Raw genomic sequence first — 70,870 nt, 5'->3', positions numbered from 1 at the left:
GGTCATTTTGTGTCTCGCGTTTGTCATGTTTTATCTTGTTTTTGTCGTTTTGTGCTTTGTTTTTGTCATTTTCTGTCTCGTTTCTGTCTTTTTTGTCTCTTGTTGTTTTGTGTCTTGTTTTTCTTGTCATGCCTTGTTTTTGTTGTTTTGTCATTGTTTTTGTTTTGTTTTTGTCAATTTCTGTCTTATTTTTGTCGTTTTGTGTCTCAGTTTTATCTTATCGTTTCTTGTTTTTGTTGTTTTGTCTCATTTTTGTCGTATTGTCTTGTTTTGTCAGTATTTGTCTCATTTCTGTCATTTTGTCTTGTCGTTTTGTGTCTTGTTTTTTTGTTACCTTGTGTCTCATTTCTGTCGTTTTGTGTCATTTTGTTGTTGTTTTCTGCCCTGTTGTCGTTTTGTGCCTCGTTTTTCTCATTTTGTGTCTCATTTTTGTCGTATTGTCTTGTTTTTGTCATTTTGTGAATTGTTTTTGTCATTATTTGTCTCATTTCTGTCATTATGTCTCATTTCTGTTGTTTTGTGTCTAGTTTTTGTTAGTTTGTGTCTCGTTTCTGTCATTTTGTTTTTTGTTTTTGTTAGTTTGTGTCTCGTTTCTGTCGTTTTGTGTCTAGTTTTTGTTAGTTTGTGTCTCGTTTCTCTCTTTTTTGTCTCTTGTTTTTGTTGTTTTCTGCCTTGTTGTCGTTTTGTGTCTCATTTCCGTCTTTTTTGTGTGTAGTTGTTGTTATGGGGGGGACGGAGGACAAACCCGTCCTCCGTCTCTGGCTCCGTCTGCCGTCATTTATCTTCCAGCAGCCAGATGCCAGCAGTGATGTAGTTTTGCTTCGGAGCGCTTTTATGGATATGAAATACGGGAATCCGATTTTTATTTGATTAAATATACATTATATGGAGTGCACGCTGCTCAACAATGCTTTTATCTCGAAGCTGTAAAATTTATATGGTCTGGATTTGGTCCGCTGATGAATGTCTGAACTCCGGCGTTTGGGGGCGGTTTTCCACTGCAGGAACTAGCGGTGATGCTAACGTTTACAGGAACAAACCTCCAGTCCAGTATTATGTGGAGGAGGCTGTAGTTTCAGAGCTGAATTTCTAGCAGGGTCAGAGGTCTGCAGACTTGTTCCTGTAAACATTAGCATCACTGCTAGTTCCTGCAGTGGAAAACCACCTACAGATGCATGTTAAAAGAGCAGAAATGTTGATATTTAGCATGTTTTTTGTTACCATGTGTAACATTTACCGTCCCTTTTCCTGCCCTGTGCAAAAACACGAACATGCATGGTGGAATAACGGCGTCTAGTTTGATCTGGATTGGTTTTCTGCTCAAATATTTACAGGATATATTTACAGTATAGCATTTCTGTTTCCATTGTGATGCAGAAACCAGAAAGTGCAAACCAAAAAAAACAGTTCTGTTTTTATCCAGTAAGTATGTTGGAATTACGGCTGGGACTTTAACGTGTTCATTTTAATTAATTAGTTCCAGAAAAAGTAATGCATGAGGAAAAATAACACATTTAATCGCATCTTTCTCAGTTCCCTAATCTCTGCCACACTGGTAACACTGATGCACACTCCACCCCAGTAGGTGGCGCTAATGAACCTAAAGTCTGTTTTCCAGCCATGAAGAAGATTCACAGCAGCGACGTCAACCCACGAGAACGTTTGTTGAACAGTGAAGGAAAACGAGACTCACTGAGCTCGCTGGGAGGAAAGTTTTCTTTTAAAAACCTTCCTGATGGCAGCTTGGATAAAAGGTGGTTGTTTTCTGATCACCTCAATGTAAAACATGTTGCTGTTAGCACCAGAGCTAACGGCTAACGGTGTAGCCATCCCATAATAGACCGCTTTGGAAGACACTGAAAGTGTTTTAGTTGACAAAAAGTCGTAAAATGTTGACTCTAATCGCTATAATGTCGCTTTGAGTTCGCGGTAATCTGTGAATGTAGCAGGCAGATGAAAAATGCAGATAAATAGAAATGAAACGAACATTTTATAGTTTAAGTTTTAACTTAAACTATAAAAATGATTGTCTTTAAATAAGTTAATTCTAAACATTTATTTCATGAAAAAATATTTTAGTTTATAAATAAAAATTTAAATTCCTAAGAAAAGAACAATCAAAATGACACCATTAATGAGAACCAGTAGCTATGAAAACAGAATGGATCTGTGGATTTTTTCTGAAGGTCCTTGAACTACGTATGCTTTTGTTAATGAGCCATACAATGGAAAAAAAAAAACAAATTAAATCCAGGCTTTAAATGATCCAAATCACTTTTTTCCCCTATGTCCCATTTTAACATTCTATTAATTTTAATAATCATAATGTATAATTATGAACATGTGTATGTCTATTCATTGATTCAACTGTCAACCTGTAGCTGAATTGAAAAACTTTACTTATTGTGTCAAATATGTATTAACTACAACGCCTGTAAATAATTAGATTAATCTTTTTAATCGCGTCCCACCACTGGTTAGAATACACGTTGAATTCTTTGTTATTAAAGATGGGACGATTAATTGTGGACATGGACAGACAAATGACTCTTGTTGTCCTCTCTGGTTTGAACCAAACAGCTGCTCAGAGCTTTTCCTGCAGGCTGAGCATCCCAAAGGTGGCCTCTGCAGAGTAAGCCGGCCTCAGCTCTCCTCCACCTTCCAGCTGATGGAGGTTGTGTGTCCCTGCTGAGGGGCAGCAGATTGATCCTGATCTGCCACCGGCTTCCTCCGGGTTTCCAACGCTCGCCTGCTTCAGGGTTTGAATCTCGCTCTCTTCAGCTCCTCGTTCTGCTCCGTTTTGATTCTCTGTTTCCTCTGACTGCTTCTGTCATTTGGTTTAGATTCTGTCGCTGCTGATCTCTCCTCTACAATCGCTCCGTCCTCCCCGAGGATTTCTCCTTTCTGCTGCATTTCACTGATGGTTTCTGTGTTGACACAAAACAAGCACAAAAAGACGCAAAATGACCACAAAAAGACGCAAAACGACCACAAAAAGACGCAAAATGACCACAAAAAGACACAAAACAAGCACAAAAAGACACAAAATGACCACAAAAAGACGCAAAACGACCACAAAAAGATGCAGAACGACCACAAAAAGACGCAAAATGACCACAAAAAGACACAAAACAAGCACAAAAAGACACAAAATGACCACAAAAAGACGCAAAATGACCACAAAAAGACGCAAAACGACCACAAAAGACACAAAACAAACACAAAAAGACACAAAATGACCACAAAAGACACAAAGCGACCACATAAAGACACAAAATGATCACATAAAGACACAAAATGACCACAAAAGACGCAAAATGACCACATAAAGACACAAAATGATCACAAAAGACACAAAATGTCGTTTAGTGTCTTTTTGTGGTTGTTTGTGTCTTTTGTGTCTATTTGTGGTCATTTAGTGTCTTTTTGTGGTTGTTTTCTGTCTTTTTGTGGTAATTTTGTGTCTTTTTGTGGTTGTTTTTGCCTTTTTTGTGTCTTTTGTGGTTGTTTTGTTGTCGTTTTTTGTCTTTTTGTGGTAATTTTTTGTCTTTCTGTGGTCGTTTTATATATTTTTGTGGTTGTTTTGTGTCCATTTGTGGTAATTTGTGCCCTTTAGTGGTCATTTTGTGACTTTTTGTGGTCATTTAGTGTCTTTTTGTGATCATTTAGTGTCTTTTTGTGGTCGTTTTGTGTCTTTTTGTGGTCATTTTGTATATTTTTGTGGTTGTTTTGTGTCCATTTGTGGTCTTTTTGTGGTTGTTTTGTGTCTTTGTGGTCATTTTGTGTCTTTTTGTGGTCGTTTGTATATTTTTGTGGTTGTTTTGTGTCCATTTGTGGTAGTTTCGTGTCTTTTTGTGGTCGTTTTGTATATTTTTGTGGTTGTTTTGTGTCCTTTTGTGATAATTTCGTGTCTTTTTGTGGTTGTTTTGTGTCTTTGTGGTCATTTTGTGTCTTTTTGTGGTTGTTTTATATATTTTTGTTGTTGTTTTGTGTCCATTTGTGGTAATTTCGTGTCTTTTTGTGGTTGTTTTGTGTCTTTGCGGTCATTTTGTGTCCGTTTGTGGTAATTTCGTGTCTTTTTGTGGTTGTTTTGTGGATGTTTTGTGCTGGAGATCGGTTGCGTGGCTCTGGAGGAATGAGATGAAAGGCTGCTCGGATGTGTTTTCAACTCCAGAGATGAAGCTGATGAGTTGTAGAGGCCTGCGGCGCTGCACACACGATAAAAGAGGAACACAAGGCTGCTTCCACATGCAGCGAGGAAGGACATACCGCCATCCCATAATGCTCTGCAGACACCGATGCATCCCGAGCAGCAGCAGATAGCAGCGCAGCGGCAGAAACAACACAGAAACCATCAGTGAAATGCCACAAAAAAAACACAAACGGACAAAAATGAGACAAAAAACACAAGCGAGACAAAAAAGAAACAAAATGACAAAAACATGAGACAAAACGTTAGATTGTTCATTGTTATTTTTGTCGTTTTCTATTTCATTTTTGTAATACTTTGTCTTGTTTTTGTTGGTTTTTGTAGGAGTTTTGTCATTTGTCTCATGTTTTTGTCATTTTGTGTTTTGCTCGATTCGTTGTTTTGTGCATCGTTTTTATCTTGCTTGTGTCGTTTGTCCATTTTATTGTCATTTTGCTTCTCGCTTTGGTCATTTTTGCCTCGTTTTCGTCGTTTGTCTCATTTTGATCAGAAAGCATCATCTCGTATGCTTCAGTTCCCGATGATTAAACGCTGCGTTGGAAGTTGTAAATGATAAACTGAGGCGTGATTCCAGAGGAAGGCAGCTGGAACGGAGAGGATTTGTGTTTGTCAGGATAAAAGCGGCTGGTAGCGGTTTGATTCTGTGACCGGCGAGTCTGAAACAACATCGAGGACACAATAATTGTTCCCTCTCCATCCCCGTTGCCTGGTGCGTGTCTGTGTGCGAGGCCTACAGGGAATTCATCCTAGAAAACTGGGATGGAGATTAAGATCTGCTCAGACGTTCCCTCGGACCTGCTGCCCTCCAGCCTCCATCCTCCTCCTCCTCTTCCTCCTGCTGAAGGCTTCCAGGTCTTGCTGGTATTTTCTTCGTACGGTTTCATGTCAGCCAACGACCTTCAGCCTCCTGGACTCGTTTATACTCGAGGCCTCCAACTCGACCTTTAATAGCCGGTCTGACAGCAGAGATTTATTATTTATTAAACCACAGAGGAGGCGCAAAGTGAAAAAGTCAGCTGTTGTTTAGATAAATGGAAGATAAATCGTCAAATACACGTTTAGAGTGGATAAAAATCAGTGTTTTATTTTAACGGATCACAGGGGCGTCACTAGGTCTTAGGGACGGGGGGGCTTAGCCTCCAGGAGACGCACAGGATGTGAGTGAACGTTTAATTTCACAAACCTCCCCCAGAAAATTATGAAGATGATTGATCCTATTTCCTGAATTCTGGTGTAATTTAAGAACATTTTGCCCTTTTAAAATCTTATTATAGAGATAACATTAAGGGACAATAAAAAAACATTGAGCTTAAAAAAACAGAAAAAACAGAGCAAGGGCAGGCAGTATTGAAAATGGTTCTTCATGTAAAATATGGATGAAAGTTCTGTGGCTGGATGAGCTAAACACATTTCAGTATTTTCCATAAATATCTTTTGTGTCTTCTTGTGGTCATTTTGTGTCTTCTTGTGGTCATTTTGTGTCTTTTATGGTCATTTTGAGTCATTTTGTGTCTTCTTGTGGTCATTTTGTGTCTTTTTTGGTCATTTTGAGTCATGTTGTGTCTTCTTGTGGTCATTTTGTGGGGGTATTTTTGGTCATTTGGAGTCTCGTGTCTTCTTGTTGTCATTTTGTGTCTTTTTATGGTCATTTTGTGTCCTCTTGTGATCATTTTGTGACGTTTTATGGTCACTTTATGGCTGTTTCATGTCTTTTTGTTGTCATTAGCGACTGATTTCAGACCCAGGGCTTTACCTGGCAGATTTACTGTGGTGTGTTTGTAGCTGCAGATCAGCGGCAGAATAAATGTGCAGATTTTGTATGTTGACAGACCATAATAACCTGCCAAACATTTGTTTCCCTCCAGCATAAAGACTCAGTGGAGCGGTCTTCATTTAACAGGAGATGTGGTTCCTGATGAGCAGCAGGTTGGAGCTCGTTAGCAGATAATGGATGAAAAGCCGATCGTTCCCCCAAAAACGTCCTATGGAGGAGAATTCTCTGTTTCATGAAGCTGTGGGCAGAAATAATCTGAGAGAGGAGGTCAGTTCTCCTCTTCTGCTGCTGTCAGGCAGATTTCTTCTCAACATGTAGTCACTCAGAAGATCCCACAATGCACCAGGAGAAGCAGTGTATCATGGTGGATGGAAGAGACAGAACACTGAGGGTTGGTGGCATTTTTCCACATTTATGACAAATATTTGATAGAATACGTCTATTTATGTTTGTTGTGTGTCTCTTTATGGTCATTTTACATCTTTTTGTGGCCAGTTTGTGTTCCTTTGTCTTCCTTTTGCGTCTTCTTGTGGGAGTTTTGCGTCTGTCAGTGGTTGTTTTGCGTCTCCTTGTGTTATGTGTCTCTTTGTGGTTGTTTTGTGTCTCTTTGTGGTTGTTCTGTGTCTATTAGTGGTTGTTTTGTGTGTTTTCATGGTTGTTGTTTTTTGTCTTTCAGTGGTTCAGTCTATTAGTGTTTTTTGTGTCCATTAGTAGTTGTTTTGTGTCTTTTCGTGGTTGTTTTGTGTGTCTTTGTGGTGGTTTTGTGGTTGTTTGTGTTCATTAGTGGTTGTTTTGCGTCTATTAGTGTTTTTTTGCGTCTATTAGTGTTTTTTTGTGTCTGTTAGTAGTTGTTTTGTCTTCTCGTGGTTGTTTTGTGTCTTTTCGTGGTTGTTTTGTGTCTTTTCGTGGTTTTTTTGTCTATTAGTGGTTGTTTTGTGTCTTTTCGTGGTTTTTTTTGTCTATTAGTGGTTGTTTGTGTCTTTTCGTGTTTTTTTTTGTCTATTAGTGGTTGTTTTGTGTCTTTTCGTGGTTTTTTTTGTCTATTAGTGGTTGTTTTGTGTCTCCTTGTGTTATGTGTCTTTTTGTGGTTGTTTTGTGTCTATTAGTGTGTTTTGTGTCTTTTTCGTGGTTATTTTGAGTCTATTAGTGTTTTTTGTGTCTATTAATTGTTGTTTTGTGTCTATTAATGGTTGTTTTGTGTTCATTAGTGGTTGTTTTGCGTCTCCTTGTGTTATGTGTCTCTTTGTGGTTGTTTTGTGTCTCTTTGTGGTTGTTCTGTGTCTATTAGTGGTTGTTTTGTGTGTTTTCATGGTTGTTGTTTTTTGTCTTTCAGTGGTTCAGTCTATTAGTGTTTTTTGTGTCCATTAGTAGTTGTTTTGTGTCTTTTCGTGGTTGTTTTGTGTGTCTTTGTGGTGGTTTTGTGGTTGTTTTGTGTTCATTAGTGGTTGTTTTGTGTCTCCTTGTGTTATGTGTCTCTTTATGGTTGTTTTGTGTCTTTTCGTGGTTTCCTATTATTCAAATATAATTTTTAAAAAACTTTATTGTCCCATCGGAGCAATTTAGAATCACATGGTTCCCTCTGTAGTCGTCTCTAGATCAGGAGGAGGAAGTAAGTGGATGATCTGACTCGTTTCTTCTTGCTGCTCTTAATCATCTCGGCTGAATCTGTGTCTTTTTCTTGCCGCCATGCATCTTCTCGGTTCACTTAATGGATCAGCGGCTGGCTGAGCTCCAGCTTCACTTTTACGGCCGGATCAAACGCTGTAAAGCATGCTCGGATAGGCAGCTGAAACGCCGCGGTACTGATAGAGTGCTTACTCATCATGGGGCTCTGTGAGCGTTTATGTGTCCTGTTTGTCAATGGAGGGCCGACCTCGAGTCCGTCTTCAGGAAGTCGATGTGACAGCATGAATCTATTATTTATCAGGATTAAAGAGGTGCTGCAAAGTAAAAAATGAGCTGTTACATCAAATAAAAATATCATTAGATACTTGTTTAAAGTCCCTGAAATCAATGTTTTATATTAATAATGGATCACAAAACTGATTATGGGTGAACAAGGACCAAGGTCTGGGAGGTGTAGCTACAGAAAACAACATAAAGAGACACAAAACAACTGCAAAGAGACTCAAAGCAGCCACAAAGACACACAAAACAACATAAAGAGACACAAAACAAACACAAAGAGGCTCAAAACAAACACAATGAGACACAAAACAGCCACAAAGAGGCTCAAAACAACATAAATAGACTCAAAACAAACACAAAGAGGCTCAAAACAAACACAATGAGACACAAAACAACATAAAGAGACACAAAACAACTGCAAAGAGACTCAAAACAGTTACAAAGAGACATAAAACAAGCACAGAGACACAAAACAACCACAATGAGACACAAAACAACCACAAAGAGACTCAAAAAAGCCACACGGTTACACAAAACAACCACATATATACTCAAAACAAGAACAAAAGGGCACAAATGATCACAAATTGACACAAAACAACCACAAGTAGATGCAAGACATTCACAAACACACTACATGACCACAAATAGACACAAATTGCTACAAAAAGACATAAATCAACCACAAATACACTCAGAACTGCCACAAAATACACAAAAAAATGACAGACACAAACAGCTACAAAATGACAGCAAACATGCACAAAACAGACACATAAACTAGCCCCTAATAGACACTTAACAACCACAAAAAAGAACAAATGACTGCCTATAGACACAAAATAACCATAAATGACCACAAAACAATCACAAATAGACATAACACAACCACAAAATGATCACAAAGAATCACAAAAGTCCCAAAATGACAACAAATGGGCACAAAACGACCACACTGACACATAAATTAGCCACTAACAGGCACTAATCAACCACAAAAAGACCCAAAATGATCACAAACTTGCCCAAAACGACCACAAAGACACATAAACTAGCGACTAATAGACACTGAACAGCCACAAAGAGATGCAAAACGATCACAAATATGCACAAAACGACCACAAATAAACAGGAAAAGGCTTCAAACAGACCCAAACAATGCTCCACTGACTACTGCAGCTCTCCCCATTTATTTGTGCCAACAGAACCAGAACGTGACTCATGCAGACATGAAGAGAGTCCAGAAGCTGTGCAGAGAAACAGCTGAGCAGGAAAACCCTGGTATCGTTCCTATCAGCAGCTTCTCCTGCTGCATGACTAATGCTGAAGCGACATATATCACTGTCAGATCACTGCTTTTTTTACAACCATGACAGCGTCCGACACACACACACACACACACACACACACACACACACACACACACACACACCGCCAGCTCTGTGGCGCTTATCTCGCCGGCTGACACCATTTTGCTCTCTAACAATCTTGCTAATTATAATTGTTAATTAATTCTCTGCCAGTGTCCTCATCAGGAGACTAATAACCTACATTTCCATTAATTAGACCTTCAACCCTGCGCTGCCTCTCCAGTCTCCGTGTCCCACTGCGATCCAGCCTCCGTCCCGGATCATCTGCAGACCACGGCAGCACACACCGCCGGTGATTAATGGAACATGGATGTACAGTAACTCGCACTTCTGACGCTTTCAGGACAAACATTTGTTCACGCTGTCAATTCATCAGGAGCGATGAGCCGCAACGGTTCACCGTCTGAGGGCTAAAGAAAACTGTTCTCATTCTGGCAAGAGACAGAAAACCCCAGAGAGACACAAAACACACAAAGCAACCACTAACAGAAGCAAAACTACAACTAATAGAAGCAAAACTACAACTAATAGATGCAAAATAATCACCAATAGATGCAAAACAATCACTAATGGACACAAAACAACCACAAAACTACAACTAATAGATGCAAAATAATCACTAACAGATGCAAAATAATCATTAATGGACACAAAAAAAACACAAAAAGACACAAAGCAACTTCTAATACATGCAAAACAAGCACTAATAGATGCAAAATAATCACTAATATGTGCAAAACAACAACCAATAATGGAAGCAAACAACCAGAAAAAGGCACAAAACAACCGTTAATAGACACAAAATAGTCACTAATAGATGTGAAACAACCATTAATAGACACAAACAATCCACTAATAGATGCAAACAACCACAAAAAGACACAAAAGAACAACTAATAGATGCAAAATAATCACTAATAGACACAAATTGGCCACTAATAGACATAAACCAGGCAGAAACAGACGTGTAGAAACTCTCTGGCTGGACTCTAAAAGCGAAGCTGGTTATCTAACAGAGCATGAAGCTGGAATCAGGGGAAACGTTTAGCCTGCTCTCTATAAATACTTCCACCTACCAGCACCTCCAAAGCTCACTAATTAACAGTCGTCCAAGTCTCTGCTGGTTACCTGGCAACTTGACCCGACCAGAAATAGGTTAACCTCAGAAAAAAAGCCAGCAGATACTTTTATACGCTGGTAGCTGCATGCAAACAGCTGCAGAGCTGCAGAACGGTGGTTTGTTGGCACTGTTTTGATGCTATGCTAAGCTAACGGCTGCTTGTTCCATATTTACCATATAGAGGCTTACAGTGTTGATGCTAAGCTAAGCTAACAGCTGCTTGTTCCATATTTACCATATAGAGGCTTACAGTGTTGATGCTAAGCTAAGCTAATGACTGCTTGTTCCATATTTACCATACAGAGGTTTACAGTGTTGATGCTAAGCTAAGCTAACGGCTGCTTGTTCCATATTTACCATATGAAGATTTACAGTGTTAATGTTAAGCTAAGCTAACAGCTGCTTGTTCCATATTTACCATATAGAGGCTTACAGTGTTGATGCTAAGCTAAGCTAATGACTGCTTGTTCCATATTTACCATACAGAGGTTTACAGTGTTGATGCTAAGCTAATGGCTGCTTGTTCCATATTTACCATACAGAGGTTTACAGTGTTGATGCTAAGCTAAGCTAACAGCTCCTTGTTCCATATTTACCATACAGAGGTTTACAGTGTTGATGCTAAGCTAATGGCTGCTTATTCCATATTTACCATACAGAGGTTTACAGTGTTGATGTTAAGCTAAGCTAACGGCTGCTTGTTCCATATTTACCATACAGAGGTTTAGTGTTGATGCTAAGCTAAGCTAATGGCTGCTTGTTCCACATTTACCATACAGAGGTTTAGTGTTGATGCTAAGCTAACGGCTGCTTGTTCCACATTTACCATACAGAGGTTTAGTGTTGATGCTAAGCTAACTGCTGCTTGTTCCATATTTACCATACAGAGGTTTACAGTGTTGATGCTAAGCTAAGCTAACAGCTGCCTGTTAGATATTTTCCTGCAGATTGGTCTGGTTTAATTTTTAATTTATTTTTAAATATTTTTTTGGTTTTCCATGAATAATTTTTAGGGTCTTCACCTCAATATTTAAACTTTCTCTGTAAATTTGTCACGTTACTCCTTTTTTTCCTGGACTTTAGCTCAGCAGCTGTTGTATTAAATAATGATGACTTGGTTTCTAAAGTGTCACGCTGTTCCCTACAGGTTTGATTTGCAGAATAATGCTGATCAGATGCGTGCCTCGGCAGAAAAGAAAAGGTAGGAAACGGCTAATATTCCTACAGCCACAAATAAACACAAAACAACCACAAATATGCAACAAACAACCACAAATATACAACAAGCAACTACACAACAACAACAAAACAGCCACAAATACATAAAAACAATTGCAAATACACAAAACATAACCATAAAGAAACACAATTAGACACAAAACAACCACAAATATACAAAAAACAACCCCAAAAAGACACAAAACATCAATAAATATACAATAATAAGCAATAAACAATGACATAAATGACAATAATATGCTGATTGGAAACGGCAGAAGATACGTTTCCATTAAAATGTGACCGAAGATATCTAAAAAAAAACAACAAATATATAATTAATAAATAATAAATATTTTTTTAGCTGATTTAAATAGAGTAAAACAGTATTTTTATGGTGCACACTATTAAAAATACTAATATTTAAATAAAATATATTTTAAAATGTAGAAAAGAAAAATGTTGTGTTTGATGCTTCCGAGGTCTACTAAGGTGTCCTGCTGTGTGATCAACATTTCTGTGAGTCTTTCTCAGAACGTGGATGACCAGAGAACATCAGAACCTCCGTCCATCTGAACTCCTCTTCCCATCAGGTCCGGCTGGCCTGGTTTCATGAAGCAGCGCTGTGGTCGAACCCATCCTCCTGCAGCTTCAGTAGAGGAAGACTAGATGAAGGAGAAACACCGGGAATGGGTTTGAATCAACCTTTACTTTAGAACTAGAACACATCCTGGCTTTATTTATCTGCTACTGGCATTTTATAAAATATCACAATTATGTTTAAAACCTTTATTTTGTCAGTCCTGCTGCAGAGCTAGCATGAAGCTGTGTGATCAGCCCGGAAACAGAAACATAGCAGCTGATTTATTGACAGAATGATTATAAAATGCTGGTTAAACTCGTGGTCTGCGTGGTGCTTTGGTGGTTAGCACCATCACCTTACAGCTAGAAGATCCCCGGTTCGAGTCCCAGCCTTCCTGGGATCTTTCTGCATGAAGTCTCTGGGTTCTCCATGTTCTCCGGGTTCTTCCTGCCACAGTCCAACAACATGCTGAGGTTAATTAGTGATTATAAATGAGAGTGTGATTGTTTGTCTCTATGTGTAGACCTGAGATAGACTGCTACCTGTTCCTGTAGGTAGGAATGGATCCAACGTAAGACAAGATCCCCATGGATGGATGATGGGTGGACGGACGGATAGATGGACGTACCATGGATGGAAAGAAGGATGGATGGATGGGCGGATAGATGGATGGACGGACAGATGACTTCTAGTTGGCGGCATGGCTCAGTGGGTAGAGTGGCCGTCTTGCAACCGGAGGGTTTCCGGTCCGATCCTCGGCCCGTCGAGGTGTCCCTGAGCAAGACATCTAACCCCTAATTGCTCCTGGTGGGTCGTGGTTAGCGCCTTGCATGGCAGCTTCCGCCATCAGTGTGTGAATGTGTGTGTGAATGGGTGAATGTGATGTATCATGTAAAGCGCTTTGGGTACCTTGCAGGTATAGTAAAGCGCTATATAAAGACCATTTACCAACCATGCCAGCATTCAAATCCATGTAGAGTTGTGTTTTCAATAAGTGGTCTTATGATGACTTATTATTGTTTCTGGTTCCTTCAGATCTTCTGGATGTCCACCACTCAAACTCTGTGTTTTTTTTTAAAATTCACACATCTCAGGTTTTCACATAGAAGCTTCAACCGTCCGTCTTGGTCCAAACTCAACCTTGTGGCGTCGAATCGTCCGTCCTCCTTCCTGTGGCGTCCTCGCCCTCCTGAGAGAAGTAACCCAGATCTGAAAATGAATCGCCGCCTGTTCCCCTCAATCTCTCTCTCTCTCTCTCTCTCTCTCTCTCTCTCTCTCTCTCCACCTCCCTCCTCTCATTCTTTCCTCTCTCTCTCTTCCTGCCCTCCGTCTCCAGTCCTGGTTGAAAACAGAATCAATCTTGGAAAGAGGATCCCAGCAGCTCGTCTTCGTCCCGTCCTCCTCCGGATATAAACCGCTTCCTTCCATCTTTGCTTCCTAGAAAGCTTCCTGACACTTTTCTGGCACTTTTTTTATTTATATTTTTACTTTTTTTGTTTTTTTTTTCTCTGCCGGCTTCTTTCCTCTTTTGATTCCTTTTTTTGTTTTGGAGCCACAGGTGAGACAGGAAGAGGAAGGAATTCGTCTCCGGGTGTCCGAACATCTCCTCCAGCTTCAGGTACCGAGTCTTTAGACACTTATTTCCATTCTTTTTGCTATTTTCGGAGTTTTTTTCCAATCGATTCGTTCCGGCTGACACTCCATCATTTCATCACTTCTTTTTTTTCTTTTCCTGGCACTGGTGGTGTTTTTTTGTTTTTTTTGCTACGGGGTTATTTATTTATTCATTAAATCTCTGTTTCATTTATCATTTAGCAGCTCCATCTCTCTTGCCATTTTGCACTCTTTCTTTCTTTCTTTCTTTCTTTTCCGGCTCATCTCCCCGTGGTCGTTTCGTTCTGGTTCAAACTTTCTCCTCCAGAAGTGGGACTGGCTGCTAATAAGGGCAGCGGAGAGGCTCGGAGACGAGGAGGGATGCTAATATTGGAGCAGCTGGTGGGGGGTGTTGTTGACATGGCAACAGGAGGCAGGGTTGACATGGCGACCGGGGAGGAGAATGTGGGACACTCTCCGCTAAATCGCTCCTCCGGGTCTCCGAGGAGGTTTCTGGGTCTCTGGGTGTGAATTAACCTCTCTGTCTCCTCCTCTTCTTCTTCTCCTCCTCCTCCTCTGCTCCACCTCCTCCTCCACCACTTCCTGTCTTCTGGATGCTTCTCTCCACCACCTCCTTCACCTTGTCCTCCTCCTCGTCTTCTTCGTCCTCCTCATCTCCTTCACCTCTTCTTCTTCTCCTCCTCCTCCTCCTCCTCCTCCTCCTCCTCATCCTTCTCTTCTTCTTCCTCCTCTTCTTCTTTCTCTCTCCTCCTCTTCCTCCTCCTCATCCCCCTCTTCTTCTTCTTCCTCCTCGTCATCCCCCTCCTCTTTTTCTTCCTCCTCCTCTCTCCTCCTCTTCCTCCTCCTCCTCATCTTATTCCTCCTCCTTCTCCTCTTGTCCTCCTCTTACTCTCTCTCTCCTCCTCTTCTTCTTCTTCCTCCTCTTCCTCCTCTCCTCCTTCCTCTCTCTCTCCTCCTCTTCTTCTTCTTCCTCCTCTTCCTCCTCTCCTCCTTCCTCTCTCCTCCTCCTCATCTTCTTCCTATCCTCCTCTTCTATCTCCTCTTCCTCCTCCTCTATCTCCTCCTACTCCTCCTCTGCAGACATCATGTCCACCCCGGTGTCCCCTCCCCCGTCCCTCTCCCCCCTCACCCTGGCCTCCCCCACGTCGGCCTCCTCCCCCGGCGGCTCCTCCTCCTCCCCCCTGCCATCTCCCCTGTCTCCTCCTCCCAGGGTTCCGGTGTTCCAGAGGAAAGGAGCTCTGAAGCACAAACGTATCGTGGAGGTGAAGGACCACCAGTTCACGGCGAGGTTCTTCAAGCAGCCCACCTTCTGCAGCCACTGCACCGACTTCATCTGGTAACGTCTGCTCCTCCTCCTCCTCCTCCTCCTCGACCCCGTCCTCCACGTAGTCCTCCACCTCCACGCTGCCTCCCACACCATCCAGCTTTTACTGCTGAACTTCCTGCACACATCAGAACACAGCAGAGTGATCAAATCAATAAAAAATAAATAATAAAATAAATGTTCCAGAATTTCACCGGATATCAATCAGAAAATGTGTCAAATAATTTAGAAAAATATTTACTATTATATTTTTCAACTTTACTGTACATATTTCTTCTTTCAAATGAAGGCAAAAAATTCCCCCCCAAAAATTTAAAAAACTGTTTCAACTAAATAAATGAATAAATATTAAAAAACTCGTTTTCTACATGCAAAAATGTAAAAGTAATATTTTTGTTGATTTATATACAGTGAAAATAGTTTAATTTTATAGTTACTGTCAGATAATTTTAATAAATATTTACTATTTTATTTTTCAACTCTTATATGCATAATTTTTCTTTCAAACGATGGCAAATAAAAATATATTTTAAAAAACTGTTGACATTTTTACCAGACATAAATAATAAATCATAAATATTAAAATTATTTTTTTTATAATTTTACTAGATATGAAACAGGAAAATATGCCAAATAATTAAAAAAAATTTACTATTTTATTTTTCAACTTTTATATACATATTTATAAACAGTTTAGATAAATAAAACTGAATGAATAACCCATTTTCTATATACAGAAATGTTTTATCAAATAACTTAATATCTGTGCAAACAAGATTTTTTGCTGATTTATATGCAGTACAAACAGTTTAACTTTATAGTTTAAAAATCCTTCAGTCTTGAATAAATTCTACACTGAAGGATCAATATTTTTAAGTGTTATTTTTTTTAAATTAAACAAATAAACATTTAATCTGTAATTTCAGAATCTGCAAGACAATAAATTTAAAGCAAAACAATCCTTAAAATATTTCTTTTATTTTACTTTTTCATTTCAAATAACACTAAATATGTGTACAATAAGAATATTATTTCCAGTTAACGTGTAAGTTAATATTTTTCTGGGAATTTACTAAATATTATTTGGATTTTAACAAAACAGAGAAAATCTGTAGAAGAAGAAATATTTTCTCAGAAATAATTTAATTTAAAAATTTAAGAATAATAAATGATATTAATTATAAATAAATCAATAAAAATATAGAAATATCATTTTATGAGATATAATATAGTAAAAATAGTTTAATTTAATGGTCAACTACACACGTGGACAAAATTGTTGGTACCCCTCAGTTAAAGAAGGAAAAACCCACAATTCTCACTGAAATCACTTGAAACTCACAAAAGTAACAATAAATAAAAATTTATTGAAAATTAAATAATCAAAAACAGCCATTACTTTTGAATTGTTGATTAACATAATTATTTAAAAAAACAAACTAATGAAACAGGCCTGGACAAAATGATGGTACCTCTATAAAAGATTGAAAACTATTTGACCAGAGTGACATGATTAACTCAGGTGTGTCATTTAATTGACATCACAGGTGTTTCCAAACTCATAATCAGTCAGTCTGCCTATTTAAAGGGAGACAAGTCGTCACCCTGCTGTTTGGTGAAAAGGTGTGTACCACACTGAACATGGACAACAGAAAGCGAAGGAGAGAATTGTCCCAGGACATCCGAAAAAAAATTATAGACAAACATCTTAAAGGTAAAGGCTATAAGACCATCTCTAAACAGCTTGAAGTTCCTGTGACAACAGTGGCTCATATTATTCAGAAGTTCAAGACCCACGGGACAGTAGCCAACCTCCCTGGACGTGGCCGCAAGAGGAAAATTGATGACAAATTGAAGAGACGGATCGTTGGAATTGTATCCAAAGAGCCCAGAGCAACCTCCAAAGAAATTAAAGGTGAACTCCAAGGCCAAGGTACATCAGTGTCAGATCGCACCATTCGTCGTTGTTTGAGCCAAAGTGGACTTCATGGGAGACGACCAAGGAGGACACCACTGCTGAAAAAAACTCATAAAAAAGCCAGACTGGAATTTGCAAAAATGCATGTTGACAAGCCACAAAGCTTCTGGGAGAATGTCCTTTGGACAGATGAGACCAAACTGGAGCTTTTTGGTAAGGCACATCAACTCTATGTTCATAGACTCAAAAACCAAGCATACGAAGAAAAGAACACTGTCCCTACGGTGAAACATGGAGGAGGCTCAGTAATGTTTTGGGGCTGCTTTGCTGCATCTGGCACAGGGTGTCTTGAAAGTGTGCAAGGTACGATGAAATCTGAAGACTATCAAGGCATTCTGGAGAGAAATGTGCTGCCTAGTGTCAGAAAGCTTGGTCTCAGTCGCAGGTCATGGGTCTTCCAACAGGACAACGATCCAAAACACACAGCCAAAAACACCCAAGAATGGCTGAGAGAAAAGCGTTGGACTATTCTAAAGTGGCCTTCTATGAGCCCAGATCTGAATCCCATTGAACATATGTGGAAGGAGCTGAAACATGCCATTTGGAGAAGACACCCATCAAACCTGAGACAACTGGAGCTGTTTGCTCATGAGGAGTGGGCCAAAATACCTGTTGACAGCTGCAGAACGCTCATTGACAAATACAGAAATCGTTTAATTGCAGTGATTGCCTCAAAAGGTTGTGCAACAAAATATTAAGTTATGGGTACCATCATTTTTGTCCAGCCCTATTTCATTAGTTTGTTTTTTTAAATAATTATGTTAATCAACAATTCAAAAGTGATGGCTGATTTTGATTATTTAATTTTCAATAAATTTTATTTATTGTTACTTTTGTGAGTTTCAAGTGATTTCAGTGAGAATTGTGGGTTTTTCCTTCTTTAACTGAGTGGTACCAACAATTTTGTCCACGTGTGTATATATACTGTAATATATATATACTAATATATATACTATAAATACTTGTACTGTTTTTACTTATCAGCTTTGAAAAGTTTCTGATCTCAACAGTGAAGGATAAATATATTTTTTAAAAGTGTAGAAATATAAAGAAAATAATTTAAAAAAATTAAATTAATATTTTTGGCTTATTTTTCTGCACAAATCTATTAAATAATGGCTTAAAAGACCAAATTAACTACATTTGGACGTCAGCTTTAGCTTACACAGAGGAATTAGTCTCATCTTAAACTTCAGGTCCAGAAGTTTGTGCCGGACTCACAGGGGACGAATTCCAACAAAGAAACGCTGCAGAAAAGGTGGAGATGTCATCGAGTGTTTGTTCTGAAAAACCTCCGGAGACCTCCGAGGGTTGTTTCTGCAGACGTTTCTAATCTCCTCCAGAGCTGCACAAAGCATCCAGGAGCGTTTAGAAGAACGTTTTTAACGAGACGAACCAGCCAAGCAGCAAAACCAACCATCATCATTAACACCCTGCTCCCAGAAGAAGAATGCTTTTAGCGTTTTACTGCAGTTTCCTCACTGATATCTAGAGAGAATCCGGTTCTTCTCCATCAGATTAAAGCAGATTATGTTAAAAAAAATGCAGCGTCACGAAGCTAAAAGTGGATCTTAGTCATTCAGAGATGTGAGCTTTGGAGAGGAGGCAGCAGCAAACTCAGTCTAAACGTGGACGGTTTCCAGCAGCGATTTATAGATCTTCACTGTGCTGAAGTCGCTTTTTAAAGGCTGCAGTTGCTCCAAATATAACTTCTGCACTGAAAATGCCATTTTTCTGAAAAAATTTCAAGCAGATTAAGTGAAAAATGCAGCCTCATGAAGCTAATAGATGAGGTTGAGGTTTGTAGTTAAGGTAGCATCAAACTGTAAAAAACCTGCGATACCGCGAGCAGCGGAGCTTCTACAGCTGATCGCTGCTGCTTGGGACACACAGCTCAATTCTGATCACAGATGTATTAAAAATGACTCCCGAGACACACACATGTTTTGCACACACTGTTGCTCAGTGAAATCTGGCTGGTACAACCGTGTCCGACCAGTAGCGCGAATGCGGAAATGCCCGGCAGCAGCTGACCACGCGAGTTTCGTGGACGGACTGGCTTGGCTCCGTGCCAGTGGAAACGCAAACTGGTTTTTAGCTCCAAACAACTAAGCGCTGAACCAGCACTAGCTCCTGGAGCCAGCGGGTAGAAACACGATATATGGGTGCGATCGATTCTTCATTTTTAATAATCTCAAACATTGAAAAAATAAATCAAATTTTCAAAATCATCTGGCAGGCCAGATATTATTCCTGACAGGCCAGTTTTGGCCCGTGGGCCGCCAGTTGCCAACCACTGTTCTACTGCATGGGTTTCCTGTTTTCCTCTCCATCCTTGGCGGAGGTCTGCACTCTGAGTGCTTTTCTAGTTCTCATTTTGTGTCTAGTTTTTCTCGTTTGTCTCGTTTTGTCTCATTTTTCTCACTTTGTGTCTAGTTTTTCTCATTTTGTCTCGCTTTTCTCATTTTGTGTCTCGTTTTTCTCATTTTGTGTCTTGTTTTTCTCGTTTTGTCTTGTTTTTCTCATTTTGTGTCTAGTTTTTCTAATTTTTGTGTCTCGTTTTTCTCATTTTGTGTCTCGCTTTTCTCATTTTGTCTCGCTTTTCTCATTTTGTGTCTTGTTTTTCTCGTTTTGTCTCGTTTTGTCTCGTTTTTCTCATTTTGTGTCTCGCTTTTCTCATTTTGTCTCGCTTTTCTCATTTTGTGTCTCGCTTTTCTCATTTTGTGTCTCGCTTTTCTCATTTTGTCTCTCACTTTTCTTATTTTGTCTCTCGCTTTTCTCATTTTGTCTAGTTTTTCTCATTTTGTGTCTCGTTTTTCTCGTGTCTCGCTTTTCTCATTTTTCTCGTTTTTGTCTTTTCATGGTTCGTTTTTGTCGTCTCGTTTTTGTCATTTTCTGCTTTGTTTTTGTCATTCTGTGTACTGAAAATTAATTGAAAATGATTGAAAGTGTCATTTTTCTTGAAAAGTGCAGCATCATGAAGCTAATAGATGTGAGGTTTGCAGAGGAGGCAGCATGTCGTCTAAAACCTGCAGAAAGTAGAAACAGATCCATCTAAACATGAGGTTTTTTAGCCTCCAGTTGGTGTTTCTGTGTCTCCTGCTGCATGTGAGGTAAAACAGCAGCGTGATGAAGCTGAACGTCGACCGTAGAGCTCTGGTGGTTTAAAGGAGCTCCTGCAGCTCGTTTCTGGGCTGACTGGACCATATGGTGCTGGTGAAAGTCGGCCAGCAGCCTCTGGGCTTCTGTCAGGACGTTCCTCCAACTGGACGGAAACTCTTCCTCCACACAACATGTCAGAGGATTAATTAAGAGCAGCTCGTTAGCAAATGCCTGGTTTATTAGAAAGGGAATGAGAGTGAGAGATCTCTATTAGTGACATGAACCCTCTGAAGGCTCGCTTTTCTTCATTCTGGGTTTGTTTTTCTTCATTTTTGGTTCATTTTTCTTCATTCTTGGCTCATTTTTCTTCGTTTTTGGCTCATTTTTCTTCATTCTTGGCTCATTTTTCTTCATTTTCAGTTCATTTGTCTTCATTCTTGGCTCATTTGTCTTCATTCTTGGCTCATTTGTCTTCATTCTTGGCTCATTTTCTTCATTCTTGGTTCATTTTTCTTCATTTTTAGTTCGTTTTTCTTCATTCTTGGTTAATTTTTCTTCATTCTTGGCTCATTTTCTTCATTTTTGGTTCCTTTTTCTTCTTTCTTGGCTCATTTTTCTTCGCTGTTGTTCATTTTAATCTAAAGTCCTGCAGCTCTGTGGAACCAGAACAACATGAAGGAGAGAGAACTGAAAATCACTGATGGAAATCAGCAAAAAAAAAATACCCCAAAAACTAAGTTTGGGAGGATTTTTTGTTCAGAATGAGAGAAACTCACACAAAAATAATCGCTTTTTCAAATTGATTTTACAAAAATGCTTAAAAAAAACAAGATTTTTGTTGATTTGTGCTGAATAAAAGATTGAAAATTAGGTCTGAGTTATTAAAAATCAGGTGAGTTAGTTTCCAAATGACGCTTTTTTTAAAGCTCAGCCCCAATTTACTTGTTTAAGCGTGTGTTTTCATCAGGATTTATTTCAGTTTTCAAAGTTTCAAACTCCAATTAATGATGTAATTTTAGCTTCTCTTTTTTTAATCCGAGTGCTTTGTTTTTGACATGTTTAAATTTTAAACACAGTTGATTTTGATTAATAATCCTGATTTTGGTGAATTTTTATAAATGACTCATACATCACACATGAGATGTTCAAGGTCTGTTGGAAAGCTGAAATTTTTATATTTTTTTCTGTTTTTATAGTTTCTGACTCCAATAAAAGATATAATTTTAGCTATTTTTTGGAGACTGAAGCTGAAGCAGCTACATGGAATTTAGCCACAATTTATTTTGTGTTTTTATTAAAATAGTATTTTAAATGAGCAGCTCCAGGTTGAGTTCCTCAGAATTTAGATGTTTTTATTCTGATTCCTGATCGGTTTCTCTCTGGTCCATCTCTGGTGGTTTGATGCTCTCTGCTGGTCACAGAGCAGAATGACATCACTTCCTGTTTGATGCTCAGATCGTTCTCTGCAGCTCTGTCTTTAATTATGGACGAGAACTGACTCCAGATCAGTGACAGTGGCTGTTTTCCTCCTAATCAGAGTCAATTAATCGATTAAAGCTCTGAGGAAATGCAGATGTGGGGTCAGACTATAAAGAACAACCTCAGTTATAAAGAGTTACTGCAGCTTGTCTGGGATCAGCTTTAAAACAGACTCAGTCACAAGTTTCAGCTCATTTGGGACATTTTTGAGTCATTTTGCACAAAAATCATAGCGTTTAATCAGTTTTTAAGTAAATGAATACAGATTTAATGTCATTTTATGGGATTTGAGTCATTTTAGATAAAATTTCTGTTCATTTTAAACAGGTTTTTATCTCATTTTTGATGAGTTTTTTTGTCATTTTAGACATTTTTGAGTCATTTTACTCAAGAATCGAAACACTTTAAACTGTTTTTAAGTAAATTAATACCGATTTAATGTCAGTTCAGGTAATTTTGAGTCCTTTTGGATACTTTTTGATAATCATTTCAGACAACTAGACAGTCATTTGTGGACAGGTTTGAGGTTCATTTGGATGATTTTGGGTGCTTTTGAGTACTTTTAAGCAAGTTTCAAAACATTTTAGCTGATTTTGGGCTGGATTGGAGACATAATTGGTGATTTTAAATCATTTTTTGGCTCTCATCTGAAGTTTAATTGTCATTTCTTTTCTCTCTCAGGGGCATCGGCAAACAGGGATTCCAGTGTCAAGGTACGAATGAACTTATCGTCTGGTTTTTATCATTTAATCTTTTCTCTGGTTTTGATTCTGACGATGTTTTTTAAAAAATATTCCTCCAGTTTGCAGCTTCGTGGTTCATAAAAGATGCCACGAGTTCGTGACCTTCACGTGTCCCGGATCAGTGACGGAGCCGAGACCCGACGTAAGACTTTCCACCAACATCTGGAACCGTTTTAGAGTCATTTTGGGAAACTTTCAAAGCACTGTAAACTGCTTTTATCTCATTAGTGGCAGGGTTTAAGTTATGTTAGACAATTAGGAGTCAATTTGAAGCATTTATAATGTTTTTTATTTCATTTTACAGATATTTTCAGACAACTGGGACAAATTTTGAGTCCTTTGACACAATTTTTAAGTCATTTTGGGAAACTTTCAAAGCATTGTAAATGTTTAACTCAATTGTGGCAGATTTTAAGTAATGTTACACAATTATTAGTCATTTTGGGCAATTTTGAATCATTGAGTCGAGTTTTTAAACTGTTTCTAGTCATTTTGGGTTGAATTTTAAAGCATTTTTAACAGATTTTAGTCATTTTGGATGAGTTTTAAAGCATTTTAAACACATTTTAGTCATTTTGGATGATTTTAAAGCATTTTAAACAGTTTTTAGTCATTTTGATGAGTTTTAAAGCATTTATAACTGCTTTCGCCTCCTTTTAGGCGGGTTTTAGCTTATTTGGGGCAGTTTTCAGTTGTTGTTTTTTTTAGATATTTAATGACATTTTGGGGCATTTTAAAATAATTTTTTGGTACTTTTGTGTCCTGTTAGACAAGTTTGCTGAATTATAGGGTAGCATTTGTAATGGAATGGTGAACTAAGGGCTAGGCTATGGAAAAGGGTGGGCTCTGGGAGCTGTGTGAAAATGAATGAACACAAGACTCAGAAATTACAGATTACCGGTAATGTATTAAAAAATAATCAACAAAAAATACTTGAATACATCAAGCCAAAACAATGACATAATAGAACAAAACAATAACAGAAAATTAGAGTGAGAATAAATCAAACATTCATCTGTAATTCAGTAGCTTCACTTCTAACAAACAAAAGCAACAGTTTGACACTTCAATGACGATATATTCAGGTGAGCGTGGTTCCACTGTGGTGTTAATCAAAATAATTCATCCATAAGACAAGTCCATAAAGCAGACAAAACAAATCCAAACAGGGTGAATCAATCCATCTAAACAAGTAAGCAAGTCCTACCACACCAGTGGGGAAGGGATGAAGCTGTGAGGCTTGAGGCCTGCCAACAGTGGAGTGGTGAAGGGGTGAATCTAGCAACTGTTTCCAGCTCGTTCCAGTGTAGCTCGCCATCAAATCCTCCATAGAAGCTTAACCTGTTCAGCAGACAGGCTTCATCATCATCAATCATCATATTTTCCATGAGTTGTTGTTCACCAGCGTTCAGCACAGTTTGGGTTCAGGTGGGTGACCTGGTGGTTCCAGTGGTGAAGGCTTCCTCCTTAATGGTGTGATTTCACGGTGTCCAGGCTTGTGAATGGTTTCCAGAGATGAGTGGTGTGGGGTGATCCTGTTGTTCAAATTACTGCTGTGTGTAACTGATGTGCTTCAAACAAAGGAATGGGGCGGATTCCAGGTGAGAGACAGGCTGCTGGTGATTGGTTCAGGTGTTGTGACTGACAGTGAGGAGGTCCAGTAATAAGGAAGTGACTGACTGTGACTGGCAGGTGTCTGTTCATGTTGGATTGATGGCCAACAATGAACTATTACAGAGTGACTATTGCAGAGTGAGTGCTACAATCGCCATCAGTGACAATAATATGAGATCAGTGTGAGCGTTTTCTGGTTGTTTTTCAGACCTGAATGCGTCCACGGCGGCCTCAGATTCTCTTTTCTTTTCTTTCAGGACCTGAAGAGTCGACACACCTTTAAAGTCCACACGTATTCCAGTCCGACGTTCTGCGACCACTGCGGCTCGCTGCTGTACGGACTCATCCACCAGGGCATGAAGTGTGCCTGTAAGCTGCACCTTTTTGTTTCAATTTAAACTTCTGGAAGCCTCCTCATGTTTCAGTGTGCAGGCAGCAGCAGCAGACTGTTAAAGATCCTCATTAGTTTGTTTTTCTGCAGGTCAAACTCTCTGACGGAACTCATGAACAGAATAATAACCTGTAGCTGATTAAAAACCCGCAACAGCTGATGGAGTTTTTCTGTATTTAATTGTTGATGAAACTCAGGAGATAATTACAATTTAAATTCCATTAAGATAATTAAACTCTCTCTGGTTCTGTTCAGGACGTCCAGACTGTTGTTTCTCTCATTTAGCTGCAGCGTCTGGGACACAATGAGACACGAAATGGCAACAAAGAGACAGAAAACAACAAAAATGAAACACAACTATAAACTGAGACACAAAACGATAAAAACAAGACACAAAACGACAAAAGCAAGACGAAACTATAAAACGAGACACGAAACGACAAAAATGAGATACAAGATGACAAAAACGACACAAAATGATAAAATGAGATACAAAACGAGAAAAACTAGACACAAAACGACAAAAATGAGACACAAAATGACAAAAGCACGACACAAAACAACAAAAATTAGAAACAAAATGACAAAAACGAGACAGAAAACCACAAAGTGGGACACAAAACAACAAAACGCAGAAATAAAACAATAAAATGAGACACAAAATGACAAAAACGAGACAAAATGATAAAATGAGATACAAAATGAGAAAAAACTAGACACAAAATGACAAAAGTGAGACAGAATACTACAAAATGGGACATAAAATGACAAAACCAAGAAATAAAACGATAAAATGAGAGACAAAACCACAAAAACGAGACACAAAATGACTTCAGTGTAAAATGTTGTGTTTTTGTGAGGCTGCGACATGAACGTCCACCGGCGCTGTGAGACCAGTGTTCCCAGTCTGTGCGGTCAGGACCACACCGAGAAGAGAGGCCGGATCCACCTGACCATCCGGGGCGAGAAGGAGGACGTCTACGTCACGGGTAGAACCGCACTACCTCCACACAGGAAGTAGATCTGTCTCACACAGGAAGTAGTGCTGTCTCACACAGGAAGTAGTGCTACCTCACACAGGAAGTAGATCTGTCTCACACAGGAAGTAGTGCTACCTCGCACAGGAAGTAGGTTTACCTTGCACAGGAAGTAGGTTTACCTCACACAGGAAGTAGAGCTACCTTGCACAGGAAGTAGATCTGCCTCACACAGGAAGTAGATATTTCTTCTCTCCGTTCTGAGGGTCGTTCTGCTTCCTTTCAGTGCGGGAGGCTCGGAACTTGATGCCGATGGACCCCAACGGCCTCTCGGACCCCTACGTCAAACTGAAACTGATCCCAGACCCAAAGAGCCACAGCAAACAGAAGACCAAGACCATCCGCTCCACACTCAACCCTGTTTGGAACGAGAGCTTCACCTTGTGAGTCCTTCTGGCCTTCAGATCCAGATCTCAGCTAACCGGTTCTGTCCCCCTTTAGTTCTGTCCGCTGATCCGTTTGTCCCCCTTTGGTTCTATCATTGTACTGGTTCTGTCGTCCTTTAGTTCCGTCCGGGGCCACCAGTGGGACCGACGCCTGTCGGTGGAGGTCTGGGACTGGGATAGGACGTCCAGGAATGACTTCATGGGAGCTCTGTCCTTTGGAGTCAGCGAGATCTTCAGGCGTCCCATCAGTGGCTGGTTCAAGCTGCTGGCTCAGGACGAAGGAGAATATTACAACATCCCAGTACCAGACCCAGATCTACAGGTAGGCACCGGACCTGTAGGTAGGACATGTAGGTAGGACCAGGACCTGTAGGTAGGACCAGGACCTGTAGGTAGGAACCGGACCTGTAGGTAGGAACTAAACCTGTAGGTAGGAATCGGACCTGTAGGTAAACTCTAAACCTGTGGGTAGGAATTGGACCTGTAGGTAGGAACTAAAGTCCTACCACACCAGTGGTCAGTGGAATCGGACCTGTAGGTAGGAACTAAACCTGTAGGTAGGAATCGGACCTGTAGGTAGAAACTAAACCTGTAGGTGGGAACCAAATGTGTAGGCATGAAAACGACCTCAAAAATGAGTTTCTATTTAAAAATCAGGTCATATTTTCCATTTTCAGACGGAACAGTTTTTCATTCTAGTTATTTACTGAAGGAGACGTTTGAAGGTAAACGTCTTCTATAAATAAATAAACAGGAACTTTAACTTCCTGCTGTGACTTTGGTTCTTCAGGGGCAGATTTATTCCCAGGGGATCCAGACAGTTTATACGTTTAAAATAACTTCAGGTGAATCAGAAAGCAGATGTTCCTCAGACCAGCTGATCATAACCAGAAGAGGATGACTTTCTGTGATGTTTCTGAATAATTAGATGATAAAAACCCTCCAGCAGGGACCAGGATTGTTCTGCCTGACTGGGATTTACCTCCGGGGGCAGAAAGAAGCTCCATGTTCCTCCTAGTTTATATCATTTTTATGTCTTTTTGAAATATTAAACTCTGAGATTAAAATTTGAAGAAAAAAAATTACCCGTTGAGCCACTTTCAGGAGTTTTATTTTTAACAAAAATATTTCAGACAAAAACCTGAAATTTTACTGTGTAATTTAATCTCAACATTTTTAGAATAATTTCTGCTTGATGAGCTCCGAGTTGCCGTTTATAGCAAAAAAATGTTAATATTAATGAAGACATTTGTCTATTTTTAAAAATGTGAAATACTTTGAGGTAAAAAAAAAAAAGAAAAACGTGAAATTTGGAATCATTTCTGCTCGACCATCCCTGATTTGCTTGAAATTTTTTTTAGCATAAAATATAGACATTTATAAAGATATCTATAACATTTTAGAATAATACATGAAATGCTTCACAAGATATTTTTCTTTTTTTAGTTTAGTTTTAAAAAATATTATTTTTTATTTAGAGAAATATACATACATATGTGTGCATGCATATATATACACATGTATGTATGTTTGTGTGTACATACAGTATGTGTTTATGTATTTACACATACATATATCTTCAAAAATATTCTTTTGCAGCTAAACTAACAAAAGTGGGGAAAAAAAGAAAAATCATGAAATTTGATATAATATTCAATAATTTTAGAAATTCTAAATTTTATATTTAATTTTTAGCTTTAACTTCCTGAGATAAAAGTTTTTTTTTATTTTTTATAAATTAATCGTTGACACTGATGTCCTGATGTTCAGCAGGTTTTTACCATCAAATATTATTTTTTAAGATATATATGTAGTTGATTTTTAGCTTTATCTATCTACTACTCTTTGAGCAAATTCTTATTAGAAATCATAATGAAGCTTGAATCCTGTTTTGATTTCACATTGACCGACTTCCAGCAGGTTAATATAATATATATTAATAATAATAATATAGTCAAAACATTTAACCAAAACTTCTGTCCTGCTGCCTCCAGTTTGCCTGATTTTTATAGAATGAAATGTGAATATCTCTAAAAGTATCAGTCAAAGTTTAGATTCCTGTATCGGAATACTTCCTCTCCTCTTTTTCTCTCCTCCTCCATCCCATAATGATGCTCCAGGAGCCCCAGCCAGATGGCTCCGCCCCCTCCCTGCCTCAGGTCCTCCCCTCTCCGCTGTCCCCTCTCCCGGTGGCCCTGAGTCCGGTCCCAGTCCCATCCTGCCCCCCCATCCTGAGTCCCGGGAAGGTCAAAGTGGGACTCCACGACTTCAACTTCCTCATGGTTCTGGGAAAAGGAAGCTTCGGGAAGGTGAGAACGGCCCCGAGTCAGCTGATCGACGGCCCAGGGTCAGCTGATCGACGGCCCAGGGTCAGCTGATCGACGGCCCAGGGTCAGCTGATCGACGGCCCAGGGTCAGCTGATCGACGGCCCAGGGTCAGCTGATCGACGGCTCAGGGTCAGCTGATCGGCGGCCCAGAGTTAGTTCCGTCCGACGGCTGATCAGTAGCTGAACCAAACACCACAGAGAACAGCCGAGAGTCAAATGATCTTTCTGTCCAGTTTCTGGGCCTTGTTGAACAGTTTCTGAATCAGCAGTCATGAGCTTGGCTCCCTACGTGACATTTAGACAGTTGTTCACTCATTTTGATCAGTTTTTGGGTCATTTTGGGAAATTATGGGTCTTTCTGTACAGCTTTGGGTCTTTTGGGACAGTTTCTGAGTCAGCAGTTGTGAGCTTCTCTTCCAGTGTGCCAGTTGGACAGATTTTAACTCATTTTAGACTTTTTTTTTTACTTTTTCTGAACAAATTTTGGGTCATTTTGGGTAGTCATGGCTCTTTATGTAGAGTTTTGGGTCTATTGGGACAGTCTTTTGGGTCTTTCTGAGACTTTTCTGGGTCTTTTTATATCGTTTCTGGGTCTGTTTATACAGTTTCTGGGTCCTTGTGTACAGTTTCTTAGTCAGCAGTTCTGAGCTTATCTTCCTATGTACCAATTGAACAGTATTTTTAAAAACTCATTTAAGACTGTTTTAAACTTTAACAGTTTTGGGGTAATTTTGGGTGGCTATGGGTCTTTCTTTGCAGTTTTGGGTCTTTCTGAGACTTTCTGTACCATTTCTGGGTCTTTTTTTAATCATTTCTGGGTCTGTTTATACAGTTTCTGGGTCCTTTGGACAGTTTCTGAGTCAGCAATCTTCATTTTATCTTCTTCTGTACCATTTAGACAGTTTTTGGGTCATTTGAAGTAACTATGAGTCTTTTTGGAAGGTTTCTGAATCAGCAGTTATTAGCTTGGCTTTCTATGCGACATTTGCAGTTTATAAGTAATTTTAGACAGTTTTTAACTCAATGTAAACAGGCTTTGTGGTCATTAAGGGTAATTACGGGTCTATTTGTCCAGTTTCTGGGTCTTTTTGTCCAGTTTCTGAGACTTTTTGTCCAGTTTCTGAGACTTTTTGTCCAGTTTCTGGGTCTTTTTGTCCAGTTTCTGAGTCTTTTTGTCCAGTTTCTGAGACTTTTTGTCCAGTTTCTGGGTCTTTCCGTATACTTTCTGACTCAGCAGTCGTGATCTGGGCTTCCTGTCTTCCACACAGCCGTTCATCCTCCCATCATCGGTTTCCAGGGAGCCTCTGCTCTCCATTTTCTCTTTAATTCCCCAGTAGATGAGGCATAATGAAGCGAGCTCCGAGTCCTTCTTCCTCCTCTGAAATCCCCCCGCGATGTTTCATAACCATCAGGGAAGTCTTCAGAGGACGGGAGGAGAAATAGACTCGACTTACGTAAGACGACCGGAGAAGGAGAGACGAACCCCGGGGCTTCAGAGGAGGAATGAGGATGACTGATGGAAGAGTAGAAGAGATGTTTGAGCTGGAAACCACCAGGAAGACTTTATCACAGAAATCTACCAAAGTGTTCTTGGTCATGTTTTACCTCATTTTGGACAAGTTCTGGTCATTTTGTGCAATTATCCCGTTATTTTGGGGATAATTTAGTCCTTTTGGATAATATTTGAGTCATTCTGAACAATTCCTGTGTCATTCTTACAAATTACAAGTCATTTTGGGCAATTTTTGAGTGGCTTTGGACAAGTTACAAATAATTTTCAACAATTGTTCGCTAATTTTTGACCATTTGTAACTAATTTTATGCAGATTTAAGTAACTTTGGACAATTTTCAAGTCGGGAGAAAACGCTGACGACATTTAAACCCTCAACAGCCTGCAGCGCTGTGATGGTCACCGTTTTACTTTCAAATATGGTGAGAACAGAAAATGCAGACTCTAACTCGACCAAACTGACCAGAAAACTGTCGAAAATCACTCAAATATTATCAAAAATTACTTAAATTATCCCAACATGACTGAAAATGTCTCCAAAATGACACAAAAGTTGCACAAAAGGACTCAAACAAGGACAATTTTCAAGTAATATGAGACAGGAGTGGGTCATTTTGGAGACATTTTCACTCATTCTGTTAGTTAGAGTCTGTATTTTCTGTGCTCACCGTATTTAAAAGTAAAATGAGCTCTTTATCTCCACCGGTGACCATCACAGGCTGCTGAGGGTTTAAATGTCATCAGCGTTTCCTCCTCTCCGGGTCGTCTGGTTCTTATTGGAGAAAATGGCAGCATCATTAGAGCGAACTCTGGTCAGGAGCAGCTGATTTAACAGGAAATGTGTTTTTAATGTCCGATAAAAGGGCAGTGGAGCGGCTTTAGCTAAACATCGCGTCCAGGTATTGCTGCTCCTGTGCTTTTTATGAATTTTAAGGTCAGTTTGGTCGGGCTTTGAAGCATTTTGGACAATTTCTGAGTCAATTTGGGCAAATTTGGCTCAGTTAGGATGGTTTTTGAGCCATTTTAGAAAGGTTTCAATGCGTTTTAGATCGTTTTAAGGTCAGTTTGTTCGCGTTTGAAAGCATTTTGGACGATTTTTGTTTCAGGTCATTTTGAAAACGTTTCAGGCACTTTTGGGCCCTTTTTCAAAATTTTTAGCCATTTTGGACGGGTTTCAAAGTCTTTTAAACAGCTTCAAATTCATTTTAGACAAGCTTCAAAGCCTTTTATACAGTTTTGACTCATTTTGGACAACTTTCAGATCATTTTGAAAAAGTTTCGGGCACTTTTGGCTCCTTTTTTAAACATTTTTTCACTCCTTTTTTTTTACGAATTTCAGACTTTTAAACAGCTTTAAACTCATTTTAGGTAAGTTTGAAGTCGTTCTGAAAAGGTTTTAGGCACTTTTGGCTCGTTTTTTTACCCCACAATTTCTGAGTCGTTTTGGGGAAATGTGACTGTTCGGATGGTTTTTGAGCCGTTTTAGACATTTAAGGTCAGTTTGGTCGAGTTTCAAAGCATTTTAGACAATTTTTGGATCATTCTGGACATGCTTTCATGTATGTTTAAAAGTTCCACGTCATTTTGGGATATTTTGGCTTCTTTGGGACAATACTGAGTCATTTTGAACATGTTTCAACTCAACGGGCAATTTTGAGTCCGTGATGATGATTTGGAGTCATTCTGGACAAGTTTTAAAGTGTCTGACTGTTTTCAACTCATTTGGGCAATTTTAAGTCCATCAGGATCATTTTTCAGTCATTCCAGACAGATTGTAAAGCATTTTAGATATTTTTTTTAAGTCATTTTCAAGTTTTGGACAATTTTTGAATCATCCTGGACAAATCTTAAACTATTTAAAAACATTCTTTTGGGATATTTTTTGGCTTCTTGCGACCATTTTGAGTCATCTTGAACGTGTTTCAACTCAATTTGTCTAATTTTGAGTCCATGATGATGGTTTTGGAGTCATTCTGGACCAATTTTAGACAATTTTAAACTTATTTTTGGACCTAGTTTCCTTGTCACTCGTACCATAGCGACCTAAAAACAGCGCTAAAGAACATTCTGACTGAGAGATGTGTTCATGAGCTGCTGCTTTGATGCTTCTGCTGGAGATTTCTGCACAGAGAATGTAGAATTTGAATGTCTTCCTCTATAAATACCCTGGTTTTGTGTTTTCTGTTCAGGTGCTGCTGGCGGAGGAACGAGGCAGCGAGCGTCTGTTTGCCGTCAAAGTCCTGAAGAAAGACGTCCTCTTCCAGGACGAGGACACGGAGAGCGCTCTGGTGGAGAGGAGGGTTCTGGCTCTGGCCTCCCGTCCTCACTTCCTCACATCGCTGTACTGCGCCTTCCAGACCGAGGTCAGGGAGAAATAACCCTCATTCAAATCTGAACTAACCTGTCATTTTAGGTAATTATGAGTCGCTTAGGACGAGTTTCGAACCATTTAAAACCGCTTTAAAGTCATTCTAGGCAGGTTTTAAGTCATTTTGGGCAAAATTTAAGTGCATTAGGATGATGTTTGAGTCATTTGGACAACTTTGAAAAAGGTTTAAAAGCATTTTGGACAGTTTCCGCTCATTTTGGACTGATTTCAAAGCATTTTAAACTAATTTTAGGCAAGTTTCAGGTCATTTTATGCAAATTTAAGTTCGTCAGGATGATTTTTAAGTCATTTTGGACATGTTTTAGGTAAATTTTGGACAGGTTTTAGGTTAATTTTGGACAGTCTGCTGTTTCCAGACTGAACCCTGCAGGTCTGAGTGTGTAAAAAGTCCATGAGGTCCCACATGAAGCTAATAACTTTCATTAAATCGTCCATAAAGCTGCCTGACATTTTGGCTGCTCCGTCCTCCCAGGAGCTGTTTCCGTCCAGGTTGGGTGAATAAATGAAATAATTAGCTTTGCTTTCTCTAACGAGGTCCTCGGTCCTGACGGAGGTTGAGCAGATTGCTTTTTAATTTGGACGGGAGCTGATTGTTGGTGTGTTTCTGCAGGACCGGCTGTACTACGTGATGGAATACGTCAACGGAGGAGACCTGATGTTCCACATTCAGATCGTCGGGAAGTTCAAAGAGGCTCACGCAGCGTACGTCCTTCACTTTACCGCTTTTCCTCTCCATCGTGCAGATAAAATGTAAAGGACAAACGTATCCTCCCACTGATCTGATCCCTTATCGACATTTTTAAACCCTTTCTAGATTTTTTAGTGTTCAGGACAAGTTTCAAAGCATTTCAGGCAATTAGTTTTGCATAATTTTGGACACGTTTCAAGTCGTTTTGTGGTTATAAAGCCTTTTGAATGGTTTTTAATTCTTTTATAAGTTTGAAATCGATTTGAACTTTTTTTTTAGCGCATTTGAGCAGATTTTAACACGTTTTGGACACGCTTCAAGTCATTTAGACAAATTCTGAGTCCGTCTGGGCGGTTTTTCCATCACTTTGGACGAATCAAACATAAAATCTGTGGAAAATGACTTGAAGCCATTTAAAAGGCTTTGAAACTAATTGATGACTCAAAAATTGTCAGAAAGGATTTAAAATTGCACAGAATGACTTGAAATGCATCCAAAAAGAGGTAAAACCTGTCTAAAAACACACCAAACTGCCCAAATTGACGTGAAATGACTTCAAACTATCTGAAATTCTTTGAAACTTGTCTAATATGACTCAAATTTGTCCAAAATTACCTGAAACCTGTTAAAAATTAGTTGTGAACTGTCTAAAATGCTTTGAAGGACTCAGAATTACCACAAGACTACTTGAAATGTGTTCAAAATAATGCAAACATTTTTGAAAAAGAACTCAAAATTGATCAATCAAACCGTTTTCAACTCATTCTGGATCTCTTTTAAGTCATTTTGGACAGTTCGGTTTCTATTTTTAGACACATTTCAAGTCATTTTGGGTAATTAGAATCCTTTTGGACAGTTTATGTCTCATTTTAGGCAGTTTTTCATTCCTGATGGTTTGGTTTGACGTTCAGAGACTCTCCGTCCTTTAATCTCAGCCTTTCCTCTTTTGTTCATCATCACAGCGACTCATAAAAAGTCACATTTTCCTTTCAGAGACTTTCTCCTCCCACTAATCTCATCTTTCATCTCCGTTTTCCCTCCATCCCCCCGGCTGTTCGTCTAATCAATAATCTTTGATCAATCATCTGAAACTGATTCTTGCCCTGCTGCTCATTTCCATCTTCATCTTCCTGCCTTTCATCAGCCTCAATTCTCCAAAAACCTCCCTTCTTTCTTCTTCATCTTCTTCGTCTTCTTCTTTGTCTTTGTCTTCTTCATCTTTTTGTTCTTCGTCTTCTTCTTCTTCTTCTTCTGCAGGTTTTATGCAGCAGAGATCGCAGTCGGTCTCTTCTTCCTCCACAGTAAAGGCATCATCTACAGGTAGGTTTATCTTCTGTTCTGAAGATGTTGATCTGTGGAGGTGATTCGTCTCCGTGTGATCCATCTCCTCCTCCTCCTCCTTCTCTCAGGGACCTGAAGCTGGATAACGTTCTGCTCGACAGCGAGGGCCACATAAAGATCGCTGACTTTGGGATGTGCAGGGAGGGAATGTTTGAGGGCGACACCACCCGGACCTTCTGCGGTACGCCCGACTACATCGCCCCGGAGGTACGAGGAGCTCCAGACAGCCCTCATTTACACCGTTTTACCACACATTTTGGACAGGTTTTGAGTGATTTCAGACAGGTTTCAAAGCATTTTAGACAGTTTTAAACACATTTTGGACATGTTTCAAATGGTTTTTGGGCAGTTTTGAGTCCTTCTGGACAATTTATAACTCATTTTTGACAGTTTTAAACTAATTTTGGACAACTTTGGGCAATTTTCAAACCATTTTAGATCATATTTTTTAACTTATTTTGGGCAAATTTCAAGTTGATTCTGACAGGTTTGAGTCCTTTTGGACAAGTTTCAAACAATTTCTGACTAATTTTGGACATTTTTCAAGACATTTTGGACAGTTGTTAACACATTTTGGACAGATTCCCAGTCATTTTGCACAAATTTGTACAATGCTAGGAGCTCCAGGCCTCCACACCGCTCCTCAGACTGCTCTCATTTCCACCATTTTCCAGCGTTTTCCACCATTTTCCAGCATTTTCCACCGTTTTCCACCAAGTCCACTGTTTTCCACTATGTCCACTGTTTTCCACTATGTCCAGCGTTTTCCAACATTTTCCACTGTTTTCCAACATTTTCCAGTGTTTTCCACCAAGTCCACTGTTTTCCACTATGTCCACTGTTTTCCACTATGTCCAGCGTTTTCCAACATTTTCCACTGTTTTCCAACATTTTCCAGTGTTTTCCACTATGTCCAGCGTTTTCCAGCGTTTTCCAACATTTTCCAGCGTTTTCCAACATTTTCCAGCGTTTTCCAACATTTTCCACCGTTTTCCACCATGTCCACTGTTTTCCACCATTTTCCAGCGTTTTCCAACATTTTCCACTGTTTTCCACCATGTCCACTGTTTCCCACCATTTTCCAGCGTTTTCCACCATTTTCCACTGTTTTCCACTATGTCCAGCGTTTTCCAACATTTTCCACCGTTTTCCACCATGTCCACTGTTTTCCACCATTTTCCAGCGTTTTCCAACATTTTCCACTGTTTTCCACCATGTCCACTGTTTCCCACCATTTTCCAGCGTTTTCCACCATTTTCCACTGTTTTCCACTATGTCCAGCGTTTTCCAACATTTTCCACCGTTTTCCACCATGTCCACTGTTTCCCACCATTTTCCACCATTTTCCAGCATTTTCCACTGTTTTCCAGCGTTTTCCACCATTTCACCCCTTTTCTTCTGCTCGACCTGTTTTGCAGCTGCAGCTCCTCCGTCCTTTATGACCTTGTCAGCATTTCTGAATAATTAACTTCACATGATTTAATTAGCAGCAGTGTGAGTCTGAGATTGTTGCTTTGGAACCACTGTTGTCCTTCACAGACCTTGTAGCTCACAGTTTGGCTGTTTTCTCTTCTGAAGCTCACAACTGAAACTGTCTTTTTCAAACTTTTATTAATAGATAGATAGATAGATAGATAGATAGATAGATAGATAGATAGATAGATAGATAGATAGATAGATGCTTTCAAACATTCCAGAAAAACTTTAAGAAAAAAAATGTGTGTATGTTTATGTTTGGATAAATTTAATTTAATTTCACAAAAGAAGAACGGACTTCTCTCCAGTTTCATGGAGTCATTTTGGACATTTTTTTTCTAGTTTTGGACAAATGTTGAGCTTTTTTTTTTTAGTTTGGGCCAAATTTCTGTCATTTTGGTTCACTTTAACTGACCTTAGGCCATTTTTTACTCATTAAGAGAAGTTTGAGTTGTTTTAGGCAAGTTAAAAATCTTTCATTTTAGACTAGTTTGAGATCATTTTGGGCAATTTTGAGTCCTTTTAGACAACGTTCAAACCATTTTAGACAATTTTAAGCTAATTTTGGACAGGTTCTGGGTAATTTTGGACAGGCTTGAAAACATTTTTGACAATTTCAAACTCATTTCGTTCAGATTTTAGGTCGTTTTGTTTAATTTTGCGACCTTTTTGAGTCACACTGAATGTATTTCAAAGCATTTTAGACAGCTTTAAGTCATTTTAGACAAGTTTTAGGTCATTTGGGGCAATTTTGGGAAGTTTTCAGACATGTTGAAATGTTATTTTATGCGTCCATCACCTCACTACATCCTTTAACTGCTCTGAAAACAAACTGAGGAGCTTGATTAGGATGTAAATGATGTCAATACAAATATCTGAAAGAATGAAAAGGCCGTTTTGATGTCCAAGCATGACGCTTTAAATCTGCGTTCTGAGGAAGCTGCAGCAGAGCGGCTCTTTGATAGCATAAAGCTGCTGATATATCAAACCTCCGGGTATCGACTCTCTTATGTAAACACCCATTGATTCTGCTGCGTCGGCCATTTTGGAAGAGCTGTCATGTGTTTCCCCAGAGCAACAAACAAACAAGCACAAAGCGTCACAGAGTCATGTGTCGGTTGCTTCTCAGCTCATTAAACTCTCCTTTACCTTCCAGATTGTGGCCTACCAGCCCTACAACAAAGCCGTGGACTGGTGGTCGTATGGGGTGCTGCTGTACGAGATGCTGGCCGGACAGGTGACGTCATCAACACGCTCAGTTTTATGGAGAATTTTGAGTCATTTTAGGCAAATTTGAGTCATTGTAGATGATTTTCTGACCCTTTAGACAGGTTTGACGCATTGCGTGGACAGATTTTGACTAATTTTGGACTAATTTAAAGTATTTTGACATTGTTTTGGTCACTTGGGGCAACTTTTGAGTTGAAGGATCCAACATCTTCCACATTAATTCCAAGTAAAACAAAACTACTGTAATTCATTTTACCTGCTGTCCGTCTGTAGTTTTGTTCATAACTCGTCTTCGTTTCCTGTTAAAGCCTCCGTTTGACGGCATCGATGAGGAGGAGCTGTTTCAGTCCATCATGGAGCAAAGCGTCTCGTATCCTAAAAGTCTGACTCGTGAAGCCGTCGCTATCTGCAAAGGAGTAAGTTTATTTCTACTTCCTGTTTGAACTTTCACACACGGTGAAGATAAAGAAAAAATGCATTTAAATAATAATAACAGTGTTTGTTTTGTGACAGAGAGTCGATTGATGCAGGAACACTGAAAGCATCGAAGTCGACTTTAACTTGTGTTTATCTGGTAGAACTTCATTATGGAACCATGTTTCTGCAGCTGTTGTTTCCACACAGACACATTTTAACAACACAACAATCCCCTTCTTCTTCTTGCTCCTTCTCACCCCTCTTTTTACCCCCTTCTTATCCCTCTTTTTGCCCCTTCCTGCCCCAGCTGCTGACCAAACATCCTGCCAAGCGTCTGGGTGGAGGAGAGGAGGCGGAGAGAGAGATCAGAGAGCATCCCTTCTTCCGCTGGATCGACTGGGACCGACTGGAGAGACTGGAGATACCTCCACCCTTCAAACCCAGAACTGTTAGTCTGAACCTTCGTCTATCCATCCATCCATCCATCCATCCATCCATCCATCCATCCATCCATCCATCCATCCATCCATCCATCCATCCATCTTCCTCCTTCTCTCTGAGGACTCTTTCAGGGAACCAAATCCATCATTTCCTTCCTCTATTCCGTCCCACGCCTTCTCCCAGCATGTTTCCTTCCTTCCTTCCTCCTCCAGATCCGACTATCCAGCGCTAACAGACAGAACCTCTGACCTCCATATGCTAATGTCCACCATCATTAGCCTGTCAGGGTCGGAGGCCAGGAACATTAGCCTAATGAGATTCACAGCCTTCCTCAGCAGCTGCTTGGAGATAAAGAGATCTGGGGGAGGATTCTGTCTGAAATCTGACACTTCTAACAGCTACTAGAGAAAGTATTCACTTCTCCTGAAGTTTTCTTCTTGTATTGCTTCTTAAAACTGAATCATGGTCGGTTTATTTTTGACTTTTTTGTCAAGAATTGACCACAAATGATTGTTTAATGTCAAAGTAAAACAGATTCCTACAAAGTAATGTTAATTATTGATAACATGAAATGTAAAATAACACTATTAGTCAAAAAGAGTCATTGATGGTAGTCTAAAGACTCATGGATCTGGAGGTCCAGTCCCTCCTGGATAGAACTACACCATGAAGACTAAAGAACTCCAAGAAACTGTGAGAAAAGATTGTTGAAAAACATCAGTCAGGACGATACAAGAACATTTAAAGTTCCTGAAGATCTCCTGGAGTCCAGTTAAATCCATCATTAAGAAATGGAAGAAGATGGAACATGAATAAATGTGACTAGAGCAGGACGTCTTCAAGACCTGAGAGACAAGAGAGGGAGGCCACCAAGACTCTGACTCCTCTGACGGAGTTCCAAGCTTGTATTAACCACCGTGCTTCACATCATGATGCTGCCACCATCATTAGACCTCTTCAAATTTGACCTATTTCATCAAACATATCCGAACTGATATTATTCCCATTCTCCAAGGTCTAAATTAACTAAAGTTTATTGTTGCAGTTATTGTTGCTTTATTGTTGCTCTACTGTATGATACATGCTGCTGTACCATGGGAAATTTCCCCGGACAAGGGGAGTAATAAAGGATTATCTTATCTTAAATATACCAGTTACTTTGATCTTGGACCTTGGCTATGCCTGCCTCAAGAGCCTGTGTAAATTTTAACTCATTTTAATGCACAAACAATCGGGACACTGCAAAAAATCAACGTGGTAGTATGCTAGCACTGCACTGACACATATATTGCAAAAGAAACTGTCAGATAGGACGTCACTAATATATATAGTGTCACTTGTTCAATGTGGCTTTCTTGAAACTGTCAAATTTGTTCCTGTGGTACTCCACAGGTACTTACACAGGTGTTCATGTGTTCACTACCATATGCAAGAAAATTTTATTGGCTTTCATTTGGTACCACTTTCAATGCTATAGCATCAACCTCTGGGAAGCTACAATGAAAACAAGGACATAATAGCTCGTATTTTGCAGCGTTTTTGAAAAACGTCAATAATAAAACTACATGGCTGTTGAGGCAGGCATAGCCAAGGTCCAAGATTAAGAGTAACTGGTATATTTAGTTAATTTAGACCTTGGAGAATAGGAATAATATCAGTTTGCATATGTTTGATGAAAAAGGTCAAATTTGAAGAGGTCTACACCACCGTGCTTCACATCATGATGGTGCCACCACCATGCTTCACATCATGATGGTGCCACCACCGTGCTTCACATCATGATGCTGCCTCCACCATGCTTCATCATGCTGCTGCCACCTCCATGCTTCATCATGCTGCTGCCTCCACCATGCTTCATCATGATGCTGCCACCACCATGCTTCACATCATGATGCTGCCACCACCATGCTTCATCATGCTGCTGCCACCACCATGCTTCATCATGATGCTGCCACCACCATGCTTCATCATGCTGCTGCCACCACCATGCTTCATCATGCTGCTGCCACCACCATGCTTCATCATGATGCTGCCACCACCATGCTTCATCATGATGATGCCACCACCATTCTTCACATCATGATGCTGCCACCACCATGCTTCATCATGCTGCTGCCTCCACCATGCTTCATCATGATGCTGTCACCACCATGCTTCACATCATGATGCTGCCACCACCATGCTTCATCATGCTGCTGCCACCACCATGCTTCATCATGATGCTGCCACCACCATGCTTCACATCATGATGCTGCCACCACCATGCTTCATATCATGATGCTGCCACCACCATGCTTCATATCATGATGCTGCCACCACCATGCTTCATCATGATGCTGCCACCACCATGCTTCATCATGATGCTGTCACCACCATGCTCCATCATGATGATGCCACCACCATTCTTCACATCATGATGCTGCCACCACCATGCTTCATCATGATGCTGCCACCACCATGCTTCATCATGCTGCTGCCACCACCATGCTTCATCATGATGCTGCCACCTCCATGCTTCATCATGCTGCTGCCACCACCATGCTTCATCATGATGCTGCCACCACCATGCTTCACATCATGATGATTTTTTTCTTCTGTCTTCTTACCCTTCTTTTTCTTCTTCTTCTTCCTTTTCTTCCTTTTCTTCCTTTTCTTCTTCAACTTCTTGTTCTTCATCCTCTTCTCCTTTTTCTGCTTCTTCTCATTCTTCTTCTCCTTCTTCTGCTTCTTTTCCTTTTTCATTTTCTCCTTCTCTGTCCTCCTTCAACTTTTTTTCTTCATCTTCTTCTCCTTCTTCTTTCCTTGTTCTTCTTTTCTTCTTCTTCTTCAGGGCGGGAGGAAAGGTGAGAACTTTGACAAGTTCTTCACAGGAACTTCATCGGCGTTGACTCCTTCTGACCCGGAGATTCTTGCCGTCATGAACCAGGAGGACTTCCAGGGTTTCTCCTTCCTGAACCCAGACTTTGCCCCGTCGCCTCTCACCGCCGTTTGAAAACGGCCTCCGTCCCTCTCCCTAGTTCCTCCAGTTCCTCCTTCTCCTGTAGTAGTTTTCTAGCAGAGAATTTGACCATGAGAACTATGACCGAATTCTGACGTTTACACCGAGAAGAAGACACCTTGAAGCTCTGCAGACCGACGCCATCGTAGATCTTCTGAGACGTCGTGGTGTAGGAGAACCGTAGTAGAACCTGAACCTTCTGCATGCAGCTAGTTTTTATAGCTCTAGTCCTTCAACCTTTAATCAGATCACATAGAGATTTAACAGGTTTCTTTGTGTTTATTACAGTAACTCAGCAGCACTAAAACGTCTCTCACTCCGTTTCTGTGTTTTAGCTGAAGATTCTTTGAATTCTTTGACTACGACTCAAACTGAGCTGAGAGTTGGTTTAGGAGGGCTGAGAGTCAGACCTCAGCGTGACTCCAGATGACCCCATGAAACGTTTAAACAACAATCTGCTTCTCCTCCTCCTCCTTCTTCTCTTTATTAATCTTCTTCTCTGCTCTGAAATCTTCTTTTTCTTCCACTTCTTTTCTTCTGCTTCTTATTTTTCTACTCTTCTTATTCTTCTTCATCTTACACTTCATCTTGTTCTTCTCCTCCTTCTTCTTCTTCTCTGCTCTGGCATCGTCTTCTCCATCATCTTCTTCTCCTCCTTCTTATTCTTCAACTTTTTCTTTATCTTCATCTCCTTCTTCTCATTCTTCATCTTCGTTTTCTTCTTCTTCTTCTCTGTCTTCTCCATCATCATCATCTTCTTCTCATTCTTCATCATTTCCTTCTTCTTTGTCTTCTTCTTCTCCATCACCATCTTCCTCTTCTTCTTTGTCTTAATCTTCTTCATCATTTTCTTCTTCTTTTTCTTCTTCTCCTTCATCATCTTCTTCTTTGTCTCCTTCTTCTTCTTCCACTCTGACCTCCTTCTTCTGCTCTTTATTCTTCAACTGTTATCTTTATCTTCATTTCCTTCTTCTTTTCCTCCTTCTTCTTCTCATCTTCTCCTTCTCCTTCTTCTTCTTCTCCATCACCATCTTCCTCTTCTTCTTTGTCTTCTCTTTCTTCTTCTTCTTCATGTTGAACACAGAGTTCTAGTCGTCCCAGAGGACCAACGCCCAGCTCTCCTAAACTACCTCCAGCTCATTTTGCCTCGTCTTCTCCCTCTGTTTGTTTTAGCTTCGTATTCTTTGACTCTGACTCAAACTGAGAGTTGGTTTAGGAGTTCTGGGCATCAGTCCTCTGGCCCGACTTGACCTTTTTGGTTCAGCGTGACTCCAGCTGACCCGATGAAATGTTTAAACGACGCTCGATGTGGCGGTTAATGCGACTGCAGCTCAGACTGTGATTCTGCTGCAGGGATTCCTCACATTACTGCAGCATTACTTCAGAACCAGTGTTCTTCCTGAGCTCTACATGGATTAGTCCTCTCTTACAGCATCTTAAAGTCAAACTTCTTTTTATTTTTGATTCAATTTTAGAACAAAGGCCTCTTAGTAACGTCCAGGTACACATAATTATGAATTTAGCGGTGCAGAACGCAGAGCTTTTGGCCGTGTAATGACGTACTGGCAGCATTGATTAGGAGTAATTAAAAGTGGGCCTCGCTGGGACTGTTCAATACATGGAAAATAATAGCAGCGCTGGCGTTAAATGTTGCCTGAACGGGGCAGGTGGTGGTTTAATAAGCCCTTATCTCACCAACCAGCTGCTCCAAAAGCACAGATGTTTTGGCCCAAACGTCTTTAAGCTCGGCTTGAGTTGAAGTCAAACATCAGAAACCTCCAATGATCAGTCCCTGCAGGAATTCGTGGACGTTTTTCCAGATTGTTGCGGCTTAAAATGTCTAAATCTGTGGGGATTTCGATGTAAGTTGCAATGTTTTGACTGTATTTATTGCGATGAAATTGCGGGAGACAGTGACAGTTGCTAAAAAGTTGCTTTTTATTTATTTTGAAATTAATTCTTTAACACGCTCCAACTCATTTACAAACGTCAGACAAAAAAACAACAAAAACAAGACAAAATATTAGAAAAATGAGACGCAAAACGACCAAAAATGAAACAATCGACACAAAACAAAGACAAAAAAATAGACAAAAAGTTACAAGGTGACAAAAAAATGGACAAATGACACAAGGGAGACAAAAAACAGCAAATAAAGTGAAGCACAAAATGACAAAAATAAGACAAATAATACAAGGGAGACCAAAAGGAAACACAAAATGACAAAAGCGAGAAACAAAACGACCAAAAATTAGACAAAAAGACCCAAAACAAGACAAAATATTACAAAAATGAGACAAACGACATGAAATGAAGCAAAAAATGAGACAAAAAAATTACAAAGCGACAAAAAATGGACAAATGACACAGATGTGACAAAAAAGAAACACAAAACAACAAAAACATGAGAAACGACAAAAAATGAGACAATAATCAGAACAAAAACAAGACAAAATATTACAAGAATTGACAAAACAACAAAAATGAGGCGCAAAATAACAAAAAAATTGAGAAATGACACGAAACAAACAAAAAAAGAGACCAAAAATTAGACAAATTTGCAAAACAACAAAAAAATGGACAAAGGACACAAGTGAGACAAAAAGGAAACAAAACAACAAATATATGAGACAAACAACAAAGAATGAGACAAAAATGAGACAAAAAGACCAAAAAAAACGCAAATTACAAAGAATGAGACAACACGACCAAAAATGAAGCAAACGACACAAGCAATACAAAAAGTAAACACAAAACGACAAGTAAAAGCGAAACGACAAAAAACAGACAAAAACAAGACAAAATCTAGCTTTTAAGATCCCCAGGTATTACTTATCCCGTGTGAATAGTATTTTTATTTTAGTAGTAGTTTTTGTTGGGAAATGAGACACATTGGAATGAAACACGTCTGGATCTTCAAACCATAGTCGCAACATCGTGAACTCCTGGAGGGACTGAATACACGATCGACAATAGAACGATAGATGATTTATGTTTGTTTTCATGTGCTGGAATTAAAAAATGAATCTAAATAAAGTGAGAAAACAACAGCGGTGGTGACGTGTGTGATTGTGTGTGAGAGTTTCAGAAGACGTCGACCTTCCTGTTCGTTTAGGAGCATCTCTGAGGACCGACGTCCCCGCAGAGATCCCACTTAGAACAAGTTGACCTTCACATTAAAATCTCATCAACTTGCCATCTCCCTCTCCGCCTCCCTCCCTCCCTCCCTCCCTCCCTCCCTCCATCCTCCTCCTCCTCTTCCTGCCCTTCATCGCTCTTCATCTCTTCTGTCAGATCTGAGCAGTAAACGCTTCGCCGCTTCCTTCCTCCGTGAATCATGTTGTCAGGATTTATCGCCGCCGCTCGTATCTCTGTTGTCGACCGTTGATGTCTCGTCTCGTCCTCAGCATCAGTGTTATCATCTGTTTGTTCTCCGCTGATGGATGTTGATCAGAATAACTCCAACCTGTGATGCTCCTCTTTAGAACAAGACGAACCGAACATAAAAGTGGGAGTTTTATGCTGTGAAACATCGATTTAAGCAAAAAATAAATATATGTTTGGATCTACACTAGAGTTTAAAAGTTTAGTCACTTAGAAATGTCCATATTTTTAAAAGAAAGGCAGTTTTTTTTTAAATTAATCAAAAATCCAGTCTAGACATTGTTAGCAAAGCACATTTAACTTAAAGTTAGCTAGTGCTACAACAAGCTAATATAGCATAATATTGTTAGTTTAACCTAAAGTCTGTCAGTTACTGTTATCGTAATGCTGTTAGCTTAACTTAATGTGAGCTATTTAGCCTTTTAGACAGTTAATAGCATTCTTTCATTACTGGTTAGCCACTATATTGCTGTTTTAGTGAACAGAATTGATGCTAATGCTACATTGTGTCAGCTAATGGTGTTGAAAGGCTCACTGATGATCACAAAACCCTTGTAGCAGTTATGTTAGCACATGGATAAAAATGGGAGTTTTCAGGGAACACGGAATTGTCAGAATGAGCTCAAACTTTTGAATGGTAGTGTAGATCAACTTTAACTAATACAGAGCAACTTTAGCTAACACAGAGCATATATATATATGTGTGTGTGTGTGTGTAAATGAAAAAATAAATAAATATAATTTTTTCATTTACACACACACACACACACATATATATATATGTGTGTGTGTGTGTGTGTGTGTCGCAGGCCAAATTAGAATCCAAGCAGATTTTAAATCCGCCTAGGCGAAATCAAAATCATACCATGGTTGTTGTACAGATTTCAATCTTGATATATCAATAGCCTGTATATTAGAAACAATAACCCTAATCCTCTAACAGGATTTTGGTATACAGTATATGAAAAAAAAAAACAGAAACTACTTTGACAACATAATTTTTTCCCTTTTTTTTGTCAAGTGTTGAGGACAAAAGTTGACATTATTTCTAAAGTAATTATTTATCTTGTATCTAAAACCAAATTTCAAGGCACATAATGTTTGGGAAAACAAATAATTACATTAACAGAGCATATCGTATTCAAAACCCTTCAAATTTCAATCTAGCCTAGGCCAAATCAAAATTCTAATTCTGCCTAGGCGGATGTAAAATCTGACTGGATTCTAATTTCGCCTGTAACACATATATATGTATATATAGCTATTTTTTCTATATTTGGGTCTTACAGGGTTAATGAGAATTAAGAAAAACATTTAAACTGCACAGATTCTTCTGGAAAATGGGTTTTGCAAAGTTTATGTTATGTAGAAAATCAGAAATCTCAGAGTTTCTGAAAGTTGCACATTCCATATGTGGACAAAAAAGATTTTTCAAATTATTTTATGTAAAAATTCAGATGATTTTTCACAGATTCTTCTCCTTGGAATGTGTAAAACAAAAAACAATCCTAGGTCAATATTTGTGTATTGCAGAGATTCTTCCATATGTATATAAAACTAGATCCCCCCGAGTGTTTTAAATGCAGAAACTCTCCATAATGCAGGAGTTTACGTGAGCTGATGCTTCAACACGTCGCTGGACTTTAAAACCTCTTCCTCCTTCCTTGACAGCTTCTGGCTTCACCAAAGCTCCATCATTCACTGTCGCCGTGACGACACATCATCATCCTCCTCCTCCTCTATCTGCATCCCTGTTCCCCCTCCTCCTCTTCCTCCTCCTCTCAGGGCCTGAGGTCAGAGTGTGCTGCAGACTATTGATATCGTTACTATAAATACAGGATTCCTCCACCAGTCGGCTAAAAATAGAGTTCGGGACAGGGACCACGGGAGACAAAGGAGGAGAGGGAGGAGGTTAGGAGCTGCTGTTCATCAGGATTCAATCATCAGATCCAGGACAGCACGCCTCTGCTGCTCAGAGTTCAGCTTTAAAACTCAATCCTCTCTACATTCTATATCACAGATTAGTCCATATTTACTTTAAAATTCTTACACAGTGCCATCAAAATATGGAGCTTTAAAATGCAGGTTTTATGTGAGAAATCCGGTGTTTTCCTGCAGCAGCAGCTGTTCTGTCCATCCAGGACTTCACGTCTTTTCTGCTCAGATTTAAAGTTTCACATCAAACGTAGAAAAAAAATAGTTTTCAAATTTTATGTAGAAATTCAATTATTGCACAGATTTGACTTAAAAATGCACAGATTTCTCTGAATGCAGACTAAAAATACTGATCTGTGTTATTTAAAGGGAAGCAAACATTAAAGCTGCACAGATTCTTCTATATGTAGAAAGAAATGCATCATTTTCACAGATTATTTTATGCAGAAAAACCAAATATAATGAAACTCATATTTTTGGCCATTGTCTTAGCATATTTCTCATATTTTATTCATTTATTTTCTGTCCAATTTTCTCTGAATCTTTGATGCTTTTGCAACATTTTTCACTCATATTCAGCCTTATGTAAATACAAAGAAAATAATCCAATAATTCTCATATTTTTGGGCGTTTTTGTTGTTTTTTTGTCACGCTTCTCTTTTATTCCTTTACATATTTTCTATATAATTTTAATTGAATCTTTGATGCTTTTGCAGCATTTTCAGCTCACATTCAGCCCCTTTTTTCCCGCCCATATTTCTTTTTTTATTCATTTATTTATTTTTCTGTCTAATATTCTTTGAATCTTTCATTTCTCAGCCTTTAATGTCCATTAAAGTGACAGATTGGTGTATAAAGGCTGGATATTATGGGATGCTGTGGTTTCACATGAACTCCTCTCCTCCCTCCCTCCTGCCTCACCCCTCTCTCCCTCTCTCTCCCTCTCTCCCCCTCCTGCTCCAGCTCCGGTATGTCTCTCCGGTAGCCGGAGCTGGAGCACCGCAGTGCCCGGGACGGACCGAGGAGGAGCGGACGGATCCGGAAGATGGCAGCGGGGGTTTAGGGGCACCGGAGAGCAGCCCGCCTCCCGGTGTTCTGGTTCTGGACTACCGACGCACGGCTCCGGTGTCGCGGTGAGTGTCACTGCTGTTTAATTCTAACGGTTCCGGTGGTTTTAACGTGCTCGTGGAGACTCACGCGCCACCAGCAGCTCGGGTTGATTTTTATTCTATTTTATTTTTATGTTTTTTGCGCACGGAATAAAAATAAAATCCAAGTTTCTCCGCAGCGGTTTTTGCTCCAAAACTCCTCTCAGACTGGAGCAGCTCCTGGACGAGCCGCTGCGCACATCAGCGGTGCACGCGCGGGCACGGACACGCGGATCACGGAGAGTCCGCCGCGTGGACGTGCGTGAGTTTTTTTTTTTTTTTGCACCTCCGAGAAGCTCACGAGCCGCTCATCACCGTCCACCGGTTCAGCACCAACTCACCTTTCAGGCGCGCTCTCTGCGTGCACGCGCGTGCATGTGGGGTGCTGCTTCCAGTTTTGTGGGTGCCAAAGTCCTCAGCCTGGACCTCCTTCTGCAGGAGGAGAACCAGGAGGAGGTCCTGGTTCTGCTGCTTAATCTGTCAGTTTATTGTGCAAACTGGACAGAAAACTGAATTTAAAAAATGAGAATATGGTGATAAAAGACAAGAAAAAGGCAAAAACTATGAGTCTCTAGTCCTAATCTTCAGTAATCTGTCAGTTTAATGCACATTAAAGGCGGAGAAATGCTACAAAGAATCAAAAATTTAAAGAAAATTGGACAGAAATATACATAAATGAACACAAGATGAGAAATATGATAAGAAAGGATAAGAAAATGAACAAAAATATGAGAATTGTTGCATTATTTAAATATAATTTTTCAGTAAAAGGCTGAATATGAAGTGAAAATGCTGCAAAAGCGTCAAAGATTCAAAGAAAATTGAACAGAAAAATATATAAATTAATTAAAAAATGAGAAATGTGATTAAAAAAACAAGAAAATGGCCAAAAAATCTGAGTTTATAGTCCTAATCTGCAGTAAACTGTCAGTTTAATGTGCATTAAAGCTCCAGGAGATCCAGGAGATGGTCCTGGTTCTCCTCCTGGTTCTCCTCAGGAGGCTGCAGATGGAGACAGATCAGATGGACTTGAAGCTCTTCGTCCCCCTGGTGGAGCTCCAGAACATCTAAGCGCCTCATTGCTCTGAGGATGAGCAGCTCTCTGGGATTTCTGCTCATAAATCACACCAACGCTGCGGTTTCCTGGAGCTTCTGACCAAAATTCACCAGATTTTTATCAGAAATTCACATGAACGCTGCAGGAAACTAAAAAAAGAAAAGTGCAGTTTCTGCAGCGTTCATGTGATTTGTGACAGAATTCATTCAAACCAAGTCGTTCTTCTGCTGGTTTCCTCCAAACTCTCCTCCAGGTGTCAGTTTGGGTCTCACAGATCAATTCTGTGATCAAATATTCATCGTTTTCCAGATTAAAATAGAATAAATAGATAAAATAATAATAATCTGGTTGGTTCCATGCAGAGCTGCACGATGTTAGAAAAAACTGAGCTGCAGACGTCATATTTTCTGTGATGTTTATGTTTTTTTTAGCTGCAGATCACATCATTTATGGATCATGGCTTAAACTGTGCAAGTAAAGATGCAGGATGATGTAAAAAAATCAGACATATTCAGCTTTTCTGCAATTATTTCTTGAAAAAAATGGAAGAATTTTCTGCAGATGCCTTAAAAAACTCTGTGTGGAGAGAATGAATGGTTCTAGAGTGACTGAACCTGCAGAGAAAATCAGAATAAAGCAGATTAAAGACAGTTTTAGACTAGCAGCAGAAAAGACTGATTTTTAGCTTTGAATACTGTTCAAATTACGAGCTGTTTTTGGTCGACTTCATGAAATATTTCCATGGAATTGATTTATTTTCTTGTTTTTTTTCCTGCTGATGTGAAACTCAGGTGGAGAAACTCTTTAAATAACATGAAAAATAAGTCTGAAATCAGAGGAAATTCTGAAGTTTTCTCTTCAAAAACAGACGAGTTTTGTGTTTGTTTGTGATATTTTGAGCAGATAAATGTTGGAAAATCTTCTCCTAATTGGGTGTTTTAGTTTGTTTCGTTCAGAAAATGTTATCGGTCGACTTTTTCCAGATAAAGACGGAAAACTGAGAATCTTAGATGTGACGTTTTAAACTTCTCTAATATTCGGTCAAAGCTGTTTAAAATGAACAGAAGGAGTCAATTTGCAGAAAATGACATTAAATCTGTATTAATTCAATTTAAACTGTATAAAATGCTTCAATACTTTTGCAAAGTTAATCAAAAATGTCCAAAATGAGCCGAAATTCACCTAAAATGAGGTGAAAATTGTTTAAAATGAAGAGAAATCTTGTCTAAAAGGACTAAAATTGCAGAAAATGTCATGAAACCTGTATTAATTTACTTCAAAACTGTCCAAAATACTTTTTAAAAATTACTCAAAATAATCTAAAACAACTTGAAACTTGTCTAAAATGATTTAACACCGTCTAGTTATCAAAGAAGAATTCTAAAAATGTCCAAATGGACTCAAAATCACCTAAAATGACCTGAAACTTGAATTAATTTACTTAAAAACTGTTTAGAATGCTTCAATAATTGTGTAACACGACTCAAAATGACCTAAAATGACTGAAAACTTGTTCAACAGGAGTTAGACACTGTGTAGTTGTCAAAAAGAATTCTAAAAAATGTCCAAAAGGACTAAAATTTGGAGAAAATGACAGGAAACCTTAATTAATTTACTTAAAAAGAGTTAAAAATGCTTCAAAATGACTGAAAAATATCCTAAATGACCTGAAACTTGTCTAAAATGAGGTAAAAAACTATATAACTGACTTCTACTTCCCTCCCAGTGTACTGACAGGAAGTCCCACCTCCCCCGTTTAAACCGACCAATCAGGGCACGCCACCTTTCATCCAATCAGATTAGGGCGAGCTTTGAAGGCGTGGCTCCTTTTTAAACTCCAGGACATGATGGAGGGAAGTCTGTAAAGGTAAAAACTGTTTAAATTTAATGTGTCTTTAAGCAGCTGCTGCTTAAATCACAGAAATAAACCCAACTTTTAGAAGGAGAAGAGTTAAATCTGGAGCTGCTGGAGCTGAAAAACAGAATAAAGTCGACAGAAAAACGACAGATTTCTACTTTAAAGGCGGTCAGGTGAGGAGCAGCAACGATCAGCTGTGGCTCTGAAATAATGTTTTAAAGGAAAAATGCAGGATTATTCTCCAGAAAACTGGAATTATTCTGTTTGGAAAGCCGCAGAGGTGTCCAACATGAGGCCCGTGGACCAAAAGTGGTCCTCCAGAGGGTCCAATCCGGTCCTCAAAGTGTAAAAACTACAGAGAAGACATTAACTGCAGATTGTAAATTAGTAAAACTATAAATTTAAAATCATTTCTAGACCATGACAAGTTGTTTGGATCATGAAGTAAAACATTAGATTATTCTTTGTTGTCTTGTTTTTGTTGTTTTTGTCTTTTGTTGTCTGACTTTTGTCGTGTCTCTCGTTGTTTTGTGGTGTTTTTTCGTCTTGCTTGTGTTGTTTGTCTCATTTTTCGTCATTTTATTTTGTCGTTTTGTGTTTTCTTTTTGTCTCGCTTAAGTCGTTTGTCTATTTTTTGTCATTTTGTGTCTCATTTTTGTAATACTTTGTCTTGTTTGTGTTGTTTTTTTCATCAGACTTTTTGTGTGTCTCATGTTTTTGTCATTTTCTGTCTTTTTTGTCCTTTGTCCATTTTTTTGTTGCTTTGTAACTTTTTTGTAACATTTTTTGTCTCTTTTTTGTTTTGCATCATTATGTCTCATTTTTGTAATACTTTGTCTTGTTTGTGTTGTTTTTTCATCAGACTTTTTGTGTGTCTCATGTTTTTGTCATTTTCTGTCTTTTTTTGTCATTTGTCCATTTTTTTGTTGCTTTGTAACTTTTTTGGAACATTTTTTGTCTCTTTTTTGTTTTGCATCATTATGTCTCATTTTTGTAATACTTTGTCTTGTTTGTGTTGTTTTTTGTCTTTTGTTGTCTGACTTTTGTCGTGTCTCTCGTTGTTTTGTGGTGTTTTTTCATCTTGCTTGTGTTGTTTGTCTCTTCTTTTTGTCATTTTATTTCTTGTTTTTGTCGTTTTGTGTTTTTTTTGTCTCGCTTAAGCCATTTGTCTATTTTTTGTCATTTTGTGTCTCATTTTTGTAATACTTTGTCTTGTTTGTGTTGTTTTTTCATCAGACTTTTGTGTGTGTCATGTTTTTGTCATTTTCTGTCTTTTTTGTCCTTTGTCCATTTTTTTGTTGCTTTGTAACTTTTTGTAACATTTTTTGTCTCTTTTTTGTTTTGTTTTGCATCATTATGTCTCATTTTTGTAATACTTTGTCTTGTTTGTGTTGTTTTTCATCAGACTTTTTGTGTGTCTCATGTTTTTGTCGTTTTGTGTGTCATTTTCATCTCTCTTGCATCATTTGTCTTGTCATCTTGTGTTTTGCTTTCCTTTTTGTTTCCTGCTCTAATGCTGTTGGAGCTCCATGTGTGTGTCAGAGAACTGTTCTAAACTGCTACAATAAAGCAACAATAGTCCAACAATGCAGATCCGTGTTTGAATATCATGTTTGCAGCATCTCATTCAGAAAACTGCAGAAAGTGACCAGCAGAGAGTTTGTTTCCTCTGGAGTGACTGTTATGTGTTATCGTCATGATGCTGCATCTTCAGGTTTCATGTTTTTATCAATAATTAACCCGCTGCTGTTTCTCACCTGTTTTTATCCTCCGATTCTACTGAACGACATTCAGACGTCAGCGTTTCTGCTTCAGCCGCATCTGAGTCTGATGATGAAATAATGAGACCAGCGACACGAAACAAAACCAAAAATTAGGCAAAAGTTCACAAAGCGACAAAAACGAGAAACAAAACAACAAATAAAGTGAAACACAAAACGACGAAACATGAGACAAATGACAAAGACAAAAAAAAAACAACCAAAACGAGGCAAAATATTACAAAAATGAGACACAAAGTGACAAAAACAAGACAGAAAACAACAAAATATTACAAAAATGACACAAAACAACAAAAACGAAATGCAAAATATTATGAAATTAAGACACAAAAATGACACTAAAAGTGACCAGAATTAGACACAAAATGACAAAAATCAGAGACAAAACAATGAAAAAAGCGAAGCACAAAATGATAAAAATACGACAAAAAAAAACAGACGAGACAAAAGGGAAACAGAATGACAAAAGTCAGACAAAAAGACTAAAAAAAACAGAAAAACAGGACAAAATATGACAAAAATGAGACAGAAAACAACAAAAATGAAAGAAAATGACAAAAACAGGAGACAAACGACAGAAGTCCGACAAAAAGCAACAAAACCAAGACAAAATATGACATTTTACTCAGAATGTCTGACTCAGATAAGAAAGATAAAACTCAGATCTCCACTCTGACCTTTAATCTGATTGGCTGACCTCCCTGCTGCTGCTCTCTGATCTCTCCTCTGATTGGTTGTTGGTGGTTGCTGTCTCTCCATCACCGTCCTGTCCAGGTGTTCTGATCTCTCCTCTGATTGGTTGTAGATGAGCTCGTGCAGCAGCAGGGCCCTCACCATCCTGTCCACGGTGTTCGGGGCCTGTGGACTCCTGCTGGTGGGCGTGGCCGTGTCCACAGACTACTGGCTCATCATGGTGGAGGGAATCATCCTGCAGCAGAACCAGAGCATGGAGGTGAAGATGGCGCTGCACTCGGGCCTGTGGAGGGTCTGCTTCGTGGCCGGTACGGGTCAAAGATGTTTGTTTATTTATGCCATAGACTGTATATAAAGATGGACGTAGCATCTGGCTCCAAATTGAAGCCAACCCGGAAGTGTCAAAAACTTGCAATATCACGCCGTCCACTAGGGTTGGCTCCACAAAGCTTTTTCTCCATAGACCCCAATTCATTTTTGGAAAAAATAAAATGTGATAGACTGATGTTCTACAGCTCAGGATTTTTTTCCCGTTAGTTTTCATGGTCAAAATGAGAGATCAGGTGGCCGATCTTAAAATAAATCAATACTGAATTTTAAATAAATCGTTAAAGTTGGTGGAGCCAGGGGGCGTGGCTATACTTGATTGACAGTCCCATAGACTGGTCCTGCCCCTCGTTGCTCTCCGGTCCAGTCTGTTTTGACGCTTTTACGTCACTGGCTCCAAAAAATCCAAAACGGCGACCAGGAAGTAGCAAAATCCGGGCTTCATTTTCTCGGCGTTGAAACCAGCGGGTGACGTCACGGTTAGTTTACGCCTGATTTATTGTGAAGAGGAGGAGGAGCCTAACGTTGTTCCTTTATGTAGGAGACACAGCGACATCTTTACGGTCAGTCCTGTTCTGATGATCCATTAACTGTTCTGAGGGGTTTGAAAATAAAAATAGTCTCAATTCTGACAGTTTTTTGTATGTTTTTTTTTGTTTCGTGTAGTTTGTCTTGTTTTAGTCATTTTGTGACTCGTTTTTGTAATATTTTGTCTTGTTTTTTGTTGTTTTGTTTCCCATTTTTGTTGCGTTGCGTCTCGCTTTTGTCAGTCCGTGTCTCATTTTTGTTGCTTTCCTCTCATTTTTATCATTTTGTTTCTCATCTTTGTCGTTTTGTCTTGTTTTTTGTTGCTTTTTGTGTCATTTTGTCATTTTATGTCTCGTTTTTGTTGCTTTGTGTGTCATTTTTGTCATTTTGTCTCGTTTTTGTTGCTTTTTGTGTCATTTTTGTCATTTTGTGTCTTGTTTTTGTAATAATGTGTCTTGTTTTTGTAATAATTTGTCTTGTTTTTGCCTTCTTTGTCATGTTTCGCTCGTGTTTTTTGTCTTATTCTTGTCATTTTGCGTTTTGCTTTATTCATCATTTTGTCTCACTTTTGTTGGTTAATTTTTTTGTTACGTTCTAACTTTTTTGTCTACTATGTTGCCTCTTTTTGTTTCAAGTCATTTGTCTAATTTTTGTAATATTTTTTGTTGTTTTATTTGTGTTTTGTGGTTGTGATCCTCCAGTAAATCCTCCGTGGTTCAGTTCCAGGTGACTAAATGTTGTGTTCTTTTGTCGACACTCTGTGATCTGGAAGTTTAATGAGGAAATGATAAACTGAGGCTTTTTTTTCTTAATAAATTCCAGGTTGTTCATGATGTTTAGTAAAAAGATAATTCCTTACATGTGAACATTTGTGCACTAAAACAGAGGAACCATGAGGAGTTGTGGGTATTTAAAGGTCCTTATGCTGTGGTTTTGAGTTCATGTCCTCCAGAATGATGTTTCTCTGCTTGTTTTATTTTTTGTTGTGTTCTTTCATGCGTCACCGACTCTCATCTCTAAAAGCTGAACTCATCTATTTTGGTTTTTCTGTCTTGTGTGTTTCCTCTCAGGATCAGAAAACGGGAAATGTGTGGCGTCAGAATACTTCACCGAGCCCGACATCGAGATCACGACGGAAAACACGGCGAACATCCTGAGTAGGTGATCCTTAAATCTGATGGCAAACAGGTTTAGTGGGCTTTGGGAAACTCTGACCCACATCTTTCAGTTTTTAGACATTTTATTGACCAAACAGCTGATTGATTCGTCAGTTTTAGGACATTTAAAAAAAAAAAAAATCAGCCTAAATTCTGTGATTTCAGCTCCTTAAGTGTGAATATTTTCTAGTTTTGTAAGTTTTTGAAGACTAGCATAAAATACAAATAGATGTAAAAACAACACACTAAACACAAAACAACCATGAAGAGACACAAAACAACCGCAAAGAGACACAAAACAACAACAAAGAGACCTAAAATAATCACGGAGACACAAATTAATAACAAAAAGATGCAAGAAGACCACAAACAGACACAAAACAGCAACAAAGAGACACGAAACAGCAGCAAAGAGACACTAAACAACCCCCAAAAGACAAAAACAACCATAAATAGACACAAAACAAAAATAGACACACAAAACAACCCCAGAGACAAAAAAAACAACATACATAGACACAAAACAACCACAAATATATGCACACCAACAACAAATAGACACTAAACAACCGTAAAGAGACACAATACGACCACAAAGAGACACACAACAGCCACACAGAGACACAAAACAACGACAGAGACACAAAACAACGACAGAGACACAAAACAACGACAGAGACACATAAAACTGCCACAAAGAGACACAAAACAACCACAAAGAGACACAAAGAGACACAAAAGAACCACAAAGAGACACAAAGAGACACAAAACAGCCACAAAGAGACACAAAATAGCCACAAAGAGAATAAAAACAACCACAAAGAGACAAAAAAAACGCCACAAAGAGACAAAAAAACTGCCACAAAGAGACAAAAAAACTGCCACAAAGAGACACAGAGACAAAAAAACTGCCACAAAGAGACACAAAACAACCACAAAGAGACACAAAGAGACACAAAACAACCACAAAGAGACACAAAGAGACAAAAAAACTGCCACAAAGAGACACAAAACAACCACAAAGAGACACAAAGAGACACAAAACAACCACAAAGACACACAAAACAACCACAAAGAGACACAAAGAGACACAAAATAGCCACAAAGAGAATAAAAAACAACCACAAAGAGACACAAAGAGACAAAAGAACTGCCACAAAGAGACACAAAACAACCACAAAGAGACACAAAGAGACACAAAACAACCCCAAAGACACACAAAACAACCACAAAGAGACACAAAGAGACACAAAATAGCCACAAAGAGAATAAAAAACAACCACAAAGAGACACAAAGAGACAAAAGAACTGCCACAAAGAGACAAAAAAACTGCCACAAAGAAACACAAAACAACCACAAAGAGACACAAAGAGACACAAAACAACCACAAAGAGACACAAAACAACCACAAAGAGACACAAAACAGCCACAAAGAGACACAAAGAGACACAAAACAACCACAAAGAGACACAAAACAACCACAAAGAGACACAAAGAGACACAAAACAACCACAAAGAGACACAAAACAACCACAAAGAGACACAAATAGACACAAAACAACCACAAATAGACACAAAACAGCCACAAAGAGACACAAAACAGCCACAAAGAGACACAGAGACACAAAATAGCCACAAAGAGAATAAAAAACAACCACAAAGAGACACAAAGAGACAAAAGAACTGCCACAAAGAGACAAAAAAACTGCCACAAAGAAACACAAAACAACCACAAAGAGACACAAAGAGACACAAAACAACCACAAAGAGACACAAAACAGCCACAAAGAGACACAAAGAGACACAAAACAACCACAAAGAGACACAAAACAGCCACAAAGAGACACAAAACAGCCACAAAGAGACACAAAACAGCCACAAAGAGACACAAAGAGACAAAAGAACTGCCACAAAGAGACACAAAACAACCACAAAGAGACACAAAGAGACACAAAACAACCACAAAGACACACAAAACAACCACAAAGAGACACAAAGAGACACAAAACAGCCACAAATAGACACAAAACAACCACAAAGAGACACAAAACAGTCACAAAGAGACACAAAACAGCCACAGAGACACAAACAGCCACGGAGACACAAACAGCCACAAAGAGACACAAAACGACACAAAACAACCACAAAGACACACAAAACAACCACAAAGAGACACAAAGAGACACAAAACAACCACAAAGACACACAAAACAACCACAAAGAGACACAAATAGACACAAAACAGCCACAAATAGACACAAAACAACCACAAAGAGACACAAAACAGCCACAAAGACACACAAAACAACCACAAAGAGACACAAAGAGACACAAAACAACCACAAAGACACACAAAACAACCACAAAGAGACACAAAGAGACACAAAACAGCCACAAATAGACACAAAACAACCACAAAGAGACACAAAACAGCCACAAAGACACACAAAACAACCACAAAGAGACACAAAGAGACACAAAACAACCACAAAGACACACAAAACAACCACAAAGAGACACAAAGAGACACAAAACAGCCACAAATAGACACAAAACAGCCACAAAGAGACACAAAACAGCCACAAAGACACACAAAACAACCACAAAGAGACACAAAGAGACACAAAACAGCCACAAAGAGACACAAAACAACCACAGAGACACAAAACAGCCACAAAGAGACACAAAACAACCATAAAGAGAATAAAAAAACAACCACAATGAGACAGAAAGCAACAGCAAAAAGATGCAAAATACCATAAAAAGCATGAGTAAAGCAAAATAGGAAAATAAGTGTTTTATCTCCACATACAGAGCAGGAATAAATCAGTAACATCAGACGTGTTGAATCTCACATTGTGTAACTCCTCCCCCCTCCGTCCTGCAGAGATGGTTCGGACCGCCACGCCCTTCCCCATGGTGTCGCTGCTCTTCGTCTTCACCGCCTTCGTCATCAGTAACATCGGACACATCCGTCCCCAGAGGACCATCCTGGCCTTCGTCTCCGGCATCTTCTTCATCCTGTCAGGTGAGATGGTCGCTCTGTGATCGATTGAGCAGCCTGCTGGCTCCAGTTTTACCTGTGCAGGTGATCAGGTTTACTCTGGAGGACTTTAGATTCTACAAGCTGCTCTTCCTTTGATCCAACTGAGCATAAATGTGAAGAAAAAACATTTTCATCTTCAACACAGTGTTTTCTGAGCGTCCATTTGTGATAATTTTGTCTCTCTATGATCATTTTTTGATTGTTTTGTGTCTCTCTTTGATCATTTTATGTGTTTTTCTGGTGATTTTGTGTCTCTTTGTGGTCATTTTATGTGTTTTTCTGGTGAATTTGTGTCTCTTTGTGGTCATTTTATGTGTTTTTCTGGTGATTTTGTGTCTCTCTGTGGTCATGCTGCATCTTTTTGCACTTATTTGTCTCTTTTATGGTCATTTTGTGTCTATTTATGGTCGATTTGTGTGTCTTTGTGGTTGTTTTGTGTCTAACTATAGTCTTTTTGTGTCTATCTGTGATCATTTTGCATGTCTCTTTGGCTGTTTTATGTCTATTTCTGATTATTTTGCTTCTTTTGGGATTATTTTGTGTCTCTTTGTGGTCATTTTGCATCTTTTTGCAGTTGTTTGTCTATGTTCAGTTGGTGTGTCTTTGTGGCTGTTTTACGTCCATTTGTGGTCGATTTGAGCACGTTAGACATTATTTTGTGTGGTTTTGTGGTCATGTTGTGTCTATGTGTGTTTTTTGTGTGAAATGTTGTCTTTTTGTATCCATTTGTGACCATTTTGTGTCTCTTTTTGGTTGTTTTGTGCGTCTTTGCAGTCATTTTATGTCTATTTTGGATTATTTTGTGTTTTTTTGTGGTCATTTTGCATCTTTTTACAGTTGTTTTTGTGTCTTTGTGGTCATTTTATGTCTATTTGTCTGTTTTGGATTATTTTGTGGACTTATTTGTGGTCATTTTGCATATTTTTTACAGTTGTTTTTGTGTCTTTGTGGTCATTCTAGGTTCATTTGTGATAGTTTTGTGTCTTGTGTGGCTGTTTTATGTCCATTTGTCATTATTTTGGATCTCTGTGCTGTTGTGTGTGTCTTTGTGGTCATTTTAGGTCAATTTATGGTAGATTTGTGTCTCTTTGCGGTTGTTTTGTGTCTATTTATAGTCATTTTGCATCTATTTGTGGTCATTTTGTGTCTTTTTTGTGACCATTTTTGTGTCTTCTGTGATTATTTTGCGTGTCTTTGTGGTAATTTTGCATCTTTTCACAGTTGTTTGCGAGTCTTTGTCATTTTATGTCTCTATATGGTCGATTTGTGCGTCTCTGTGGCCGTTTTATGGTCATTTGTGAATTTTTTTTGTCCCTTTACGATTGTTTTGTCTCTTTTGTGGCTGTTTTGTGTCTTTTTGTGAATTTTTTGTGTCTGTTTATGGTCATTTTGCATCTTCTTGCACTTGTTTGTGTTTCTTTGTGGTTTCTTGTATGTCTATGGTCAGTTTGTGTCTGTTTTTGAGTCTATTTGTATTTGTAGTCTACTTATGACCATTTTGTGTGTTTTGTGGTGATTTTGTGTCTCTTTATGGCCTATTTGTGTTTCTTTCTTGTTGTTTTTGTGTCTTTTGTGGCTGTTATTTGTCCGTTTGTGATCATTTGCATCTCTCTGTCCTTATTTTGTGTGTTTTCGGGCTGGTTTTGTGTTATTTTATGGAGCAGGATTTGTGTAAAACCTGCAGGTTTTGCTCGTGGGTGCAGTGGAGCTCTTCTGCCAGCAGAGGGCGCTAACGTTCACATCTTCCTCTGATCCTCCGGACTCTCTGCAGGACGAAGCTTCGCTCTGAGGAGCTTCTGGAGCGTCTTCCCCGTTAAAACTCTGCAGCAGAATAAGAGCAGTTACATAAGGCAGCAGCTTACATAATGTGTACGAGCAGCGACGTGTCGCAGCGTCTTCCTGCACGATTACAGGGTGATAATCAGCTGATGGAGACGCTCCGTTAGAGGGGTTATTTACAGCTACAGCCTCAGTCTTTTTAAAAGCTTGTTTTAAAAACTGTTTTGTGTCTAATGTGGTCTTTTTGCATCTATTTCTTACCGTTTTGTGTCTTTTTTTTTATTGTTTTGGCTCTCTTTTTGGTCATTTGTAGTCGAGTTGTGTCGTTCTGTGGGTATTCTGTGTCTTTTTCTTGAACATTTTGAGTCTCTGCGGTTGTTAAATGTCTATTTGTGATTGTTTTGTGTCTTTTTGATTATTTTATGTCTCTTTATGGTCATTTTAGGTCCATTTGTGGCTGTTTTGTGTCCATTTGTGTCTGTTTAATGTCCATTTGTGATTGTTTTGTGTGTCCTTGTGGTCATTCTAGGTCAATTTGTGCTGTTTTGTGTGTATTTGTGGCTGTTTTGTGTCTTTTTATTATTATTTTGTGTCTCTTTTTGGTCGTTTGGGGCTTTTTTTGATTGTTTTGTGTCTCTTTGTGGTCATTTTGTGTCTATTTGTGGCTGTTTTGTATCTTTGTGATGGTTTTGTATGTCCTTGTGGTCTTTTTATGTCTGTTTGTGTTTGTTGTGTGTAATATGATCATTTTTTGTGACTCTTTTTGGTTGTTTTGTGTCCATTTATGCTTGTTTGTGTCCTGTTGATTATTTTGTGTGTCTTTATGCCTCTTTTCTGCTGTTTGTGTGTCTTTTGTGGTCGATTTGCATCTCTTGATGATTGTTTTGTGGCTGTTTTTTGTCCATTTGTGATTATTTGTATGTCTTCAGCATTGTTTTATGTCTTTTTGTGGTTGATTTGTTTTCTGGGGCAGTTTTGTGTCTTTTTGTGGTCATATTGTGTCTTTTCTTTGATTATTTTGTGTCATTGTGGTAATTTTCTCCCTATTTGTGGTTGTTTTGCGTCTCTTGTGGCCGTTTTTGTCTCTTTGTGGCTGTTTCTTGTTTATTTGTGGTTATTTTTGCATCTCGTTGTAGTCGTTTTGCATCTTTTTGCACTTCTTTGTGGTCGATCTGTGTCTCTTTTCCATCGTTTTGCCTCTTTGTGGTCGTTTTCCTTCCACTTGTGACCATTTTGCGTGTCTTTTCAGCTGCTTTGAGTCTGACTTCCTGCTTGTTTTCGTCCCGTCCTGCTCTTTTCCCTCTCAGATGAAGATGTTGTTCCTCTTCAGCAGCACGGTTTCTGCATTTTCTCTGCTGTCCGGCTCTAAATCGACATGTTCAAAGTTGCGTTAATGTGCGTGCCGACGGCACACAGCTGCTATAAAAACCCTCCTGCAGCTTTCTGTGAACATTGATTGTGGGCCATACGCTTCTATCTCATGCATTTAACATGTGAGAGGCTGCCGGTGTTCCTGGAAGAAGAAGAAGAAGAAGAAGAAGAGGGTTTTAATGTTGGATGAGCTGCTGCTGTCATCACGAGAAAGTCTCAGCGCTTCAGCTCGGAATAAAACGCAGAAAAAGCTCCTATATTATGTGATTTTTCAAGGAAAACACCAGATATAGAAGCTTCAAGAAGAGAAATAGTTGAATTTAAATGTATTTCTGGAAAAATGATGAACCCAGGCGTCCTGATTTTTGTTTTAATTACAAACCGAGGAGATATTTTAACTAATTGTGACTCCTAACGTGCTAATTCAGAGCTGAAATTAATTAATTAACCGGTTCATTATTTTCTGGATTAATCCGTTAGCCGCTTTTATATCCCTCCTGTGATTATTTTACGCCTCTTTGTGATCGTTTTCTGTCTTTTTATGGTCGTTTTGCTTCTTTTTTGCACTCGTTTCTGTTTCTTTGTGATCATTTATGTCTATTTGTAGTTGTGTTGTCTCTAATGTGGCTGCTTTATGTCCATTTGTCAATATTTAGTGTCTTTTTTTGTCCATTTTGTGGTTGTTTTGCATCTCTTTGTGGTTGTTTTCTGTCTTTTTGTAGTTGTGTCGTGTCTCATTGTGGTTGTTTTGTGTGTAATACGGTCTTTTTGCATCTGTTTGTGACCCTTTTGTGTCTCTGTTTTGGCTGTTTTGTGTCTATTTGTGATTATTTTTTGTCTTTTTATGGTCATTTTGCTTTTTTTCCACTTGTTTGTGTGTCTTTTTGGTGACTTTATGTCCATTTGTGGTCACTTTGCATCTCTTTGTCGTTATTTTGTGTCTCTTTGTCGTGTTTTTGCATCTACCTGTCATCATTTTGCATTTATTTGTCACCATTTTGTGTCTCTTTAGCTGATTTATGTCAGTTTCTGATCATTTATCTCTCTGTCATTATTTCTTCTTCTTTCGAGGGAAATTTTGTGTCTTTTTGTCCTCGTGTCTTTTTTGATTATTCGGCTTGTTTTATTGTCATTTTGCATTTGTTTGTGTCTCGTTGAAGTTGTTTAGTGTGTAACATGTTTTTACATCTGTTTGTGACCATATTTGTCTCTTTGTGGTCGTTTTGTGTCTAATATGGTCTTTTTGCATCTATCTCTGACCATTTTGTGTTTCTTTTTAGCTGTTTTGCATCTTGTTCTCATCTTTTTGCATTTTTTAGGGCTTGTTTGTGTGTCTTTGTGGTCATTTTATGTCCATTTGGGGTCGATTTGTGTATATTTGTCATTATTTTTTGTCTTTTTGGGGCAATTTTGTGTTATTTTGTGGTCATGTTGTGTCTTTTTTAGATTATTTTGTGCATTTTATGGTCATTTCGCAATTTTTTTGCACTTATTTGTGTCTCTGTGGCTGTTTCATGTCTATTTGTGGTTGTTTTGTGTCTAATATTGTCTTTTTGCATCCGTCACCGTTTTGTGTTTCTTTTTAGCTGTTTTGCGTCTCATATTAGTCTTTTTGCACTCCTTTACGTCTTTGGGGTGGTTTTGTGTCTTATTGTGGTTGTTTTATGTCCATTTGTAATTATTTTGCATGTCTTTGTCATTATTTTATGTATTTGTGGCTGTTTCTGTTCTGTTTTCTGACTGTTTGTGGCTGTTTTGTGTCTCTTTGTGGTTGTGGACGTATAAAGTATTTGGCTGAATATTCATTTATTTTTGCTTCTGATAAAAGTTTTCTCTCCTCCTTCATTCTGTTTCCATCGAGCTGCAGGAAAACGAACCCACAGTGATTAAACAATGAGACGAAACGGCTCGGTTCAGAGCATTAACATGCATATTTCTGCTTCCACCGACTCCTTCCTCGTTAAGCGTCTCTGCGGCTGCTCCTCCTCGTCACCGTTCCGAGAAGCTAATTATCTGCTGCCGTCTCTCAGCGTTGACGCTCGGCTGACTGTCTGTCGCTGCTCGTGTTCCCGTCCAGGCCTCAGTCTGGTGGTCGGCCTGGTGCTCTACATCTCCAGCATCAACGACGAGGTGATGAACCGCCCCAGAGAGCCCGAGCAGTTCTTCAACTACCACTACGGCTGGTCCTTCGCCTTCGCCGCCTCCTCCTTCCTGCTCAAAGAGGTCAGTGGACGACGGGAAGCGTCTGGGTTTCACGGCTCGGCTTCCTGCTGCAGGTTTCACTGCCAGCCTCCTCATTTAGTGCTTCTTCTTTATTATCATGACCGATTACGTCGTAGATTCTCACTGAAGACGTCAAAACTGTGAATGAACACAGATGGAACTAGATGAGCCCTCAGTAGAGGGCAGAACCACGCCCTCTGCTGGTGAAAACCCTGTCCTCCCTATACAAATGATGCAATATGTATCAATTTCGATCATCCTACGTATCTCCCTCCCTACTTGATCTGCTGACCTCTAATTCCACAACTGAGCAGGGGACCTTAGACTTATCTTATGTGTCAAGTTTGATTATCCTGACTTCAGCGGTTGCAGAGATATCGGACCGGACATACCCTAACCTGACAATAGCCAGATGAATAATTGTGTAGTACTTGATAGTACTCCACAATATCAATCTGGGACCGCTCCATGTAAATCCGTTCGGAGGAAAGAGGCATGGATTGGACAATGCAACAGTATGTCCCGCCTCTGACAGGTTTGTTTTTAGCCAATCGCGGGATCTTCACAACGAGCGGAGCCAATTGGTAGATTAAACTCTTACCAAAACAACATCTTTACCATCCAGAAATGCGCAAAGCGACTCTCATTGTTCTTCCTTCAAAGAAGCGATAGGAGATTCAGCTAAAACTGACTTAATAGCAGCATCTACACGATCGTTGTCCTCCGTTGCCGTGTTTGTTTTGATCTACTGGCGCTTGGTGTCGTCTTCAAACCCGGATATCCCGCCCCACACACGAATACTGCTGCGTGATTGGTCCGTGCCAACTTGGCTCTGTACGAACAGTGAATGCGGGAGCGGTACAAGATGGTTTCTTGAGAGATTTGTGAACTCACAAATATTGCGAGAAATCAACTTGCTGGCAAGGTTAGACATACCCACCCACATACATCATACATACTTACTCAGCCAGATACCGCACCGAATGCAATAACCCCGCCGACGTACCCGTCAGGCGTGGTTAATTATGCAGGAAACAAACAAGTGTGAAACAAGTCAGCATGTTTTATACTTTACATTCTTTGCTTCCTGCTTTGCACACTCTTGGTATTACTAATGATAATGATAATGCTTTTTTATTTAGAGGCGCCTTTCAGAGCACCCAAGAACAAAGTAAACGGAGTAAAAACACGTTCAAACAGTGAAGTGCATCCGACGGCATCCAGCTCCTTCCATCAGCATTACAGTCAAAGGTTCTTTGCCTTCCAGACCGGTGTCGTCTTCTAGAACCGTCCTTAACGTTGTGCTCGGCCTGTATGGTTCATTGACATCAGATGTATAAATATTCTGTTAAACATCAATAAAATTTAGATAAAATTTCACTTTTTTAAAGATTTTTTTGCAACAAAATGCTTTTTAAATATATTCACAAATTTAATTTATTTTTTATTCTCTTTCACCAGATTAAAAAAAATGGACAGTTATAATTTTTTTACGGATTTTGTTTTTTTTAAAATAGAAAAAAATCAATAAAATAGCAAATAATATTTATCATGTTTATAATAATATTTATTGTTAATTAACATTAAATGTGTAAATTCGGTCTATTAAACATCAATAAGATGACAAATAATAAACTGGATTTATACATTTGTCAATTAAAAATATAAAACCTTTAACCATAAAATTTCCAATTTTTTAAAGCATTTTTCTGCATAAAAATACTTTAAAAATCTCTTCAGAAATTTATCATAATTTAACATTTTTTCTTTTTATCAGATTATTTTAAAGTTAATACAATTATATAAAAAGTTGACAGCTGTAATTTTACAGTTTTTTTCGGTATTTTTTCTGTAAGCATAAAATTTCAAATTTTTTGACTAATTTTTTTGCATAAAAATATTTTTTAAATGTATTAACAAATTTACCTTCATTTAGCTTTTTTTCCTTTTTTACCAGATTTTTTAATGTATCAGTTAAAAACCCCAAATATTCAGAAAACTTTGGATACTTTTTTTTTTCTCTAGTTTCTACACATTTCTAAAATCAGAACCACCTTTCTGCTCTCTTTCCTCTCATTTCCAGCCTGTTGTTTGTGTTTTTTTAGATCCGTTTTAACCTCTGATCTTCTCTGGACCTGCTGTCTCCTCAGGGTGCAGGTGTGATGTCCGTCTACCTGTTCATGAAGCGCTACGCCGAGGAGGAGATGTACCGCCCCCACCCGGCCCTCTACCGCCCCCGCCTGTCTGAGAGCAGCGACTACAGCGGCCAGTTCCTCCACCCGGAGTCGTCCTGGCCTCCGCCCAAACGGGGCCGCAGCGCCTCCGAGGCCTCCAGCGACGTCTCCATCCAGCTCACCCAGACGCCTCCACCCAAACCCAGCCTGCAGCCGCTGCAGCCCAGCCCGCCCTCCTCCTCCACCAGCTACCAGCAGGCCGGCTACCCCTCCTCCACCCACACCCTGCCCCGGGCCCCTCACCCCCAGGGCCAGACGCTGCCCCTGACCAGGCCTCCATCACCCGCACCTCCACCTCACTACCACACACACATGCACATGAGTGCCTCCCCCTGCTAGGAGGGAGGAGATGGAGGAGGATCAGCATCTGGAGGAGATGGAGGCTGAACATCTGGAGTCCACCTCCAGATGTTCAGCCTCCATCTCTTCCACCTGTTTGGAGGCAGCATCAACTCTTTATCTTTCAGACTGAACATCTGGAGGAGATGGAGGCTGAACATCTGGAGGAGATGGAGGAGGATCAACATCTGGAGAAGATGGAGGCTGAACATCTGGAGTCCACCTCCAGATGTTCAGCCTCCATCTCTTCCACCTGTTTGGAGGCAGCATCAACTCCTTTTTATCTTTCAGACTGAACATCTGGAGGAGATGGAGGCTGAACATCTGGAGGAGGAGATGGAGGCTGAACATCTGGAGGAGGTGGAGGCTGAACATCTGGAGGAGGGAGGGAACATCTGGAGGAGGTGGAGGCTGAACATCTGGAGGAGGTGGAGGCTGAACATCTGGAGGAGGAGGTGGAGGCTGAACATCTGGAGGAGGAGGTGGAGGCTGAACATCTGGAGGAGGAGATGGAGGCTGAACATCTGGAGGAGGAGATGGAGGCTGAACATCTGGAGGAGGAGGTGGAGGCTGAACATCTGGAGGAGGAGGTGGAGGCTGAACATCTGGAGGAGGAGGTGGAGGCTGAACATCTGGAGGAGGAGGTGGAGGCTGAACATCTGGAGGAGGAGATGGAGGCTGAACATCTGGAGGAGGAGGTGGAGGCTGAACATCTGGAGGAGGAGATGGAGGCTGAACATCTGGAGGAGGAGGTGGAGGTTGAACATCTGGAGCTGCTGGAGGTGGATCCACTGTGGAGATGATGGAGGTCTGAAGGGAAACTATCGCTCAGACAGCTGGTAGTTTTTTGTTTTTAATATTTTTAACCAAACTGTAAAAGCGTTGAGTCTTCTCCGGTCTTTTCTGAACTTCCTGCTGGGTCCAGTTTCTGGAGTCAGAAGTAGAATTATCGACACGAATAAATGTGAATATCAGGAGGAGGACAGGAGCAGCTGAAGGTCTCTGACTGCAGGACTGAGGCTGTGAACTGGAGGAGTGGCGCCCTCTAGTGGATCCTGTCTGAACTCATGAAAGACGTTTAAGTGTTTCAGCTTTTAAAGCTTCATAGCTGCTGGTTTATCTGATTGTTCAACATTAAATAAGTACGGGCTGATTTTAGTTCATTGTAACGTTTATTAGAGACAAAGGATTTAACCCTGGAAGACCCAAATATGAAAAAAAAATCAGTAAAAATGAAATAATGATAATAATGCATATATATACACATACATAGATAATAAAACAAAAGCTGATGTTGCATTTTTGGGTTTTCCAGAGTTAAGGAGAAACAGCTGCTTAAAGTAAATCAAACTGAATTATTTAAGCCTCGTTTTTTAATAACCTGCTGTTATCTGGTGTCTAGTTTTAGTCTACAAATGTTTTTTTCTGAATCATCTGAGAGAAATAAATAAAAAACTACAATGTTGAGGTTTTTCAGAGCAATTTAAAACCCCAAAATATTGAGTTTGCTGCCGTATGAGACAAAGAAAAGCACAAAATAATTTCCTTTTAGATGCCAGAACCAAAATAAAAATATTAAAGGTCTTTTATTATTTTCCAACCCCTAAAAAGTTCAGTTTTCTGTCCAAAGAAAAGCATAAAAGTTCTCTCATTTTTGAGTTTTTCCTTTAAATGTTTCTCATTCTGGATTATCTGGAAAACAAAAACAGGATCATTTCAGCTGATCTATAAGTGGATGAAATGTGAAAAAAATCTGTTAGAACCCACAAATATTCAGTTTATTGTCCAACATAAAGCACAAAATCCTCCAGTTTTAGAAGAAAGGAGGAAAAAAATGAGAAATGTGAAGCAAAAAAAAGTCCGTTTTCTATCAAATTAGGCAAAAATAAAGCATAAAATAATGTGTATTTATGCATCAGAACTGGAAAATAGTTAGAAGTTTAGTTTGAAAGTGATTAAAAGATGATTAAAACAGCTGCAGATCAGTTTCCTGTTAAAGCATCGATCAGTTTTCTGACTTATAAACGCATTTTATTTAGTGTCATTTGCACATTTTCTAATATAACCTAATATAACCTAAAAGCGTAAGGTTTAGCTGTTCTTAAAGACCAGTAATGCCATAAAATGGTGAAAATATTCAGTTTAAAAAAACAAAATCCTCCAGTTTTAGAAGCCAGAAGCAAAAAATGTCAGTTTTCTATCAGTTCAGACAAAAATAAAGCATAAATAACGTGTATTTATACGTCAGAACTGGAAAATAGTTTGAAAAATAACTAAAAATGCTTAAAAGATTAATTTCCTCTTAATAAATTGATCAGTTTTCTGACTTCATGCTATAAAATGATGAAAAAATCTACAAATATTCAGTTTATTATCTAAAATAAAGCACAAAATCCTTCAGTTTTAGAAGCCAGAAGCAAAAAATGTCAGTTTTCTATCAGTTCAGACAAAATAAAGCATAAAATAACGTGTATTTATACGTCAGAACTGGAAAATAGTTTGAAAAATAACTAAAAATGCTTAAAAGATTAATTTCCTCTTAATAAATTGATCAGTTTTCTGACTTCATGCTATAAAATGATGAAAAAATCTACAAATATTCAGTTTATTATCTAAAATAAAGCACAAAATCCTTCAGTTTTAGAAGCCAGAAGCAAAAAATGACGAATATGAACTTAAAAAAAGTCAGTTTTCCATCAGATCAGACAAAATAAAGCAAAAAAAAAAAATCATCTTTTTTAAAAGACAGAACACAAAAATCTGTTTATCTTTAAAGAAAATCACCAAACATTCAAAGGAAAGTGTGAAATCCTGTCATTAACTAGAAAACAGTTTGAAATTCAGTTTGAAAAATGATTAAAAGATTAAAACTGCTGCAGATGAACTTCCTGTTCATTAATTGATCAATTTCCTGTTTTTCCTTCAGATAAAATGTGTTTTGACGTCTTTTAAATGCATTTTAACCACATCAGAGGTTGTTTTGTACGTTTTTAGAGTTGATGTTTCAGAAACTGGTTTATTTTCATTCAAACTCTGTTTTTTTTTTCCTGTTTTTAGGCTCCTAAATGTTTTATCTTTGTGTTCATCTAAACTGGAACATCAGAGTTTTCTAGTTTGTTGGACGTTTTTCCTCCTCTTGATCTGGTTTAAAGTCAGCCGATCTTCACAGAAAAACTCTCCAGAACTCTCTCTGAAACTTCTCCACGTTTCTTTGTCTCGTTCTCTGAGCTGCAGGAAGTCTGTTTGTGTAAACATCTGGATCCATCTGTAGGAAACTCTTCAGAACGTTAATAAACCCCCAGCTCAGACCTCCTGTTTCTGCTCCTTTATGCTTGAATTTAGAGTGAAATCTACAAGTTTGTTCACCTCCATCCATCCTCCATCCAACCTCCATCCATCCTCCATCCATCCTCCATCCATCCTCCATCTATCCTCCATCCAACCTCCATCCATCCTCCATCCATCCTCCATCCAACCTCCATCCATCCTCCATCCATCCTCCATCTATCCTCCATCCAACCTCCATCCATCCTCCATCCATCCTCCATCCAACCTCCATCCATCCTCCATCCATCCTCCATTCAACCTCCATCCATCCTCCATCCATCCTCCATCCGTCCTCCATCCAACCTCCATCCATCCTCCATCCATCCTCCATCCGTCCTCCATCCAACCTCCATCCATCCTCCATCCATCCTCCATCTATCCTCCATCCAACCTCCATCCATCCTCCATCCATCCTCCATCCAACCTCCATCCGTCCTCCATCCAACCTCCATCCATCCTCCATCCAACCTCCATCCAACCTCCATCCAACCTCCATCCATCCTCCATCCATCCTCCATCCATCCTCCATCCATCCTCCATCCAACCTCCATCCAACCTCTATCCATCCTCCATCCAACCTCCATCCATCCAACCTCTATCCATCCTCCATCCAACCTCCATCCATCCATCCTCCATCCATCCTCCATCCAACCTCCATCCATCCTCCATCTATCCTCCATCCAACCTCCATCCAACCTCCATCCATCCTCCATCCAACCTCCATCCATCCTCCATCCAACCTCCATCTATCCTCCATCCATCCTCCATCCATCCTCCATCCAACCTCCATCTATCCTCCATCCTTCCCTCATCCAGCCCCAATCTAACCTCCATTTTTTACTCCATCCAGCATCCATCTAACAACACCCCTTCCTTCATCCTCCATCCTTCTATCATCCAGTCTCCATCCTCCCTCCATGTTTTCCTCCATCTATCCTCCATCTATCCACCTTCTTTCCTCCTGATTGTGTTTATTCTGTTAAACTCTCTCAGATCTGAGTTCTGTCCGTTAATAAACCTCCGGCGTGGCGCAGATCACCAGTTTCTCCTCTTTTCATGCTTTTACTGGAGTGTTTCTGCAGGTTCCTGCGGGTTTCCTCCTGACTCTGATGCAGCGTCTGCTCCACAGAGAGAGTTTCTGTCCTGAACACTGCAGTGCAGAGAGGCTGGGTGTGATCCAGACTCTCCTCCTCAGAGCTCCATCACAGCTCAGATCAGAGTGTTTGTCGGGGAAACACCGACTGGAGCTGTTTAAAGTGTTGTTCAAGGTCACAGAGGGAGGAAATAAAACCACACCAGGAGCCGCTCTGCGTCTAAACAAACAGGAACGTTGTGGTTTCAGTGAATGTTTGAAGGTTTCATCCAAACCTCCTCCACAGGTCCACGGAGGAGGAATCTGATGAATGGAGCAAACAATCCACATTAAACTGCACTTTATTTATTTCCCTGTGCACTCCTGGCTGTGTGTGTGTGTGTGTGTGTGTGTGTGTGTGTGTAGGTGTGTGTGTGTGTGTGTGTGTGTGTGTGTGTGTGTGTGTGTGTTTGCAGCGGCAGCAGTGTGGGCAGAGTGGATTCTCTTTTCACCATCACCATCACTGCATGAAAGAGCTGTCACTCCGCATTAGCTGCATCCAGCTCTGCCTCCCTCTGCCCCTCTTTTTCTTCTCCTCCTCCTCTACACTGTGTGCGCGTGCTCGTGCATGCGTATGTGTGTGCGTGCGTGCACGTGAGAGAGATTGAGTGAAGGGGTGAACCGGACAGTGAAGCTATTTTAAAGCGACTGAAGGTCACTGTTTTTGCTCCAAACTGCGCTCCCCCCCCCCCCCCCACACACACACACACACACAGATCTGCAGATGATGATGATGATGACATAGCTCCCGCGCTGACGTCATCCGGCTAAATAATTATGACGATAAGAGTCAATTAGCAGAAATATTCCGGTCCGTATCGACGCGCTGCTCCCATCGACCTGTGGATGTTTGATTTCTCTCTCTCTCTCTCTCTCTCT

General features: G+C 39.4%; 3 protein-coding genes across 39 annotated transcripts; all 3 read left to right on the top strand.

The window, feature by feature from the left end:
• The first annotated feature begins 11,566 nt into the window (after nt 1-11,566).
• Nucleotides 11,567-43,720, top strand: prkcg (protein kinase C, gamma). 2 transcript variants are annotated; one of them, XM_051956975.1, is made up of 19 exons: nt 11,567-11,583; nt 12,194-12,293; nt 12,738-13,801; nt 14,878-15,133; nt 22,362-22,393; nt 22,483-22,565; nt 24,295-24,406; nt 25,289-25,417; nt 25,692-25,848; nt 25,972-26,173; nt 27,972-28,160; nt 31,880-32,053; nt 32,690-32,781; nt 34,025-34,087; nt 34,177-34,315; nt 36,741-36,821; nt 37,123-37,230; nt 37,539-37,679; nt 40,503-43,720. In XM_051956975.1, exons 4-19 carry the CDS (start codon nt 14,883-14,885, stop codon nt 40,662-40,664), a joined length of 2,115 nt encoding a protein of 704 aa, XP_051812935.1. In that variant the 5' UTR covers nt 11,567-11,583; nt 12,194-12,293; nt 12,738-13,801; nt 14,878-14,882; the 3' UTR covers nt 40,665-43,720. The 2 variants fall into 2 exon arrangements, with proteins under 2 accessions (XP_051812935.1, XP_051812934.1); XM_051956974.1 differs by lacking the exon at nt 11,567-11,583 and having other exon boundaries at nt 12,029-12,990; nt 13,278-13,801.
• Nucleotides 43,721-46,910: 3,190 nt separating this feature from the next.
• On the top strand, nt 46,911-65,532 carry cacng7b (calcium channel, voltage-dependent, gamma subunit 7b). The gene is made up of 6 exons (XM_022199724.2): nt 46,911-47,122; nt 52,639-52,834; nt 54,452-54,538; nt 57,428-57,568; nt 62,814-62,959; nt 65,110-65,532. Exons 2-6 carry the CDS (start codon nt 52,639-52,641, stop codon nt 65,530-65,532), a joined length of 993 nt encoding a protein of 330 aa, XP_022055416.1. The 5' UTR covers nt 46,911-47,122.
• A 69-nt stretch (nt 65,533-65,601) lies between these two features.
• On the top strand, nt 65,602-68,840 carry LOC127536382 (involucrin-like). Of its 36 annotated transcripts, none has more exons than XM_051956493.1 (4): nt 65,602-65,892; nt 65,958-65,987; nt 66,042-66,066; nt 66,124-68,840. In XM_051956493.1, exons 1-4 carry the CDS (start codon nt 65,602-65,604, stop codon nt 66,333-66,335), a joined length of 558 nt encoding a protein of 185 aa, XP_051812453.1. In that variant the 3' UTR covers nt 66,336-68,840. The 36 variants fall into 36 exon arrangements, with proteins under 36 accessions (XP_051812453.1, XP_051812443.1, XP_051812456.1 ...); XM_051956483.1 differs by having other exon boundaries at nt 66,097-68,840; XM_051956496.1 differs by lacking the exon at nt 65,958-65,987 and having other exon boundaries at nt 66,015-66,066.
• Nucleotides 68,841-70,870: the final 2,030 nt, after the last annotated feature.

This window comes from Acanthochromis polyacanthus, chromosome 12 (assembly GCF_021347895.1).
Source record: "Acanthochromis polyacanthus isolate Apoly-LR-REF ecotype Palm Island chromosome 12, KAUST_Apoly_ChrSc, whole genome shotgun sequence".
NCBI lineage: Eukaryota > Metazoa > Chordata > Actinopteri > Pomacentridae > Acanthochromis > Acanthochromis polyacanthus.
Note: the sequence above shows the minus strand (reverse complement) of the source record. Positions and strands in the feature narration are given on the sequence as shown.

What these genes read in the sequence shown, in the direction of transcription:
- prkcg (XM_051956975.1), top strand. Translation starts at nt 14,883, where the DNA reads ATGTCCACCCCGGTGTCCCCTCCCCCGTCCCTCTCCCCCCTCACCCTG. An exon ending in CCAGGGCATGAAGTGTGCCT is followed by an intron (nt 24,407 to 25,288) that starts GTAAGCTGCACC and finishes TGTTTTTGTGAG; the next exon opens with GCTGCGACATGAACGTCCAC. An exon ending in TTCAAAGAGGCTCACGCAGC is followed by an intron (nt 32,782 to 34,024) that starts GTACGTCCTTCA and finishes CTTCTTCTGCAG; the next exon opens with GTTTTATGCAGCAGAGATCG.
- cacng7b (XM_022199724.2), top strand. Translation starts at nt 52,639, where the DNA reads ATGAGCTCGTGCAGCAGCAGGGCCCTCACCATCCTGTCCACGGTGTTC. An exon ending in GAGGGTCTGCTTCGTGGCCG is followed by an intron (nt 52,835 to 54,451) that starts GTACGGGTCAAA and finishes GTTTCCTCTCAG; the next exon opens with GATCAGAAAACGGGAAATGT. An exon ending in AAACACGGCGAACATCCTGA is followed by an intron (nt 54,539 to 57,427) that starts GTAGGTGATCCT and finishes TCCGTCCTGCAG; the next exon opens with AGATGGTTCGGACCGCCACG.
- LOC127536382 (XM_051956462.1), top strand. Translation starts at nt 65,602, where the DNA reads ATGTTCAGCCTCCATCTCTTCCACCTGTTTGGAGGCAGCATCAACTCT. An exon ending in AGGCTGAACATCTGGAGGAG is followed by an intron (nt 65,893 to 65,957) that starts GTGGAGGCTGAA and finishes GAACATCTGGAG; the next exon opens with GAGGTGGAGGCTGAACATCT.